The following is a 72,089-nucleotide window of genomic DNA, read 5'->3' as shown; positions in this document are numbered from 1 at the left end:
CTTGTTGGGAACACAAAGTTTCTTTTCAGTTGCAAACTGCACTCAATACATATATATGGGGAGGTACTAGCTCCAACTCGGTTTTACAGTGAAAACTGCAGGAACTTCAAACCGGCACTAGGAAACACACTGAGAAACCAGAGTAAAAGTTTCTCCTGAATCCCGTTCACTTTGTGCTAGCTGAACGAACGTCTCTCCACATGCTCAGTTCTGAGAGATATGTGTGTGTGAAAGCCGTTCTTCACCTAGCTTGTTGGGAACACAAAGTTTCTTTTCAGTTGCAAACTGCACTCCATACATATATATGGGGAAGTACTAGCTCCAACACGGTTTTACAGTGAAAACTGCAGGAACTTCAAACCGGCACTAGGAAACACACTGAGAAACCAGAGTAAAAGTTCCTCCTGCAACCCATTCCGTTTGAGCTAGCTGATCGTACGTCTCTCCACATGATCAGTTCTGAGAGATAAGTGTGTGTGAAAGCCATCCTTCACCTAGCTTGTTGGGAACACAAAGATTCTCTTCAGTTGCAAATTACACTCCATACATTTATATGGGGAGGTACTAGCTCCAACTCGGTTTTACAGTGAAAACTGCAGGAACTTCAAACCGGCACTAGGAAACACACTGAGAAACCAGAGTAAAAGTTTCTCCTGCAACCCGTTCCGATTGAGCTAGCTGAACGAACGTCTATATACATGCTCAGTTCAGGGAGATAAGTGTGTGAAAGCCGTCCTTCATCTAGCTTGTTGGGAACACAAAGTTTCTTTTCAGTTGCAAACTGCACTCAATACATATATATGGGGAGGTACTACCTCCAAATCGGTTTTACAGTAAAAACTGCAGGAACTTCAAACCGGCACTAGGAAACACACTGAGAAACCAGAGTAAAAGTTTCTCCTGCAACCCATTCCGTTTGAGCTAGCTGAACGAACGTCTCTCCACATGCTCAGTTCTGGGAGATAAGTGTGTGAAAGCCGTCCTTCACCTAGCTTGTTGGGAACACAAAGTTTCTTTTCAGTTGCAAACTGCACTCCATACATATATATGGGGAGGTACTAGCTCCAACCCGGTTTTACAGTGAAAACTGCAGGAACTTCAAACCGGTACTAGGAAACACACTGAGAAACCAGAGTTAAAGTTTCTCCTGCAACCCGTTCCGTTTGAGCTAGCTGAACGAACCTCTCTCCACATGCTCAGTTCAGGGAGATAAGTGTGTGAAAGCCGTCCTTCACCTAGCTTGTTGGGAACACAAAGTTTCTTTTCAGTTGCAAACTGCACTCAATACATATATATGGGGAGGTACTAGCTCCAACTCGGTTTTACAGTGAAAACTGCAGGAACTTCAAACCGGCACTAGGAAACACACTGAGAAACCAGAGTAAAAGTTTCTCCTGAATCCCGTTCACTTTGTGCTAGCTGAACGAACGTCTCTCCACATGCTCAGTTCTGAGAGATATGTGTGTGTGAAAGCCGTTCTTCACCTAGCTTGTTGGGAACACAAAGTTTCTTTTCAGTTGCAAACTGCACTCCATACATATATATGGGGAAGTACTAGCTCCAACACGGTTTTACAGTGAAAACTGCAGGAACTTCAAACCGGCACTAGGAAACACACTGAGAAACCAGAGTAAAAGTTCCTCCTGCAACCCATTCCGTTTGAGCTAGCTGATCGTACGTCTTTCCACATGATCAGTTCTGAGAGATAAGTGTGTGTGAAAGCCATCCTTCACCTAGCTTGTTGGGAACACAAAGATTCTCTTCAGTTGCAAATTACACTCCATACATTTATATGGGGAGGTACTAGCTCCAACTCGGTTTTACAGTGAAAACTGCAGGAACTTCAAACCGGCACTAGGAAACACACTGAGAAACCAGAGTAAATGTTTCTCCTGCAAACCGTTCCGCTTGAGCTGGCTGAACGAACGTCTCTCCACATGCTCAGTTCTGGGAGATAATTGTGTGTGAAAGCCGTCCTTCACCTAGCTTGTTGAGAACACAAAGTTTCTTTTCAGTTGCAAACTGCACTCCATACATATATATGGGGAGGTACTAGCTCCAACTCGGTTTTACAGTGAAACCTGCAGGAACTTCAAACCGGCACTAGGAAACACACTGAGAAACCAGAGTAAAAGTTTCTCCTGCAACCCGTTCCGTTTGAGCTAGCTGAACGAACGTCTCTATACATGCTCAGTTCAGGGAGATAAGTGTGTGAAAGCCGTCCTTCACCTAGCTTGTTGGGAACACAAAGTTTCTTTTCAGTTGCAAACTGCACTCAATACATATATATGGGGAGGTACTACCTCCAAATCTGTTTTACAGTGAAAACTGCAGGAACTTCAAACCGGCACTAGGAAACACACTGAGAAACCAGAGTAAATGTTTCTCCTGCAACCCATTCCGTTTGAGCTAGCTGAACGAACGTCTCTCCACATGCTCAGTTCTGGGAGATAAGTGTGTGAAAGCCGTCCTTCACCTAGCTTGTTGGGAACACAAAGTTTCTTTTCAGTTGCAAACTGCACTCCATACATATATATGGGGAGGTACTAGCTCCAACCCGGTTTTACAGTGAAAACTGCAGGAACTTCAAACCGGCACTAGGAAACACACTGAGAAACCAGAGTTAAAGTTTCTCCTGCAACCCGTTCCGTTTGAGCTAGCTGATCGTACGTCTCTCCACATGTTGAGTTCTGAGAGATAAGTGTGTGTGAAAGCCATCCTTCACCTAGCTTGTTGGGAACACAAAAATTCTTTTCAGTTGCAAACTACGCTCCATACATTTATATGGGGATGTACTAGCTCCAGCTCGGTTTTACAGTGAAAACTGCAGGAACTTCAAACCGGCACTAGGAAACACACTGAGAAACCAGAGTAAAAGTTTCCCCTGCAACACATTCCGTTTGTGCTAGCTGAACGAACGTCTCTCCACATGCTCAGTTCTGAGAGATAATTGTGTGTGAAAGCCGTACTTCACCTTGCTTGTTGGGAACACAAAGTTTCTTTTCAGTTGCAAACTGCACTCCATACATATATATGGGGAGGTACTAGCCCCAAATCGGTTTTACATTGAAAACAGCAGGAACTTCAAACCGGCATTAGGAAACACACTGAGAAACCAGAGTAAAAGTTTCTCCTGCAACCCGTTCCGTATGAGCTAGCTGAACGAACGTCTCTGCACATGCTCAGTTCTGAGAGATATGTGTGTGTGAAAGCCGTCCTTCACCTAGCTTGTTGGAAACACAAAGTTTCTTTTCAGTTTCAAACTACACTCCATACATATATATGGGGAGGTACTAGCTCCAACCCGGTTTTACAGTGAAAACTGCAGGAACTTCAAACCGGCACTAGGAAACAAACTGAGACCAGAGTTAAAGTTTCTCCTGCAACCCGTTCCGTTTGAGCTAGCTGATCGTACGTCTCTCCACATGATCAGTTCTGAGAGATAAGTGTGTGTGAAAGCCATCCTTCACCTAGCTTGTTGGGACACAAAGATTCTCTTCAGTTGCAAACTACACTCCATACATTTATATGGGGAGGTACTAGCTCCAACTCGGTTTTACAGTGAAAACTGCAGGAACTTCAAACAGGCACTAGGAAACACACTGAGAAACCAGAGTAAATGTTTCTCCTGCAACCCGTTCCGCTTGAGCTGGCTGAGCGAACGTCTCTCCACATGCTCAGTTCTGGGAGATAAGTGTGTGTGAAAGCCGTCCTTCACCTAGCTTGTTGGGAACACAAAGTTTCTTTTCAGTTGCAAACTGCACTCCATACATATATATGGGGAGATACTAGCTCCAACTCGGTTTTACAGTGAAAACTGCAGGAACTTCAAACCGGCACTAGGAAACACACTGAGAACCCAGAGTAAAAGTTTCTCCTGCAACCCGTTCCGTTTGAGCTAGCTGAACGAACCTCTCTCCACATGCTCAGTTCAGGGAGATAAGTGTGTGAAAGCCGTACTTCACCTAGCTTGTTGGGAACACAAAGTTTCTTTTCAGTTGCAAACTGCACTCAATACATATATATGGGGAGGTACTACCTCCAACTCGGTTTTACAGTGAAAACTGCAGGAACTTCAAACCGGCACTAGGAAACACACTGAGAAACCAGAGTAAAAGTTTCTCCTGAATCCCGTTCACTTTGTGCTAGCTGAACGAACGTCTCTCCACATGCTCAGTTCTGAGAGATATGTGTGTGTGAAAGCCGTTCTTCACCTAGCTTGTTGGGAACACAAAGTTTCTTTTCAGTTGCAAACTGCACTCCATACATATATATGGGGAAGTACTAGCTCCAACACGGTTTTACAGTGAAAACTGCAGGAACTTCAAACCGGCACTAGGAAACACACTGAGAAACCAGAGTAAAAGTTCCTCCTGCAACCCATTCCGTTTGAGCTAGCTGATCGTACGTCTCTCCACATGATCAGTTCTGAGAGATAAGTGTGTGTGAAAGCCATCCTTCACCTAGCTTGTTGGGAACACAAAGATTCTCTTCAGTTGCAAATTACACTCCATACATTTATATGGGGAGGTACTAGCTCCAACTCGGTTTTACAGTGAAAACTGCAGGAACTTCAAACCGGCACTAGGAAACACACTGAGAAACCAGAGTAAATGTTTCTCCTGCAAACCGTTCCGCTTGAGCTGGCTGAACGAACGTCTCTCCACATGCTCAGTTCTGGGAGATAATTGTGTGTGAAAGCCGTCCTTCACCTAGCTTGTTGAGAACACAAAGTTTCTTTTCAGTTGCAAACTGCACTCCATACATATATATGGGGAGGTACTAGCTCCAACTCGGTTTTACAGTGAAAACTGCAGGAACTTCAAACCGGCACTAGGAAACACACTGAGAAACCAGAGTAAAAGTTTCTCCTGCAACCCGTTCCGTTTGAGCTAGCTGAACGAACGTCTCTATACATGCTCAGTTCAGGGAGATAAGTGTGTGAAAGCCGTCCTTCACCTAGCTTGTTGGGAACACAAAGTTTCTTTTCAGTTGCAAACTGCACTCAATACATATATATGGGGAGGTACTACCTCCAAATCGGTTTTACAGTGAAAACTGCAGGAACTTCAAACCGGCACTAGGAAACACACTGAGAAACCAGAGTAAAAGTTTCTCCTGCAACCCATTCCGTTTGAGCTAGCTGAACGAACGTCTCTCCACATGCTCAGTTCTGGGAGATAAGTGTGTGAAAGCCGTCCTTCACCTAGCTTGTTGGGAACACAAAGTTTCTTTTCAGTTGCAAACTGCACTCCATACATATATATGGGGAGGTACTAGCTCCAACCCGGTTTTACAGTGAAAACTGCAGGAACTTCAAACCGGCACTAGGAAACACACTGAGAAACCAGAGTTAAAGTTTCTCCTGAATCCCGTTCACTTTGTGCTAGCTGAACGAACGTCTCTCCACATGCTCAGTTCTGAGAGATAAGTGTGTGTGAAAGCCGTTCTTCACCTAGCTTGTTGGGAACACAAAGTTTCTTTTCAGTTGCTAACTGCACTCCATACATATATATGGGGAAGTACTAGCTCCAACACGGTTTTACAGTGAAAACTGCAGGAACTTCAAACCGGCACTAGGAAACACACTGAGAAACCAGAGTAAAAGTTCCTCCTGCAACCCATTCCGTTTGAGCTAGCTGATCGTACGTCTCTCCACATGATCAGTTCTGAGAGATAAGTGTGTGTGAAAGCCATCCTTCACCTAGCTTGTTGGGAACACAAAGATTCTCTTCAGTTGCAAATTACACTCCATACATTTATATGGGGAGGTACTAGCTCCAACTCGGTTTTACAGTGAAAACTGCAGGAACTTCAAACCGGCACTAGGAAACACACTGAGAAACCAGAGTAAATGCTTCTCCTGCAAACCGTTCCGCTTGAGCTGGCTGAACGAACGTCTCTCCACATGCTCAGTTCTGGGAGATAATTGTGTGTGAAAGCCGTCCTTCACCTAGCTTGTTGAGAACACAAAGTTTCTTTTCAGTTGCAAACTGCACTCCATACATATATATGGGGAGGTACTAGCTCCAACTCGGTTTTACAGTGAAACCTGCAGGAACTTCAAACCGGCACTAGGAAACACACTGAGAAACCAGAGTAAAAGTTTCTCCTGCAACCCGTTCCGTTTGAGCTAGCTGAACGAACGTCTCTATACATGCTCAGTTCAGGGAGATAAGTGTGTGAAAGCCGTCCTTCACCTAGCTTGTTGGGAACACAAAGTTTCTTTTCAGTTGCAAACTGCACTCAATACATATATATGGGGAGGTACTACCTCCAAATCGGTTTTACAGTGAAAACTGCAGGAACTTCAAACCGGCACTAGGAAACACACTGAGAAACCAGAGTAAAAGTTTCTCCTGCAACCCATTCCGTTTGAGCTAGCTGAACGAACGTCTCTCCACATGCTCAGTTCTGGGAGATAAGTGTGTGAAAGCCGTCCTTCACCTAGCTTGTTGAGAACACAAAGTTTCTTTTCAGTTGCAAACTACGCTCCATACATTTATATGGGGATGTACTAGCTCCAGCTCGGTTTTACAGTGAAAACTGCAGGAACTTCAAACCGGCACTAGGAAACACACTGAGAAACCAGAGTAAAAGTTTCCCCTGCAACACATTCCGTTTGTGCTAGCTGAACGAACGTCTCTCCACATGCTCAGTTCTGAGAGATAATTGTGTGTGAAAGCCGTACTTCACCTTGCTTGTTGGGAACACAAAGTTTCTTTTCAGTTGCAAACTGCACTCCATACATATATATGGGGAGGTACTAGCCCCAAATCGGTTTTACATTGAAAACAGCAGGAACTTCAAACCGGCATTAGGAAACACACTGAGAAACCAGAGTAAAAGTTTCTCCTGCAACCCGTTCCGTATGAGCTAGCTGAACGAACGTCTCTGCACATGCTCAGTTCTGAGAGATATGTGTGTGTGAAAGCCGTCCTTCACCTAGCTTGTTGGAAACACAAAGTTTCTTTTCAGTTTCAAACTACACTCCATACATATATATGGGGAGGTACTAGCTCCAACCCGGTTTTACAGTGAAAACTGCAGGAACTTCAAACCGGCACTAGGAAACAAACTGAGACCAGAGTTAAAGTTTCTCCTGCAACCCGTTCCGTTTGAGCTAGCTGATCGTACGTCTCTCCACATGATCAGTTCTGAGAGATAAGTGTGTGTGAAAGCCATCCTTCACCTAGCTTGTTGGGACACAAAGATTCTCTTCAGTTGCAAACTACACTCCATACATTTATATGGGGAGGTACTAGCTCCAACTCGGTTTTACAGTGAAAACTGCAGGAACTTCAAACAGGCACTAGGAAACACACTGAGAAACCAGAGTAAATGTTTCTCCTGCAACACGTTCCGCTTGAGCTGGCTGAGCGAACGTCTCTCCACATGCTCAGTTCTGGGAGATAAGTGTGTGTGAAAGCCGTCCTTCACCTAGCTTGTTGGGAACACAAAGTTTCTTTTCAGTTGCAAACTGCACTCCATACATATATATGGGGAGATACTAGCTCCAACTCGGTTTTACAGTGAAAACTGCAGGAACTTCAAACCGGCACTAGGAAACACACTGAGAAACCAGAGTAAAAGTTTCTCCTGCAACCCGTTCCGTTTGAGCTAGCTGAACGAACCTCTCTCCACATGCTCAGTTCAGGGAGATAAGTGTGTGAAAGCCGTCCTTCACCTAGCTTGTTGGGAACACAAAGTTTCTTTTCAGTTGCAAACTGCACTCAATACATATATATGGGGAGGTACTAGCTCCAACTCGGTTTTACAGTGAAAACTGCAGGAACTTCAAACCGGCACTAGGAAACACACTGAGAAACCAGAGTAAAAGTTTCTCCTGAATCCCGTTCACTTTGTGCTAGCTGAACGAACGTCTCTCCACATGCTCAGTTCTGAGAGATATGTGTGTGTGAAAGCCGTTCTTCACCTAGCTTGTTGGGAACACAAAGTTTCTTTTCAGTTGCAAACTGCACTCCATACATATATATGGGGAAGTACTAGCTCCAACACGGTTTTACAGTGAAAACTGCAGGAACTTCAAACCGGCACTAGGAAACACACTGAGAAACCAGAGTAAAAGTTCCTCCTGCAACCCATTCCGTTTGAGCTAGCTGATCGTACGTCTCTCCACATGATCAGTTCTGAGAGATAAGTGTGTGTGAAAGCCATCCTTCACCTAGCTTGTTGGGAACACAAAGATTCTCTTCAGTTGCAAATTACACTCCATACATTTATATGGGGAGGTACTAGCTCCAACTCGGTTTTACAGTGAAAACTGCAGGAACTTCAAACCGGCACTAGGAAACACACTGAGAAACCAGAGTAAATGTTTCTCCTGCAAACCGTTCCGCTTGAGCTGGCTGAACGAACGTCTCTCCACATGCTCAGTTCTGGGAGATAATTGTGTGTGAAAGCCGTCCTTCACCTAGCTTGTTGAGAACACAAAGTTTCTTTTCAGTTGCAAACTGCACTCCATACATATATATGGGGAGGTACTAGCTCCAACTCGGTTTTACAGTGAAAACTGCAGGAACTTCAAACCGGCACTAGGAAACACACTGAGAAACCAGAGTAAAAGTTTCTCCTGCAACCCGTTCCGTTTGAGCTAGCTGAACGAACGTCTCTATACATGCTCAGTTCAGGGAGATAAGTGTGTGAAAGCCGTCCTTCACCTAGCTTGTTGGGAACACAAAGTTTCTTTTCAGTTGCAAACTGCACTCAATACATATATATGGGGAGGTACTACCTCCAAATCGGTTTTACAGTGAAAACTGCAGGAACTTCAAACCGGCACTAGGAAACACACTGAGAAACCAGAGTAAAAGTTTCTCCTGCAACCCATTCCGTTTGAGCTAGCTGAACGAACGTCTCTCCACATGCTCAGTTCTGGGAGATAAGTGTGTGAAAGCCGTCCTTCACCTAGCTTGTTGGGAACACAAAGTTTCTTTTCAGTTGCAAACTGCACTCCATACATATATATGGGGAGGTACTAGCTCCAACCCGGTTTTACAGTGAAAACTGCAGGAACTTCAAACCGGCACTAGGAAACACACTGAGAAACCAGAGTTAAAGTTTCTCCTGAATCCCGTTCACTTTGTGCTAGCTGAACGAACGTCTCTCCACATGCTCAGTTCTGAGAGATATGTGTGTGTGAAAGCCGTTCTTCACCTAGCTTGTTGGGAACACAAAGTTTCTTTTCAGTTGCAAACTGCACTCCATACATATATATGGGGAAGTACTAGCTCCAACACGGTTTTACAGTGAAAACTGCAGGAACTTCAAACCGGCACTAGGAAACACACTGAGAAACCAGAGTAAAAGTTCCTCCTGCAAACCGTTCCGCTTGAGCTGGCTGAACGAACGTCTCTCCACATGCTCAGTTCTGGGAGATAATTGTGTGTGAAAGCCGTACTTCACCTTGCTTGTTGGGAACACAAAGTTTCTTTTCAGTTGCAAACTGCACTCCATACATATATATGGGGAGGTACTAGCCCCAAATCGGTTTTACATTGAAAACAGCAGGAACTTCAAACCGGCATTAGGAAACACACTGAGAAACCAGAGTAAAAGTTTCTCCTGCAACCCGTTCCGTATGAGCTAGCTGAACGAACGTCTCTGCACATGCTCAGTTCTGAGAGATATGTGTGTGTGAAAGCCGTCCTTCACCTAGCTTGTTGGAAACACAAAGTTTCTTTTCAGTTTCAAACTTCACTCCATACATATATATGGGGAGGTACTAGCTCCAACCCGGTTTTACAGTGAAAACTGCAGGAACTTCAAACCGGCACTAGGAAACAAACTGAGACCAGAGTTAAAGTTTCTCCTGCAACCCGTTCCGTTTGAGCTAGCTGATCGTACGTCTCTCCACATGATCAGTTCTGAGAGATAAGTGTGTGTGAAAGCCATCCTTCACCTAGCTTGTTGGGAACACAAAGATTCTCTTCAGTTGCAAACTACACTCCATACATTTATATGGGGAGGTACTAGCTCCAACTCGGTTTTACAGTGAAAACTGCAGGAACTTCAAACAGGCACTAGGAAACACACTGAGAAACCAGAGTAAATGTTTCTCCTGCAACCCGTTCCGCTTGAGCTGGCTGAGCGAACGTCTCTCCACATGCTCAGTTCTGGGAGATAAGTGTGTGTGAAAGCCGTCCTTCACCTAGCTTGTTGGGAACACAAAGTTTCTTTTCAGTTGCAAACTGCACTCCATACATATATATGGGGAGATACTAGCTCCAACTCGGTTTTACAGTGAAAACTGCAGGAACTTCAAACCGGCACTAGGAAACACACTGAGAAACCAGAGTAAAAGTTTCTCCTGCAACCCGTTCCGTTTGAGCTAGCTGAACGAACCTCTCTCCACATGCTCAGTTCAGGGAGATAAGTGTGTGAAAGCCGTCCTTCACCTAGCTTGTTGGGAACACAAAGTTTCTTTTCAGTTGCAAACTGCACTCAATACATATATATGGGGAGGTACTAGCTCCAACTCGGTTTTACAGTGAAAACTGCAGGAACTTCAAACCGGCACTAGGAAACACACTGAGAAACCAGAGTAAAAGTTTCTCCTGAATCCCGTTCACTTTGTGCTAGCTGAACGAACGTCTCTCCACATGCTCAGTTCTGAGAGATATGTGTGTGTGAAAGCCGTTCTTCACCTAGCTTGTTGGGAACACAAAGTTTCTTTTCAGTTGCAAACTGCACTCCATACATATATATGGGGAAGTACTAGCTCCAACACGGTTTTACAGTGAAAACTGCAGGAACTTCAAACCGGCACTAGGAAACACACTGAGAAACCAGAGTAAAAGTTCCTCCTGCAACCCATTCCGTTTGAGCTAGCTGATCGTACGTCTCTCCACATGATCAGTTCTGAGAGATAAGTGTGTGTGAAAGCCATCCTTCACCTAGCTTGTTGGGAACACAAAGATTCTCTTCAGTTGCAAATTACACTCCATACATTTATATGGGGAGGTACTAGCTCCAACTCGGTTTTACAGTGAAAACTGCAGGAACTTCAAACCGGCACTAGGAAACACACTGAGAAACCAGAGTAAATGTTTCTCCTGCAAACCGTTCCGCTTGAGCTGCCTGAACGAACGTCTCTCCACATGCTCAGTTCTGGGAGATAAGTGTGTGTGAAAGCCGTCCTTCACCTAGCTTGTTGGGAACACAAAGTTTCTTTTCAGTTGCAAACTGCACTCCATACATATATATGGGGAGATACTAGCTCCAACTCGGTTTTACAGTGAAAACTGCAGGAACTTCAAACCGGCACTAGGAAACACACTGAGAAACCAGAGTAAAAGTTTCTCCTGCAACCCGTTCCGTTTGAGCTAGCTGAACGAACCTCTCTCCACATGCTCAGTTCAGGGAGATAAGTGTGTGAAAGCCGTCCTTCACCTAGCTTGTTGGGAACACAAAGTTTCTTTTCAGTTGCAAACTGCACTCCATACATATATATGGGGAAGTACTAGCTCCAACACGGTTTTACAGTGAAAACTGCAGGAACTTCAAACCGGCACTAGGAAACACACTGAGAAACCAGAGTAAAAGTTCCTCCTGCAACCCATTCCGTTTGAGCTAGCTGATCGTACGTCTCTCCACATGATCAGTTCTGAGAGATAAGTGTGTGTGAAAGCCATCCTTCACCTAGCTTGTTGGGAACACAAAGATTCTCTTCAGTTGCAAATTACACTCCATACATTTATATGGGGAGGTACTAGCTCCAACTCGGTTTTACAGTGAAAACTGCAGGAACTTCAAACCGGCACTAGGAAACACACTGAGAAACCAGAGTAAATGTTTCTCCTGCAAACCGTTCCGCTTGAGCTGCCTGAACGAACGTCTCTCCACATGCTCAGTTCTGGGAGATAAGTGTGTGTGAAAGCCGTCCTTCACCTAGCTTGTTGGGAACACAAAGTTTCTTTTCAGTTGCAAACTGCACTCCATACATATATATGGGGAGATACTAGCTCCAACTCGGTTTTACAGTGAAAACTGCAGGAACTTCAAACCGGCACTAGGAAACACACTGAGAAACCAGAGTAAAAGTTTCTCCTGCAACCCGTTCCGTTTGAGCTAGCTGAACGAACCTCTCTCCACATGCTCAGTTCAGGGAGATAAGTGTGTGAAAGCCGTCCTTCACCTAGCTTGTTGGGAACACAAAGTTTCTTTTCAGTTGCAAACTGCACTCAATACATATATATGGGGAGGTACTAGCTCCAACTCGGTTTTACAGTGAAAACTGCAGGAACTTCAAACCGGCACTAGGAAACACACTGAGAAACCAGAGTAAAAGTTTCTCCTGAATCCCGTTCACTTTGTGCTAGCTGAACGAACGTCTCTCCACATGCTCAGTTCTGAGAGATATGTGTGTGTGAAAGCCGTTCTTCACCTAGCTTGTTGGGAACACAAAGTTTCTTTTCAGTTGCAAACTGCACTCCATACATATATATGGGGAAGTACTAGCTCCAACACGGTTTTACAGTGAAAACTGCAGGAACTTCAAACCGGCACTAGGAAACACACTGAGAAACCAGAGTAAAAGTTCCTCCTGCAACCCATTCCGTTTGAGCTAGCTGATCGTACGTCTCTCCACATGATCAGTTCTGAGAGATAAGTGTGTGTGAAAGCCATCCTTCACCTAGCTTGTTGGGAACACAAAGATTCTCTTCAGTTGCAAATTACACTCCATACATTTATATGGGGAGGTACTAGCTCCAACTCGGTTTTACAGTGAAAACTGCAGGAACTTCAAACCGGCACTAGGAAACACACTGAGAAACCAGAGTAAATGTTTCTCCTGCAAACCGTTCCGCTTGAGCTGCCTGAACGAACGTCTCTCCACATGCTCAGTTCTGGGAGATAATTGTGTGTGAAAGCCGTCCTTCACCTAGCTTGTTGAGAACACAAAGTTTCTTTTCAGTTGCAAACTGCACTCCATACATATATATGGGGAGGTACTAGCTCCAACTCGGTTTTACAGTGAAACCTGCAGGAACTTCAAACCGGCACTAGGAAACACACTGAGAAACCAGAGTAAAATTTTCTCCTGCAACCCGTTCCGTTTGAGCTAGCTGAACGAACGTCTCTATACATGCTCAGTTCAGGGAGATAAGTGTGTGAAAGCCGTCCTTCACCTAGCTTGTTGGGAACACAAAGTTTCTTTTCAGTTGCAAACTGCACTCAATACATATATATGGGGAGGTACTACCTCCAAATCGGTTTTACAGTGAAAACTGCAGGAACTTCAAACCGGCACTAGGAAACACACTGAGAAACCAGAGTAAAAGTTTCTCCTGCAACCCATTCCGTTTGAGCTAGCTGAACGAACGTCTCTCCACATGCTCAGTTCTGGGAGATAAGTGTGTGTAAAGCTTACCTTCAAATAGCTTGTTGGGAACACAAAGTTTGTTTTCAGTTGCAAACTGCTCTCCATACATATATATGGGGAGGAACAAGCTCCAACTCGGTTTTACAGTGAAAACTGCAGGAACTTCAAACCGGCACTAGGAAACACACTGAGAAACCAGAGTAAAAGTTTCTCCTGAAAACCGTTCCCTATTTTGCTAGCTGAACAAACGTCTATCAACATGCTCAGTTCTGAGAGATAAGTGTTTGTGAAAGCCATCCTTCACCTAGCTTGTTGGGAACACAAAGATTCTTTTCAGTTGCAAACTGCACTCCATACATTTATATTGGGATGTACTAGCTACAACTCGGTTTTACAGTGAAAACTGCAGGAACTTCAAACCGGCACTAGGAAACACACTGAGAAACCAGAGTAAAAGTTTCTCCTGCAATCCGTTCCATTTGAGCTACCTGAACGAACGTCTCTCCACATGCTCAGTTCTGAGAGATGTGTGAGTGTGAAAGCCGTCCTTCACCTAGCTTGTTGGAAACTCAAAGTTTCTTTTCAGTTGCAAACTACACTCCATACATATATATGGGGAGGTACTAGCTCCAACTCGGTTTTACAGTGAAAACTGCAGGAACTTCAAACCGGCACTAGGAAACACACTGAGAAACCAGAGTAAAAGTTTCTCCTGAATCCCGTTCACTTTGTGATAGCTGAACGAACGTCTCTCCACATGCTCAGTTCTGAGAGATATGTGTGTGTGAAAGCCGTCCTTCACCTAGCTTGTTGGGAACACAAAGTTTCTTTTCAGTTGCAAACTGCACTCCATACATATATATGGGGAGGTACTAGCTCCAACTCGGTTTTACAGTGAAAACTGCAGGAACATCAAACCGGCCCTAAGAAACAGACTGAGAAGCCAGAGTAAATGTTTCTCCTACAAACCGTTCCGTTTGAGCTAGCTGAATGAACGTCTCTCCACATGCTCAGTTCTGGGAGGAAAGTGTGTGTAATAGCCGTCCTTCACCTATCTTGTTGGGAACACAAAGTTTCTTTTCAGTTGCAAACTGCACTCCATACATTTATATGGGGAAGTACTAGCTCCAACTGGGTTTTACAGTGAAAACTGCAGGAACTTCAAACCGGCACTAGGAAACACACTGAGAAACCAGAGTAAATGTTCCTCCTGCAACCCGTTCCGTTTGAGCTAGCTGAACGAACGTCTCTCCACATGCTCAGTTCAGGGAGATAAGTGTGTGAAAGCCGTCCTTCACCTAGCTTGTTGGGAACACAAAGTTTCTTTTCAGTTGCAAACTACACTCCATACATATATATGGGGAGGTACTAGCTCCAACTCGGTTTTACAGTGAAAACTGCAGGAACTTCAAACTGGCACTAGGAAACACACTGAGAAACCAGAGTAAAAGTTTCTCCTGAATCCCGTTCACTTTGTGCTAGCTGAACGAACGTCTCTCCACATGCTCAGTTCTGAGAGATATGTGTGTGTGAAAGCAGTACTTCACCTATCTTGTTGGGAACACAAAGTTTCTTTTCAGTTGCAAACTGCACTCCATACATATATATGGGGAGGTACTAGCTCCAACTCGGTTTTACAGTGAAAACTGCAGGAACTTCAAACCGGCACTAAGAAACAGACTGAGAAGCCAGAGTAAATGTTTCTCCTACAAACCGTTCCGTTTGAGCTAGCTGAACGAACGTCTCTCCATATGCTCATTTCTGGGAGATATGAGTGTGTGGAAGCCTTCCTTCAACTAGCTTGTTGGGAACACAAAGTTTCTTTTCAGTTGCAAACTGCACTCCATACATATATATGGGGAGGTACTAGTTCCAACTCGGTTTTACAGTGAAAACTGCAGGAACTTCAAACCGGCACTAGGAAACACACTGAGAAACCAGAGTTAAAGTTTCTCCTGAATCCCGTTCACTTTGTGCTAGCTGAACGAACGTCTCTCCACATGCTCATTTCTGAGAGATAAGTGTGTGTGAAAGCCATTCTTCACCTAGCTTGTTGGGAACACAAAGATTCTTTTCAGTTGCAAACTACACTCCATACATTTATATGGGGATGTACTAGCTCCAACTCGGTTTTACAGTGAAAACTGCAGGAACTTCAAACCGGCACTAGGAAACACACTGAGAAACCAGAGTAAAAGTTTCTCCTGGAACCCGTTCCCAATTTTGCTAGCTGAACAAACGTCTCTCCACATGCTCAGTTCTGGGAGATAAGTGTGTGTGAAAGCCGTCCTTCAACAAGCTTGTTGGGAACACAAAGTTTCTTTTCAGTTGCAAACTGCACTCCATAAATATATATGGGGAGGTACTAGCTCCAAATCGGTTTTACAGTGAAAACTGCAGGAACTTCAAACCGGCACTAGGAAACACACTGAGAAACCAGAGTAAAAGTTTCTCCTGCAACCCATTCCGTTTGCGCTAGCTGAACGAACGTCTCTCCACATACTCACTTCTGAGAGATAAGTGTGTCTGAAAGCCGTCCTTCACATAGCTTCTTTGGAACACAAAGTTTCTTTTCAGTTGCAAACTGCACTCCATACATATATATGGGGAGGTACTAGCTCCAACTCGGTTTTACAGTGAAAACTGCAGGAACTTCAAACCGGCACTAGGAAACACACTGAGAAACCAGAGAAAAAGTTTCTCGTGAATACCGTTAACTTTTTGCTAGCTGAATGAACGTCTCTCCACATGCTCAGTTCTGAGAGATAAGTGTGTGTGAAAGCCATTCTTCACCTATCTTGTTGGGAACAAAAAGATTCTTTTCAGTTGCAAACTACACTCCATACATTTATATGGGGATGTACTAGCTCCAACTCGGTTTTACAGTGAAAACTGCAGGAATTTCAAACCGGCACTAGGAAACACACTGAGAACCCGGAGTAAAAGTTTCTCCTGCATTCCGTTCCATTTGAGCTAGCTGAACGAACGTCTCTCCACATGCTCAGTTCTGGGAGATAAGTGTGTGTGAAACCCGTCCTTCACCTAGCTTGTTGGGAACACAAAGTTTCTTTTCAGTTGCAAACTACACTCCATATATATATATGGGGAGGTTCTAGCTCCAACTCGGTTTTACAGTGAAAACTGCAGGAACTTCAAACTGGCACTAGGAAACACACTGAGAAACCAGAGTAAAAGTTTCTCCTGCAACCCTTTGTTTCTTTGCTAGCTGAACGAACGACTCTCCACATGCTCAGTTCTGAGAGATAAGTGTGTGTGAAAGCCGTCCTTCACCTAGCTTGTTGGGAACACAAAGTTTCTTTTCAGTTGCAAACTACACTCCATACTTATATATGGGGAGGTACTAGCTCCAACTCGGTTTTACAGTGAAAAGTGCAGAAAATTCAAACCGGCACTAGGAAACAGACTGAGAAGCCAGAGTAAATGTTTCCCTGCGACACGTTCTTTTTTTGCTAGCTGGACGAACGTCTCTCCACATGCTGAGTTCTGAGAGATAAGTGTGAGTGAAACCCGTCCTTCATCTAGCTTGTTGGGAACACAAAGTTTCTTTTCAGTTGCAAACTGCATTCCATACATATATATGTGGAGGTACTAGTTCCAACTCGGTTTTACAGTGTAAACTGCAGGAAATTCAAAGCGGCACTAGGAAACAGAATGAGAAGCCAGAGTAAAAGTTTCCCCTGCAACCCGTTCCCTTTGTGCTAGCTGAAAGAACGTCTCTCCACATGCTCAGTTCTGAGAGAAAAGTGTGTGTGAAAGCCGTCCTTCACCTAGCTTGTTGGGAACACAAAGTTTCTTTTCAGTTGCAAACTACACTCCATAAATATATAAAGGTAGGGACTAGCTTAAACTCGGTATTACAGTGAAAACTGCAGATACTTCATACCGGCACTAGGAAACAGACTGAGAAGCCAGAGTAAAAGTTTCTCCTGCAAACCGTTCCCTTTGTGCTAGCTGAAAGAACGTCTCACAACATGCTCAGTTCTGAGAGATAAGTGTGTGTGAAAGCCGTCCTTCACCTAGCTTGTTGGGAACAAATAGTTTCTTTTCAGTTGCAAACTGCACTCCATACATATATAACGGTAGGGACTAGCTCCAACACGGTATTACAGTGATAACTGCAGGAACTTCAAACCGGCACTAGGAAATAGACTGAGAAGCCAGAGTATAAGTTTCTCCTGCAAAACGTTACCTTTGTGCTAGCTGAACGAACGTCTCTCCACATGCTCAGTTCTGAGAGATAAGTGTGTTTGAAAGCCGTCCTTCACCTAGCTTGTTGGGAACACAAAGTTTCTTTTCAGTTGCAAACTACACTCCATATATATATATGGGGAGGTACTAGCTCCAACTCGGTTTTACAGTGAAAACTGCAGGAACTTCAAACTGGCACTAGGAAACACACTGAGAAACCAGAGTAAAAGTTTCTCCTGCCACCCGTTTTTTTTTGCTAGCTGAACGAACGACTCTCCACATGCTCAGTTCTGAGAGATAAGTGTGTGTGAAAGCCGTCCTTCAACTGCCTTGTTGGGAACACAAAGTTTCTTTTCATTTGCAAACTGCACTCCATACATATATATGGGGAGGTACTAGCTCTAACTCGGTTTTACAGTGAAAACTGCAGGAACTTCAAACCGGCACTAGGAAACACACTGAGAAACAAGAGTAAAAGTTTCTCGTGAATACCGTTAACTTTGTGCTAGCTGAATGAACGTCTCTCCACATGCTCAGTTCTGAGATATAATTGTGTGTGAAAGCCACCCTTCACCTAGCTTGTTGGGAACACAAAGTTTCTTTTTAGTTGCAAACTGCACTCCATACATCTATATGGGGTGGTACTAGCTCCAACTCGGTTTTACTGTGAAAACTGCAGGAACATCATACCGGCACTAGGAAACACACTGAGAAACCAGAGTAAAAGTTTCTCCTGCAACCCATTCCGTTTGAGCTAGCTGAACGAACGTCTCTCCACATGCTCAGTTCTGAGAGATAAGTGTGTGTGAAAGCCGTCCTTCAACTGCCTTGTTGGGAACACAAAGTTTCTTTTCATTTGCAAACTACACTCCATACATATATAACGGTAGGAACTAGCTCCAACACGGTATTACAGTGAAAACTGCAGAAACTTCAAACCGGCACTAGGAAACAGACTGAGAAGCCAGAGTAAATGTTTATCCTGCAAACCGTTCCCTTTGTGCTAGCTGAACGACGTCTCTCCACATGCTCAGTTCTGAGAGATAAGTGTGTGTGAAAGCCGTCCTTCACCTAGCTTGTTGGGAACACATAGTTTCTTTTCAGTTGCAAACTGCACTCCATACATATATATGGGGAGGTACTAGCTCCAACACGGTTTTACAGTGAAAACTGCAGGAACTTCAAACTGGCACTAGGAAACACACTGAGAAACCAGTGTAAAAGTTTCTCCTGCAACCCGTTCCATTTGAGCTAGCTGAACGAACGACTCTCCACATGCTCAGTTCTGAGAGATATGTGTGTGTGAAAGCCGTCCTTCAACTAGCTTGTTGGGAACACAAAGTTTCTTTTCATTTGCAAACTACACTCCATACATATATATGGGGAGGTACTAGCTCCAACTCGATTTTACAGTGAAAACTGCAGGAACATCAAACCGGCACTAGGAAACACACTGAGAAACCAGAGTAAAAGTTTCTCCTGCAACCCATTCCGTTTGAGCTAGCTGAACGAACGTCTCACCACATGCTAAGTTCTGGGAGATAAGTGTGTGTGAAAGCCGTCCTTCACCTAACTTGTTGGGAACACAAAGTTTCTTTTCAGTTGCAAACTGCACTCCATACATATATATGGGGAGGTACTAGCTCCAACTCGGTTTTACAGTGAAAACTGCAGGAACTTCAAACCGGCACTAGGAAACACACTGAGAAACCAGAGAAAAATTTTCTCGTGAATCCCGTTCCCTTTGTGCTAGCTGAATGAACGTCTCTCCACATGCTCAGTTCTGAGAGACAATTGTGTGTGAAAGCCGTCCTTCACCTAGCTTGTTGGGAACACAAAGTTTCTTTTCAGTTGCAAACTGCACTCCATACATATATATGGGGAGGTACTAGCTCCAACTCGGTTTTACAGTGAAAATTGCAGGAACTTCAAACCGGCACTAGGAAACACACTGAGAAACCAGAGTAAAAGTTTCTCCTGCAACCCATTCCGTTTGAGCTAGCTGAACGAACGTCTCTCCACATGCTCAGTTCTGAGAAATAAGTGTGTGTGAAAGCCAAACCTCACCTAGCTTGTTGGGAACACAAAGTTTCTTTTCAGTTGCAAACTGCACTCCATAAATATATATGGGGAGGTACTAGATCCAACTCGGTTTTACAGTGAAAACTGCAAGAACATCAAACCGGCACTAGGAAAAACACTGAGAAACCAGAGTAAAAGTTTCTCCTAAAACCCGTTCCCTATTTTGCTAGCTGAACAAACGTCTATCCACATGCTCAGTTCTGAGAGATTATTGTGTGTGAAAGCCATTCTTCACCTATCTTGTTGGGAACAAAAAGATTCTTTTCAGTTGCAAACTACACTCCATACATTTATATGTGATGTACTAGCTCCAACTCGGTTTTACAGTCAAAACTGCAGGAACTTCAAACTGGCACTAGGAAACACACTGAGAAACCAGAGTAAAAGGTTCTCCTGCAACCCTTTGTTTCTTTGCTAGCTGAACGAACGACTCTCCACATGCTCAGTTCTGAGAGATAAGTGTGTGTGAAAGCCGTCCTTCAACTGCCTTGTTGGGAACACAAAGTTTCTTTTCATTTGCAAACTACACTCCATACATATATAACGGTAGGAACTAGCTCCAACTCGGTATTACAGTGAAAACTGCAGAAACTTCAAACCGGCACTAGGAAACAGACTGAGAAGCCAGAGTAAATATTTATCCTGCAAACCGTTCCCTTTGTGCTAGCTGAACGACGTCTCTCCACATGCTCAGTTCTGAGAGATAAGTGTGTGTGAAAGCCGTCCTTCACCTAGCTTGTTGGGAACACAAAGTTTCTTTTCAGTTGCAAACTACACTCCATACATATATATGGGGAGGTACTAGCTCCAACTCGGTTTTACAGTGAAAAGTGCAGAAAATTCAAACCGGCACTAGGAAACAGACTGAGAAGCCAGAGTAAATGTTTCCCTGCAACACGTTCTTTTCTTGCTAGCTGGACGAACGTCTCTCCACATGCTCAGTTCTGAGAGATAAGTGTGTGTGAAAGCCGTACTTCACCTAGCTTGTTGGGAACACAAAGATTCTTTTCAGTTGCAAACTGCACTCCATACATATATATGTGGAGGTACTAGCTCCAACTCGATTTTACAGTGAATACTGCAGGAAATTCAAACCGGCACTTGGAAACACACTGAGAAACCAGAGTAAAAGTTTCTCCTGCAACCCGTTCCTTTGTGCTAGCTGAACGAACGTCTCTCCACATGCTCAGTTCTGAGAGATATGTGTGTGTGAAAGCCATCTTTCACCTAGCTTGTTGGGAACACAAATTTTCTTTTCAGTTGCAAACTACACTCCATAAATTTTAAACGGTAGGGACTAGCTCCAACTCGGTATTACAGTGAAAACTGCAGGAAATTCAAACCGGCACTAGGAAAAAGACTGAGAAGCCAGAGTAAATGTTTCCCCTGCAAACCTTTCCCTTTGTGCTAACTGAACGAACTTCTCTCCACATGCTGAGTTCTGAGAGATAAGTGTGAGTGAAACCCGTCCTTCATCTAGCTTGTTGGGAACACAAAGTTTCTTTTCAGTTGCAAACTGCATTCCATACATATATATGTGGAGGTACTAGTTCCAACTCGGTTTTACAGTGTAAACTGCAGGAAATTCAAAGCGGCACAAGGAAACAGAATGAGAAGCCAGAGTAAAAGTTTCCCCTGCAAACCGTTCCCTTTGTGCTAGCTGAAAGAACGTCTCTCCACATGCTCAGTTCTGAGAGATAAGTGTGTGTGAAAGCCGTCCTTCACCTAGCTTGTTGGGAACACAAAGTTTCTTTTCAGTTGCAAACTACACTCCATAAATATATAAAGGTAGGGACTAGCTTAAACTCGGTATTACAGTGAAAACTGCAGGAACTTCAAACCGGCACTAGGAAACAGACTGAGAAGCCAGAGTAAAAGTTTCTCCTGCAAACCGTTCCCTTTGTGCTAGCTGAAAGAACGTCTCACAACATGCTCAGTTCTGAGAGATAAGTGTGTGTGAAAGCCGTCCTTCACCTAGCTTGTTGGGAACACAAAGTTTCTTTTCATTTGCAAACTGCACTCCATACATATATATGGGGAGGTACTAGCTCTAACTCGGTTTTACAGTGAAAACTGCAGGAACTTCAAACCGGCACTAGGAAACACACTGAGAAACCAGAGTAAAAGTTTCTCGTGAATACCGTTAACTTTGTGCTAGCTGAATGAAAGTCTCTCCACATGCTCAGTTCTGAGATATAATTGTGTGTGAAAGCCACCCTTCACCTAGCTTCTTGGGAACACAAAGTTTCTTTTTAGTTGCAAACTGCACTCCATACATCTATATGGGGAGGTACAAACTCCAACTCGGTTTTACTGTGAAAATTGCAGGAACATCATACCGGCACTAGGAAACACACTGAGAAACCAGATTAAAAGTTTCTCCTGCAACCCATTCCGTTTGAGCTATCTGAACGAACGTCTCTAAACATGTTCAGTTCTGAGAGATAAGTGTGTGTGAAAGCCATTCTTCATCTAGCTTGTTGGGAACACAAAGATTCTTTTCAGTTGCAAACTACACTCCATACATTTATATGGGGAGGTACTATCTCCAACTCGGTTTTACAGTGAAACTGCAGGAAGTTCAAACCGGCACTAGGAAACACACTGAGAAACCAGAGTAAAAGGTTCTCGTGAATCCCGTTCCCTATGTGCTAGCTGAATGAACGTCTCTCCACATGCTCAGTTCTGAGAAATAAGTGTGTGTGAAAGCCACACCTCACCTAGCTTGTTGGGAACACAAAGTTTCTTTTCAGTTGCAAACTGCACTCCATAAATATATATTGGGAGGTACAAGATCCAACTCGGTTTTACAGTGAAAACTGCAAGAACATCAAACCGGCACTAGGAAAAACACTGAGAAGCCAGAGTAAAAGTTTCTCCTAAAACCCGTTCCCTATTTTGCTAGCTGAACAAACGTCTATCCACATGCTCAGTTCTGAGAGATAATTGTGTGTGAAAGCCATTCTTCACCTATCTTGTTGGGAACAAAAAGATTCTTTTCAGTTGCAAACTACACTCCATACATTTATATGTGATGTACTAGCTCCAACTCGGTTTTACAGTGAAAACTGCAGGAACTTCAAACCGGCACTAGGAAACACACTGAGAACCCGGAGTAAAACTTTCTCCTGCATTCCGTTCCATTTGAGCTAGCTGAACGAACGTCTCTCCACATGCTCAGTTCTGGGAGATAAGTGTGTGTGAAACCCGTCCTTCACCTAGCTTGTTGGGAACACAAAGTTTCTTTTCAGTTGCAAACTACACTCCATATATATATATGGGGAGGTTCTAGCTCCAACTCGGTTTTACAGTGAAAACTGCAGGAACTTCAAACTGGCACTAGGAAACACACTGAGAAACCAGAGTAAAAGTTTCTCCTGCAACCCTTTGTTTCTTTGCTAGCTGAACGAACGACTCTCCACATGCTCAGTTCTGAGAGATAAGTGTGTGTGAAAGCCGTCCTTCAACTGCCTTGTTGGGAACACAAAGTTTCTTTTCATTTGCAAACTACACTCCATACATATATAACGGTAGGAACTAGCTCCAAATCGGTATTACAGTGAAAACTGCAGAAACTTCAAACCGTCACTTGGAAACAGACTGAGAAGCCAGTGTAAATGTTTATCCTGCAAACCGTTCCCTTTGTGCTAGCTGAACGACGTCTCTCCACATGCTCAGTTCTGAGAGATAAGTGTGTGTGAAAGCCGTACTTCACCTAGCTTGTTGGGAACACAAAGTTTCTTTTCAGTTGCAAACTATACTCCATACATATATATGGGGAGGTACTAGCTCCAACTCGGTTTTACAGTGAAAAGTGCAGAAAATTCAAACCGGCACTAGGAAACAGACTGAGAAGCCAGAGTACATGTTTCCCTGCAACACGTTCTTTTTTTGCTAGCTGGACGAACGTCTCTCCACATGCTCAGTTCTGAGAGATAAGTGTGTGTGAAAGCCGTACTTCACCTAGCTTGTTGGGAACACAAAGATTCTTTTCAGTTGCAAACTGCACTCCATACATATATATGTGGAGGTACTAGCTTCAACTCGATTTTACAGTGAATACTGCAGGAAATTCAAACCGGCACTAGGAAACACACTGAGAAACCAGAGTAAAAGTTTCTCCTGCAACCCGTTCCTTTTGTGCTAGATGAACGAACGTTTCTCCACATGCTCAGTTCTGAGAGATATGTGTGTGTGAAAGCCGTCTTTCACCTAGCTTGTTGGGAACACAAATTTTCTTTTCAGTTGCAAACTACACTCCATAAATTTTAAACGGTAGGGACTAGCTCCAACTCGGTATTACAGTGAAAACTGCAGGAAATTCAAACCGGCACTAGGAAAAAGACTGAGAAGCCAGAGTAAATGTTTCCCCTGCAAACCTTTCCCTTTGTGCTAACTGAACGAACTTCTCTCCACATGCTGAGTTCTGAGAGATAAGTGTGAGTGAAACCCGTCCTTCATCTAGCTTGTTGGGAACACAAAGTTTCTTTTCAGTTGCAAACTGCATTCCATACATATATATGTGGAGGTACTAGTTCCAACTCGGTTTTACAGTGTAAACTGCAGGAAATTCAAAGCGGCACTAGGAAACAGAATGAAAAGCCAGAGTAAAAGTTTCCCCTGCAACCCGTTCCCTTTGTGCTAGCTGAAAGAACGTCTCTCCACATGCTCAGTTCTGAGAGATAAGTGTGTGTGAAAGCCGTCCTTCACCTAGCTTGTTGGGAACACAAAGTTTCTTTTCAGTTGCAAACTACACTCCATAAATATATAAAGGTAGGGACTAGCTTAAACTCGGTATTACAGTGAAAACTGCAGGAACTTCAAACCGGCACTAGGAAACAGACTGAGAAGCCAGAGTAAAAGTTTCTCCTGCAAACCGTTCCCTTTGTGCTAGCTGAAAGAACGTCTCACAACATGCTCAGTTCTGAGAGATAAGTGTGTTTGAAAGCCGTCCTTCACCTAGCTTGTTGGGAACACAAACTTTCTTTTCAGTTGCAAACTACACTCCATATATATATATGGGGAGGTACTAGCTCCAACTCGGTTTTACAGTGAAAACTGCAGGAACTTCAAACTGGCACTAGGAAACACACTGAGAAACCAGAGTGAAAGTTTCTCCTGCAACCCATTCCGTTTGAGCTAGCTGAACGAACGTCTCTCCACATGCTCAGTTCTGAGAGATAAGTGTGTGTGAAAGCCGTCCTTCAACTGCCTTGTTGGGAACACAAAGTTTCTTTTCATTTGCAAACTACACTCCATACATATATAACGGTAGGAACTAGCTCCAACTCGGTATTACAGTGAAAACTGCAGAAACTTCAAACCGGCACTAGGAAACAGACTGAGAAGCCAGAGTAAATGTTTATCCTGCAAACCGTTCCCTTTGTGCTAGCTGAACGACGTCTCTCCACATGCTCAGTTCTGAGAGATAAGTGTGTGTGAAAGCCGTACTTCACCTAGCTTGTTGGGAACACATAGTTTCTTTTCAGTTGCAAACTGCACTCCATACATATATATGGGGAGGTACTAGCTCCAACTCGGTTTTACAGTGAAAACTGCAGGAACTTCAAACTGGCACTAGGAAACACACTGAGAAACCAGTGTAAAAGTTTCTCCTGCAACCCGTTCCATTTGAGCTAGCTGAACGAACGACTCTCCACATGCTCAGTTCTGAGAGATATGTGTGTGTGAAAGCCGTCCTTCAACTAGCTTGTTGGGAACACAAAGTTTCTTTTCATTTGCAAACTACACTCCATACATATATATGGGGAGGTACTAGCTCCAACTCGATTTTACAGTGAAAACTGCAGGAACATCAAACCGGCACTAGGAAACACACTGAGAAACCAGAGTAAAAGTTTCTCCTGCAACCCATTCCGTTTAAGCTAGCTGAACGAACGTCTCACCACATGCTAAGTTCTGGGAGATAAGTGTGTGTGAAAGCCGTCCTTCACCTAGCTTGTTGGGAACACAAAGTTTCTTTTCAGTTGCAAACTGCACTCCATACATATATATGGGGAGGTACTAGCTCCAACTCGGTTTTACAGTGAAAACTGCAGGAACTTCAAACCGGCACTAGGAAACACACTGAGAAACCAGAGAAAAATTTTCTCGTGAATCCCGTTACTTTGTGCTAGCTGAATGAACGTCTCTCCACATGCTCAGTTCTGAGATACAATTGTGTGTGAAAGCCGTCCTTCACCTAGCTTGTTGGGAACACAAAGTTTCTTTTCAGTTGCAAACTGCACTCCATACATATATATGGGGAGGTACTAGCTCCAACTCGGTTTTACAGTGAAAATTGCAGGAACTTCAAACCGGCACTAGGAAACACACTGAGAAACCAGAGTAAAAGTTCCTCCTGCAACCCATTCCGTTTGAGCTAGCTGAACGAACGTCTCTCCACATGCTCAGTTCTGAGAGATAAGTGTGTTTGAAAGCCATCCTTCACCTAGCTTGTTGGGAACACAAAGATTCTTTTCAGTTGCAAACTACACTCCATACATTTATATGGGGAGGTACTATCTCCAACTCGGTATTACAGTGAAACTGCAGGAAGTTCAAACCGGCACTAGGAAACACACTGAGAAACCAGAGTAAAAGGTTCTCGTGAATCCCGTTCCCTTTGTGCTAGCTGAACGAACGTCTCTCCACATGCTCAGTTCTGAGAAATAAGTGTGTGTGAAAGCCACACCTCACCTAGCTTGTTGGGAACACAAAGTTTCTTTTCAGTTGCAAACTGCACTCCATAAATATATATGGGGAGGTACTAGATCCAACTCGGTTTTACAGTGAAAACTGCAAGAACATCAAACCGGCACTAGGAAAAACACTGAAAAACCAGAGTAAAAGTTTCTCCTAAAACCCGTTCCCTATTTTGCTAGCTGAACAAACGTCTATCCACATGCTCAGTTCTGAGAGATAATTGTGTGTGAAAGCCATTCTTCACCTATCTTGTTGGGAACAAAAAGATTCTTTTCAGTTGCAAACTACACTCCATACATTTATATGTGATGTACTAGCTCCAACTCGGTTTTACAGTCAAAACTGCAGGAACTTCAAACCGGCACTAGGAAACACACTGAGAACCCGGAGTAAAAGTTTCTCCTGCATTTCGTTCCATTTGAGCTAGCTGAACGAACGTCTCTCCACATGCTCAGTTCTGGGATGTAAGTGTGTGTGAAACCCGTCCTTCACCTAGCTTGTTGGGAACACAAAGTTTCTTTTCAATTGCAAACTACACTCCATATATATATATGGGGAGGTTCTAGATCCAACTCGGTTTTACAGTGAAAACTGCAGGAACTTCAAACTGGCACTAGGAAACACACTGAGAAACCAGAGTAAAAGTTTCTCCTGCAACCCTTTGTTTCTTTGCTAGTTGAACGAACGACTCTCCACATGCTCAGTTCTGAGAGATAAGTGTGTGTGAAAGCCGTCCTTCAACTGCCTTGTTGGGAACACAAAGTTTCTTTTCATTTGCAAACTACACTCCATACATATATAACGGTAGGAACTAGCTCCAACTCGGTATTACAGTGAAAACTGCAGAAACTTCAAACCGGCACTAGGAAACAGACTGAGAAGCCAGAGTAAATGTTTATCCTGCAAACCGTTCCCTTTGTGCTAGCTGAACGACGTCTCTCCACATGCTCAGTTCTGAGAGATAAGTGTGTGTGAAAGCCGTCCTTCACCTAGCTTGTTGGGAACACAAAGTTTCTTTTCAGTTGCAAACTATACTCCATACATATATATGGGGAGGTACTAGCTCCAACTCGGTTTTACAGTGAAAAGTGCAGAAAATTCAAACCGGCACTAGGAAACAGACTGAGAAGCCAGAGTAAATGTTTCCCTGCAACACGTTCTTTTTTTGCTAGCTGGACGAACGTCTCTCCACATGCTCAGTTCTGAGAGATAAGTGTGTGTGAAAGCCTTACTTCACCTAGCTTGTTGGGAACACAAAGATTCTTTTCAGTTGCAAACTGCACTCCATACATATATATGTGGAGGTACTAGCTCCAACTCGATTTTACAGTGAATACTGCAGGAAATTCAAAGCGGCACTAGGAAACACACTGAGAAACCAGAGTAAAAGTTTCTCCTGCAACCCGTTCCTTTTGTGCTAGCTGAACGAACGTCTCTCCACATGCTCAATTCTGAGAAATATGTGTGTGTGAAAGCCATCTTTCACCTAGCTTGTTGGGAACACAAATTTTCTTTTCAGTTGCAAACTACACTCCATAAATTTTAAACGGTAGGGACTAGCTCCAACTCGGTATTACAGTGAAAACTGCAGGAAATTCAAACCGGCACTAGGAAAAAGACTGAGAAGCCAGAGTAAATGTTTCCCCTGCAAACCTTTCCCTTTGTGCTAACTGAACGAACTTCTCTCCACATGCTGAGTTCTGAGAGATAAGTGTGAGTGAAACCCGTCCTTCATCTAGCTTGTTGGGAACACAAAGTTTCTTTTCAGTTGCAAACTGCATTCCATACATATATATGTGGAGGTACTAGTTCCAAATCGGTTTTACAGTGTAAACTGCAGGAAATTCAAAGCGGCACTAGGAAACAGAATGAGAAGCCAGAGTAAAAGTTTCCCCTGCAAACCGTTCCCTTTGTGCTAGCTGAAAGAACGTCTCTCCACATGCTCAGTTCTGAGAGATAAGTGTGTGTGAAAGCCGTCCTTCACCTAGCTTGTTGGGAACACAAAGTTTCTTTTCAGTTGCAAACTACACTCCATAAATATATAAAGGTAGGTACTAGCTTAAACTCGGTATTACAGTGAAAACTGCAGGAACTTCAAACCGGCACTAGGAAACAGACTGAGAAGCCAGAGTAAAAGTTTCTCCTGCAAACCGTTCCCTTTGTGCTAGCTGAAAGAACGTCTCACAACATGCTCAGTTCTGAGAGATAAGTGTGTGTGAAAGCCGTCCTTCACCTAGCTTGTTGGGAACAAATAGATTCTTTTCAGTTGCAAACTGCACTCCATACATATATAACGGTAGGGACTAGCTCCAACTCGGTATTACAGTGATAACTGCAGGAAATTCAAACCGGCACTAGGAAATAGACTGAGAAGCCAGAGTATAAGTTTCTCCTGCAAAACGTTACCTTTGTGCTAGCTGAACGAACGTCTCTCCACATGCTCAGTTCTGAGAGATAAGTGTGTTTGAAAGCCGTCCTTCACCTAGCTTGTTGGGAACACAAAGTTTCTTTTCAGTTGCAAACTACACTCCATATATATATATGGGGAGGTACTAGCTCCAACTCGGTTTTACACTGAAAACTGCAGGAACTTCAAACTGGCACTAGGAAACACACTGAGAAACCAGAGTAAAAGTTTCCCCTGCCACCCGTTGTTTTTTGCTAGCTGAACGAACGACTCTCCACATGCTCAGTTCTGAGAGATAAGTGTGTGTGAAAGCCGTCCTTCAACTGCCTTGTTGGGAACACAAAGTTTCTTTTCATTTGCAAACTGCACTCCATACATATATATGGGGAGGTACTAGCTCTAACTCGGTTTTACAGTGAAAACTGCAGGAACTTCAAACCGGCACTAGGAAACACACTGAGAAACCAGAGTAAAAGTTTCTCGTGAATACCGTTCCCTTTGTGCTAGCTGAACGAACGTCTCTCCACATGCTCAGTTCTGAGAAATAAGTGTGTGTGAAAGCCACACCTCACCTAGCTTGTTGGGAACACAAAGTTTCTTTTCAGTTGCAAACTGCACTCCATAAATATATATGGGGAGGTACAAGATCCAACTCGGTTTTACAGTGAAAACGGCAAGAACATAAAACCGGCACTAGGAAACACACTGAGAAACCAGAGTAAAAGTTTCTCCTAAAACCCGTTCCCTATTTTGCTAGCTGAACAAACGTCTATCCACATGCTCAGTTCTGAGAGATAATTGTGTGTGAAAGCCATTCTTCACCTATCTTGTTGGAAACAAAAAGATTCTTTTCAGTTGCAAACTACACTCCATACATTTATATGGGGATGTTCTAGCTCCAACTCGGTTTTACAGTGAAAACTGCAGGAACTTCAAACCGGCACTAGGAAACACACTGAGAACCCGGAGTAAAAGTTTCTCCTGCATTCCGTTCCATTTGAGCTAGCTGAACGAACGTCTCTCCACATGCTCAGTTCTGGGAGTTAAGTGTGTGTGAAACCCGTCCTTCACCTAGCTTGTTGGGAACACAAAGTTTCTTTTCAGTTGCAAACTACACTCCATATATATATATGGGGAGGTTCTAGATCCAACTCGGTTTTACAGTGAAAACTGCAGGAACTTCAAACTGGCACTAGGAAACACACTGAGAAACCAGAGTAAAAGTTTCTCCTGCAACCCTTTGTTTCTTTGCTAGCTGAACGAACGACTCTCCACATGCTCAGTTCTGAGAGATAAGTGTGTGTGAAAGCCGTCCTTCAACTGCCTTGTTGGGAACACAAAGATTCTTTTCATTTGCAAACTACACTCCATACATATATAACGGTAGGAACTAGCTCCAACTCGGTATTACAGTGAAAACTGCAGAAACTTCAAACCGGCACTAGGAAACAGACTGAGAAGGCAGAGTAAATGTTTATCCTGCAAACCGTTCCCTTTGTGCTAGCTGAACGACGTCTCTCCACATGCTCAGTTCTGAGAGATAAGTGTGTGTGAAAGCCGTCCTTCACCTAGCTTGTTGGGAACACAAAGTTTCTTTTCAGTTGCAAACTATACTCCATACATATATATGGGGAGGTACTAGCTCCAACTCGGTTTTACAGTGAAAAGTGCAGAAAATTCAAACCGGCACTAGGAAACAGACTGAGAAGCCAGAGTAAATGTTTCCCTGCAACACGTTCTTTTTTTGCTAGCTGGACGAACGTCTCTCCACATGCTCAGTTCTGAGTAATAAGTGTGTGTGAAAGCCGTACTTCACCTAGCTTGTTGGGAACACAAAGATTCTTTTCAGTTGCAAACTGCACTCCATACATATATATGTGGAGGTACTAGCTCCAACTCGATTTTACAGTGAATACTGCAGGAAATTCAAACCGGCACTAGGAAACACACTGAGAAACCAGAGTAAAAGTTTCTCCTGCAACCCGTTCCTTTTGTGCTAGCTGAACGAACGTCTCTCCACATGCTCAGTTCTGAGAGATATGTGTTTGTGAAAGCCGTCTTTCACCTAGCTTGTTGGGAACACAAATTTTCTTTTCAGTTGCAAACTACACTCCATAAATTTTAAACGGTAGGGACTAGCTCCAACTCGGTATTACAGTGAAAACTGCAGGAAATTCAAACCGGCACTAGGAAAAAGACTGAGAAGCCAGAGTAAATGTTTCCCCTGCAAACCTTTCCCTTTGTGCTAACTGAACGAACTTCTCTCCACATGCTGAGTTCTGAGAGATAAGTGTGAGTGAAACCCGTCCTTCATCTAGCTTTTTGGGAACACAAAGTTTCTTTTCAGTTGCAAACTACACTCCATATATATATATGGGGAGGTACTAGCTCCAACTCGGTTTTACAGTGAAAACTGCAGGAACTTCAAACTGGCACTAGGAAACACACTGAGAAACCAGAGTAAAAGTTTCTCCTGCCACCCGTTGTTTTTTTGCTAGCTGAACGAACGACTCTCCACATGTTCAGTTCTGAGAGATAAGTGTGGGTGAAAGCCGTCCTTCACCTAGCTTCTTGGGAACACAAATTTTTGTTTTTAGTTGCAAACTGCACTCCATACATATATATGGGGAGGTACTAGCTCCAACTCTGTTTTACAGTGAAAACTACAGGAACTTCAAACCGGCACTAGGAAACACACTGAGAAAACAGAGTAAAAGATTCTCCTGAATCCCGTTCCCTTTATGCTAGCTGAACGAACGTCTCTCCACATGCTCAGTTCTGAGAGATAAGTGTGTGTGAAAGCCGTGCTTCACCTAGCTTGTTGGGAACACAAAGATTCTTTTCAATTGCAAACTACACTCCATACATTTATATGGGGAGGTACTAGCTCCAACTCTGTTTTACAGTGAAAACTGCAGGAACTTCAAACCGGCACTACGAAACACACTGAGAAACCAGAGTAAAAGTTTCTCCTGAATCCCGTTCCCTTTGTGCTAGCTGAACGAACGTCTCTCCACATGCTCAGTTCTGAGAGATAAGTGTGTGTGAAAGCCGTCCTTCACCTAGCTTGTTGGGAACACAAATTTTTGTTTTTAGTTGCAAACTGCACTCCATACATATATATGGGAAGGTACTAGCTCCAACTCTGTTTTACAGTGAAAACTACAGGAACATCAAACCGGCACTAGGAAACACACTGAGAAACCAGAGTAAAAGTTTCTCCTGAATCCCGTTCCCTTTATGCTAGCTGAACGAACGTCTCTCCACATGCTCAGTTCTGAGAGATAATTGTGTGTGAAAGCCGTGCTTCACCTAGCTTGTTGGGAACACAAAGATTCTTTTCAATTGCAAACTACACTCCATACATTTATATGGGGAGGTAATAGCTCCAACTCGGTTTTACAGTGAAAACTGCAAGAACTTCAAACCGGCACTACGAAACACACTGAGAAACCAGAGTAATAGTTTCTCCTGAATCCCGTTCCCTTTGTGCTAGCTGAACGAACGTCTCTCCACATGCTCAGTTCTGAGAGATAAGTGTGTGTGAAAGCCAAACTTCACCTAGGTTGTTGGGAACACAAAGTTTCTTTTCAGTTGCAAACTACACTCCATACATTTATATGGGGAGGTACTAGCTAAAACTCGGTTTTACAGTGAAAACTGCAGGAACTTCAAATCGGCACTAGGAAACACACTGAGAAACCAGAGTAAAAGTTTCTCCTGAATCCCGTTCCCTTTGTGCTAGCTGAACGAACGTCTCTCCACATGCTCAGTTCTGAGAGATAAATGTGTGTGAAAGCCGTCCTTCAGCTAGCTTGTTGGGAACACAAAGTTTCTTTTCAGTTGCAAACTGCACTCCATACATATATATGGGGAGTTACTATCTCCAACTCGGTTTTACAGTGAAAACTGCAGGAACTTCAAACCGGCACTAGGAAACACACTGAGAAACCAGTGTAAAAGTTTCTCCTGCAACCCTTTTCTTTTGTGCTAGTTGAACGAACGTCTCTCCACATGCTCAGTTCTCAGAGAAATGTGTGTGTGTGAGCCGTCCTTCACCTTGCTTGTTGGGAACACAAAGTTTCTTTTCAGTTGCAAACTACACTCCATACATATATCAGGGGAGGTTCTAGCTCCAACTCGGTTTTAAAATGAAAACTGCAGGAACTTCAAACCGGCACTAGGAAACACACTGAGAAACCAGAATAAAAGGTTCTCGTGAATCCCGTTCCCTTTGTGCTAGCTGAATGAACGTCGCTCCACATGCTCAGTTCTGAGAGATAAGTGTTTGTGAAAGCCATTCTTCACCTAGCTTGTTGGGAACACAAAGATTCTTTTCAGTTGCAAACTACACTCCATACATTTATATGGGGATGTACTAGCTCCAACTCGGTTTTACAGTGAAAACTGCAGGAACTTCAAACCGGCACTAGGAAACACACTGAGAAACCAGTGTAAAATTTTCTCCTGCAACCCTTTCATTTTGAGCTAGCTGAACGAACGTCTCTCCACATGCTCAGTTCTGAGAGAAATGTGTGTGTGTGAGCCGTCCTTCACCTAGCTTGTTTGGAACACAAAGTTTCTTTTCAGTTGCAAGCTACACTCCATACATATATATGGGAGGTACTATCTCCAACTCGGTTTTACAGTAAAAACTGCAGGAAGTTCAAACCGGCACTAGGAAACACACTGAGAAACCAGAGTAAAAGTTTCTCGTGAATCCCGTTAAATTTGTGCTAGCTGAACGAACGTCTCTGCACATGCTCACTTCTGAGAGATAAGTGTGTGTGAAAGCCGTCCTTCACCTAGCTTGTTGGGAACACAAAGTTTCTTTTCAGTTGCAAACTACAATCCATACACATATATGGGGAGGTACTAGTTCCAACTCGATTTTACAGTGAAAACTGCAGGAACTTCAAACCGGCACTAGGAAACACACTGAGAAACTAGTGTAAAAGTTTCTTATGCAACCCTTTCCTTTTGTGCTAGCTGAACGAACGTCTCTCCACATGCTCAGTTCTGAGAGAAAAGTGTGTGTGTGAGCCGTCCTTCACCTTGCTTGTTGGGAACACAAAGTTTCTTTTCAGTTGCAAACTACACTCCATACATATATCAGGGGAGGTACTAGCTCCAACTCGGTTTTACAGTGAAAACTGCAGGAACTTCAAACCGGCACTAGGAAACACACTGAGAAACCAGAGTAAAAGATTCTCCTGCAATCCGTTCCATTTGAGCTAGCTGAACGAACGACTCTCCACATGCTCTGTTCTGGGAGATAAGTGTGTGTGAAAGCCATTCTTCACCTAGCTTGTTGGGAACTCAAAGTTTCTTTTCAGTTGCAAACTACACTCCATAAATTTATATGGGTATGCACAGGCTCCAACTCGGTTTTACAGTGTAAACTGCAGGAACTTCAAACCGGCACTAGGAAACACACTGAGAAACCGGAGTAAAAGTTTCTCCTGCAATCCGTTCCATTTGAGCTAGCTGAACGAACGTCTCTCCACATGCTCAGTTCTGAGAGATAAGTGTGTGTGAAAGCCGTCCTTCACCTAGCTTGTTGGGAACACAAAGTTTCTTTTCAGTTGCAAACTGCACTCCATACATATATATGTGGAGGTACTAGCTCCACCTCGGTTTTACAGTGAAAACTGCAGGAACTTCAAACCGGCACTAGGAAACACACTGAGAATCCAGAGTAAAAGTTTCTCCTGAAACCCGTTCCCTATATTGCTAGCTGAACAAACGTCAATCCACATGCTCAGTTCTAAGAGATAAGGTTGTGTGAAAGCCATACTTCACCTAGCTTGTTGGGAACTCAAAGATCCTTTTCAGTTGCAAACTACACTCCATACATTTATATGGGTATGTACTAGCTCCAACTCGGTTTTACAGTGAAAACTGCAGGAACTTCAAACCGGCACTAGGAAACACACTGAGAAACCAGAGTAAAAGGTTCTCGTGAATCCCGTTCCCTTTGTGCTAGCTGAACGACCGTCTCTCCACATGCTCAGTTCTGAGAGATAAGTGTGTGTGAAAGCCATACTTCCCCTAGCTTGTTGGGAACACAAAGATTCTTTTCAGTTGCAAACTACACTCCATACATTTATATGGGGATGTACTAGCTCCAACTCGGTTTTACAGTGAAAACTGCAAGAACATCAAACCGGCACTAGGAAACACAATGAGAACCCGGAGAAAAAGTTTCTCCTGCAATCCGTTCCATTTGAGCTAGCTGAACGAACGTCTATCCACATGCTCAGTTCTGAGAGAAAAGTGTGTGTGAAAGCCGTCCTTCACCTAGCTTGTTGGGAACACAAAGTTTCTTTTAAGTTGCTAACTGCACTGCATACATATATATGTGGAGGTACTAGCTCCACATCTGTTTTACAGTTAAAACTGCAGGAACTTCAAACCGGCACTAGGAAACACACTGAGAAACCAGAGTAAAAGGTTCTCGTGAATCCCGTTCACTTTGTGCTAGCTGAACGAACGTCTCTCCACATGCTCAGTTCTGAGAGATAAGTGTGTGTGTGAGCCGTCCTTCACCTAGCTTGTTGGGAACACAAAGTTTCTTTTTAGTTGCAAACTGCACTCCATACATATATATGGGGAGGTACTAGCTCCAACTCGGTTTTACAGTGAAAACTACAGGAACTTCAAACCGGCACTAGGAAACACACTGAGAAACCAGAGTAAAAGTTTCTCCAGGAACCCATTCCGTTTGAGCAAGCTGAACGAACGTCTCTCCACATGCTCAGTTCTGAGAGTTAAGTGTGTGTGAAAGCCGTCCTTCACCTAGCTTGTTTGGAACACAAAGTTTCTTTTCAGTTGCAAACTACACTCCATACATATATATGGGGAGGTACTTTCTCCAACACTGTTTTACAGTGAAAACTGCAGGAACTTCAAACCGGCACTAGGAAACACACTGAGAAACCAGTGTAAAAGTTTCTCCTGCAAACTTTTCATTTTGAGCTAGCTGAACGAACGTCTCTCCACATGCTCAGTTCTGAGAAAAATGTGTGTGTGTGAGCCGTCCTTCACCTCGCTTGTTGGGAACACAAAGTTTCTTTTCAGTTGCAAACTACACTCCATACATATATATGGGGAGGTACTACCTCCAACTCGGTTTTACAGTGAAAACTGCAGGAAGTTCAAACCGGCACTAGGAAACACACTGAGAAACCAGAGTAAAAGGTTCTCGTGAATAACGTTAAATTTGTGCTAGCTGAACGAACGTCTCTCCACATGCTCACTTCTGAGAGATAAGTGTGTGTGAAAGCCGTCCTTCACCTAGCTTGTTGGGAACACAAAGTTTCTTTTCAGTTGCAAACTACACTCCTTACACATATATGGGGAGGTACTAGCTCCAACTCGATTTTACAGTGAAAACTGCAGGAACTTCAAACCGGCACTAGGAAACACACTGAGAAACCAGTGTAAAAGTTTCTCCTGCAACCCTTTCCTTTTGTGCTAGCTGATCGAACGTCTCTCCACATGCTCAGTTCTGGGAGATAAGATTGTGTGAAAGCCTTCCTTCACCTAGCTTGTTGGGAACACAAAGTTTCTTTTCAGTTGCAAACTGCACTCCATACATATATATGTGGAGGTACTAGCTCCACCTCGGTTTTACAGTGAAAACTGCAGGAACTTCAAACCGGCACTAGGAAACACACTGAGAGTCCAGAGTAAAAGTTTCTCCTGAAACCCGTTCCCTATTTTGCTAGCTGAACAAACGTCTATCCACATGCTCAGTTCTGAGAGATAAGTGTGTGTGAAAGCCATATTTCACCTAGCTTGTTGGGAACACAAAGATCGTTTTCAGTTGCAAACTACACTCCATACATTTATATGGGTATGTACTAGCTCCAACTCGGTTTTACAGTGAAAACTGCAGGAACTTCAAACCGGCACTAGGAAACACACTGAGAAACCAGAGTAAAAGGTTCTCGTGAATCCCGTTCACTTTGTGCTAGCTGAACGAACGTCTCTCCACATGCTCAGTTCTGAGAGATAAGTGTGTGTGTGAGCCGTCCTTCACCTAGCTTGTTGGGAACACAAAGTTTCTTTTTAGTTGCAAACTGCACTCCATACATATATATGGGGAGGTACTAGCTCCAACTCGGTTTTACAGTGAAAACTACAGGAACTTCAAACCGGCACTAGGAAACACACTGAGAAACCAGAGTAAAAGTTTCTCCTGCAACCCATTCCGTTTGAGCAAGCTGAACGAACGTCTCTCCACATGCTCAGTTCTGAGAGATAAGTGTGTGTGAAAGCCGTCCTTCACCTAGCTTGTTGGGAACACAAAGTTTCTTTTCAGTTGCAAACTACACTCCATACATATATATGGGGAGGTACTTTCTCCAACACTGTTTTACAGTGAAAACTGCAGGAACTTCAAACCGGCACTAGGAAACACACTGAGAAACCAGTGTAAAAGTTTCTCCTGCAAACTTTTCATTTTGAGCTAGCTGAACGAACGTCTCTCCACATGCTCAGTTCTGAGAAAAATGTGTGTGTGTGAGCCGTCCTTCACCTAGCTTGTTGGGAACACAAAGTTTCTTTTCAGTTGCAAACTACACTCCATACATATATATGGGGAGGTACTACCCCCAACTCGGTTTTACAGTGAAAACTGCAGGAATTTCAAACCGGCACTAGGAAACACACTGAGAAACCAGAGTAAAAGGTTCTCGTGAATCCCGTTAAATTTGCGGTAGCTGAACGAACGTCTCTCCACAGGCTCACTTCTGAGAGATAAGTGTGTGTGAAAGCCGTCCTTCACCTAGCTTGTTGGGAACACAAAATTTCTTTTCAGTTGCAAACTACACTCCTTACAAATATATGGGGAAGTACTAGCTCCAACTCGGTTTTACAGTGAAAACTGCAGGAACTTCAAACCGGCACTAGGAAACACACTGAGAAACCAGTGTAAAAGTTTCTCCTGCAACCCTTTCCTTTTGTGCTAGCTGATCGAACGTCTCTCCACATGCTCATTTCTGGGAGATAAGATTGAGTGAAAGCCTTCCTTCACCTAGCTTGTTGGGAACACAAAGTTTCTTTTCAGTTGCAAAATGCACTCCATACATATATATGTGGAGGTACTAGCTCCACCTCGGTTTTACAGTGAAAACTGCAGGAACTTCAAACCGGCACTAGGAAACACACTGAGAATCCAGAGTAAAAGTTTCTCCTGAAACCCGTTCCCTATTTTGCTAGCTGAACAAACGTCTATCCACATGCTCAGTTCTCAGAGATAAGTGTGTGTGAAAGCCATACTTCACCTAGCTTGTTGGGAACACAAAGATCCTTTTCAGTTGCAAACTACACTCCATACATTTATATGGGTATGTACTAGCTCCAACTCGGTTTTACAGTGAAAACTGCAGGAACTTCAAACCGGCACTAGGAAACACACTGAGAAACCGGAGTAAAAGTTTCTCCTGCAATCCGTTCCATTTGAGCTAGCTGAACGAACGTCTCTCCACATGCTCAGTTCTGGGAGATAAGTGTGTGTGAAAGCCGTCCTTCACCTAGCTTGTTGGGAACACAAAGTTTCTTTTCAGTTGCAAACTGCACTCCATACATATATCAGGGGAGGTAATAGCTCCAACTCGGTTTTACAGTGAAAACTGCAGGAACTTCAAACCGGCACTAGGAAACACACTGAGAAACCAGAGTAAAAGGTTCTCGTGAATCCCGTTCCCTTTGTGCTAGCTGAACGACCGTCTCTCCACATGCTCAGTTCTGAGAGATAAGTGTGTGTGAAAGCCATCCTTCACCTAGCTTGTTGGGAACACAAAGATTCTTTTCAGTTGCAAACTACACTCCATACATTTATATGGGGATGTACTAGCTCCAACTCGGTTTTACAGTGAAAACTGCAAGAACATCAAACCGGCACTAGGAAACACACTGAGAACCCGGAGAAAAAGTTTCTCCTGCAATCCGTTCCATTTGAGCTAGCTGAACTAACGTCTATCCACATGCTCAGTTCTGAGAGATAAGTGTCTGTGAAAGCCGTCCTTCACCTAGCTTGTTGGGAACACAAAGTTTCTTTTCAGTTGCTAACTGCACTCCATACATATATATGTGGAGGTACTAGCTCCACATCGGTTTTACAGTTAAAACTGCAGGAACTTCAAACCGGCACTAGGAAACACACTGAGAAATCAGTGTAAAAGTTTCTCCTGCAACCCTTTCCTTTTGTGCTAGCTGAACGAACGTCTCTTCACATGCTCAGTACTGAGAGAAAAGTGTGTGTGTGATCCGTCCTTCACCTAGCTTGTTGGGAACACAAAGTTTCTTTTCAGTTGCAAACTACACTCCATACATATATCAGGGGAGGTACTAGCTCCAACTCGGTTTTACAGTGAAAACTGCAGGAACTTCAAACTGGCACTAGGAAACACACTGAGAAACCAGAGTAAAAGGTTCTCGTGAATCCCGTTCACTTTGTGCTAGCTGAACGAACGTCTCTCCACATGCTCAGTTCTGAGAGATAAGTGTGTGTGTGAGCCGTCCTTCACCTAGCTTGTTGGGAACACAAAGTTTCTTTTTAGTTGCAAACTGCACTCCATACATATATATTTGGAGGTACTAGCTCCAACTCGGTTTCACAGTGAAAACTACAGGAACTTCAAACCGGCACTAGGAAACACACTGAGAAACCAGAGTAAAAGTTTCTCCTGCAACCCATTCCGTTTGAGCAAGCTGAACGAAAGTCTCTCCACATGCTCAGTTCTGAGAGATAATTGTGTGTGAAAGCCGTCCTTCACCTAGCTTGTTGGGAACACAAAGTTTCTTTTCAGTTGCATACTACACTCCATACATATATATGGGGAGGTACTAGCTCCAACTCGATTTTACAGTGAAAACTGCAGGAACTTCAAACCGGCACTAGGAAACACACTGAGAAACCAGTGTAAAAGTTTCTCCTGCAACCCTTTCCTTTTGTGCTAGCTGATCGAACGTCTCTCCACATGCTCAGTTCTGGGAGATAAGAATGTGTGAAAGCCTTCCTTCACCTAGCTTGTTGGGAACACAAATTTTCTTTTCAGTTGCAAAATGCACTCCATACATATATATGGGGAGGTACAAGCTCCAACTCGGTTTTACAGTGAAAACTGCAGGAACTTCAAACCGGCACTAGGAAACACACTGAGAATCCAGAGTAAAAGTTTCTCCTGAAACCCGTTCCCTATTTTGCTAGCTGAACGACCGTCTCTCCACATGCTCAGTTCTCAGAGATAAGTGTGTGTGAAAGCCATACTTCACCTAGCTTGTTGGGAACACAAAGATTCTTTTCAGTTGCAAACTACACTCCATACATTTATATGGGGATGTACTAGCTCCAACTCGGTTTTACAGTGAAAACTGCAAGAACATCAAACCGGCACTAGGAAACACACTGAGAACCCGGAGAAAAAGTTTCTCCTGCAATCCGTTCCATTTGAGCTAGCTGAACTAACGTCTATCCACATGCTCAGTTCTGAGAGATAAGTGTCTGTGAAAGCCGTCCTTCACCTAGCTTGTTGGGAACACAAAGTTTCTTTTCAGTTGCTAACTGCACTCCATACATATATATGTGGAGGTACTAGCTCCACATCGGTTTTACAGTTAAAACTGCAGGAACTTCAAACCGGCACTAGGAAACACACTGAGAAATCAGTGTAAAAGTTTCTCCTGCAACCCTTTCCTTTTGTGCTAGCTGAACGAACGTCTCTCCACATGCTCAGTACTGAGAGAAAAGTGTGTGTGTGATCCGTCCTTCACCTAGCTTGTTGGGAACACAAAGTTTCTTTTCAGTTGCAAACTACACTCCATACATATATCAGGGGAGGTACTAGCTCCAACTCGGTTTTACAGTGAAAACTGCAGGAACTTCAAACTGGCACTAGGAAACACACTGAGAAACCAGAGTAAAAGGTTCTCGTGAATCCCGTTCACTTTGTGCTAGCTGAACGAACGTCTCTCCACATGCTCAGTTCTGAGAGATAAGTGTGTGTGTGAGCCGTCCTTCACCTAGCTTGTTGGGAACACAAAGTTTCTTTATGTTGCAAACTGCACTCCATACATATATATTTGGAGGTACTAGCTCCAACTCGGTTTCACAGTGAAAACTACAGGAACTTCAAACCGGCACTAGGAAACACACTGAGAAACCAGAGTAAAAGTTTCTCCTGCAACCCATTCCGTTTGAGCAAGCTGAACGAAAGTCTCTCCACATGCTCAGTTCTGAGAGATAATTGTGTGTGAAAGCCGTCCTTCACCTAGCTTGTTGGGAACACAAAGTTTCTTTTCAGTTGCATACTACACTCCATACATATATATGGGGAGGTACTAGCTCCAACTCGATTTTACAGTGAAAACTGCAGGAACTTCAAACCGGCACTAGGAAACACACTGAGAAACCAGTGTAAAAGTTTCTCCTGCAACCCTTTCCTTTTGTGCTAGCTGATCGAACGTCTCTCCACATGCTCAGTTCTGGGAGATAAGAATGTGTGAAAGCCTTCCTTCACCTAGCTTGTTGGGAACACAAATTTTCTTTTCAGTTGCAAAATGCACTCCATACATATATATGGGGAGGTACAAGCTCCAACTCGGTTTTACAGTGAAAACTGCAGGAACTTCAAACCGGCACTAGGAAACACACTGAGAATCCAGAGTAAAAGTTTCTCCTGAAACCCGTTCCCTATTTTGCTAGCTGAACAAACGTCTATCCACATGCTCAGTTCTCAGAGATAAGTGTGTGTGAAAGCCATACTTCACCTAGCTTGTTGGGAACACAAAGATTCTTTTCAGTTGCAAACTACACTCCATACATTTATATGGGGATGTACTAGCTCCAACTCGGTTTTACAGTGAAAACTGCAGGAACTTCAAACCGGCACTAGGAAACACACTGAGAAACCGGAGTAAAAGTTTCTCCTGCAATCTGTTCCATTTGAGCTAGCTGAACGAACGTCTCTCCACATGCTCAGTTCTGAGAGATAAGTGTGTGTGAAAGCCATCCTTCACCTAGCTTGTTGGGAACACAAAGATTCTTTTCAGTTGCAAACTACACTCCATACATTTATATGGGGATGTACTAGCTCCAACTCGGTTTTACAGTGAAAACTGCAGGAACATCAAACCGGCACTAGGAAACACACTGAGAACCCGGAGAAATACTTTCTCCTGCAACCCTTTCCTTTTGTGCTAGCTGATCGAACGTCTCTCCACATGCTCAGTTATGGGAGATAAGATTGTGTGAAAGCCTTCCTTCACCTAGCTTGTTGGGAACACAAAGTTTCTTTTCAGTTGCAAACTGCACTCCATACATATATATGTGGAGGTACTAGCTCCACCTCGGTTTTACAGTGAAAACTGCAGGAACTTCAAACCGGCACTAGGAAACACACTGACAGTCCAGAGTAAAAGTTTCTCCTGAAACCCGTTCCCTATTTTGCTAGCTGAACAAACGTCTATCCACATGCTCAGTTCTGAGAGATAAGTGTGTGTGAAAGCCATACTTCACCTAGCTTGTTGGGAACACAAAGATCGTTTTCAGTTGCAAACTACACTCCATACATTTATATGGGTATGTACTAGCTCCAACTCGGTTTTACAGTGAAAACTGCAGGAACTTCAAACCGGCACTAGGAAACACACTGAGAAACCAGAGTAAAAGGTTCTCGTGAATCCCGTTCACTTTGTGCTAGCTGAACGAACGTCTCTCCACATGCTCAGTTCTGAGAGATAAGTGTGTGTGTGAGCCGTCCTTCACCTAGCTTGTTGGGAACACAAAGTTTCTTTTTAGTTGCAAACTGCACTCCATACAAATATATGGGGAGGTACTAGCTCCAACTCGGTTTTACAGTGAAAACTACAGGAACTTCAAACCGGCACTAGGAAACACACTGAGAAACCAGAGTAAAAGTTTCTCCTGCAACCCATTCCGTTTGAGCAAGCTGAACGAACGTCTCTCCACATGCTCAGTTCTGAGAGTTAAGTGTGTGTGAAAGCCGTCCTTCACCTAGCTTGTTGGGAACACAAAGTTTCTTTTCAGTTGCAAACTACACTCCATACATATATATGGGGAGGTACTTTCTCCAACACTGTTTTACAGTGAAAACTGCAGGAACTTCAAACCGGCACTAGGAAACACACTGAGAAACCAGTGTAAAAGTTTCTCCTGCAAACTTTTCATTTTGAGCTAGCTGAACGAACGTCTCTCCACATGCTCACTTCTGAGAAAAATGTGTGTGTGTGAGCCGTCCTTCACCTAGCTTGTTGGGAACACAAAGTTTCTTTTCAGTTGCAAACTACACTCCATACATATATATGGGGAGGTACTACCTCCAACTCGGTTTTACAGTGAAAACTGCAGGAATTTCAAACCGGCACTAGGAAACACACTGAGAAACCAGAGTAAAAGGTTCTCGTGAATCCCGTTAAATTTGCGGTAGCTGAACGAACGTCTCTCCACAGGCTCACTTCTGAGAGATAAGTGTGTGTGAAAGCCGTCCTTCACCTAGCTTGTTGGGAACACAAAATTTCTTTTCAGTTGCAAACTACACTCCTTACAAATATATGGGGAAGTACTAGCTCCAACTCGGTTTTACAGTGAAAACTGCAGGAACTTCAAACCGGCACTAGGAAACACACTGAGAAACCAGTGTAAAAGTTTCTCCTGCAACCCTTTCCTTTTGTGCTAGCTGATCGAACGTCTCTCCACATGCTCATTTCTGGGAGATAAGATTGAGTGAAAGCCTTCCTTCACCTAGCTTGTTGGGAACACAAAGTTTCTTTTCAGTTGCAAAATGCACTCCATACATATATATGTGGAGGTACTAGCTCCACCTCGGTTTTACAGTGAAAACTGCAGGAACTTCAAACCGGCACTAGGAAACACACTGAGAATCCAGAGTAAAAGTTTCTCCTGAAACCCGTTCCCTATTTTGCTAGCTGAACAAACGTCTATCCACATGCTCAGTTCTCAGAGATAAGTGTGTGTGAAAGCCATACTTCACCTAGCTTGTTGGGAACACAAAGATCCTTTTCAGTTGCAAACTACACTCCATACATTTATATGGGTATGTACTAGCTCCAACTCGGTTTTACAGTGAAAACTGCAGGAACTTCAAACCGGCACTAGGAAACACACTGAGAAACCGGAGTAAAAGTTTCTCCTGCAATCCGTTCCATTTGAGCTAGCTGAACGAACGTCTCTCCACATGCTCAGTTCTGGGAGATAAGTGTGTGTGAAAGCCGTCCTTCACCTAGCTTGTTGGGAACACAAAGTTTCTTTTCAGTTGCAAACTGCACTCCATACATATATCAGGGGAGGTAATAGCTCCAACTCGGTTTTACAGTGAAAATTGCAGGAACTTCAAACCGGAACTAGGAAACACACTGAGAAACCAGAGTAAAAGGTTCTCGTGAATCCCGTTCCCTTTGTGCTAGCTGAACGACCGTCTCTCCACATGCTCAGTTCTGAGAGATAAGTGTGTGTGAAAGCCATCCTTCACCTAGCTTGTTGGGAACACAAAGATTCTTTTCAGTTGCAAACTACACTCCATACATTTATATGGGGATGTACTAGCTCCAACTCGGTTTTACAGTGAAAACTGCAAGAACATCAAACCGGCACTAGGAAACACACTGAGAACCCGGAGAAAAAGTTTCTCCTGCAATCCGTTCCATTTGAGCTAGCTGAAATAACGTCTATCCACATGCTCAGTTCTGAGAGATAAGTGTCTGTGAAAGCCGTCCTTCACCTAGCTTGTTGGGAACACAAAGTTTCTTTTCAGTTGCTAACTGCACTCCATACATATATATGTGGAGGTACTAGCTCCACATCGGTTTTACAGTTAAAACTGCAGGAACTTCAAACCGGCACTAGGAAACACACTGAGAAATCAGTGTAAAAGTTTCTCCTGCAACCCTTTCCTTTTGTGCTAGCTGAACGAACGTCTCTCCACATGCTCAGTACTGAGAGAAAAGTGTGTGTGTGATCCGTCCTTCACCTAGCTTGTTGGGAACACAAAGTTTCTTTTCAGTTGCAAACTACACTCCATACATATATCAGCGGAGGTACTAGCTCCAACTCGGTTTTACAGTGAAAACTGCAGGAACTTCAAACCGGCACTAGGAAACACACTGAGAAACCAGAGTAAAAGGTTCTCGTGAATCCCGTTCACTTTGTGCTAGCTGAACGAACATCTCTCCACATGCTCAGTTCTGAGAGATAAGTGTGTGTGTGAGCCGTCCTTCACCTAGCTTGTTGGGAACACAAAGTTTCTTTTCAGTTGCAAACTACACTCCATACATATATATGTGGACGTACTAGCTCCAACTCGATTTTACAGTGAAAACTGCAGGAACTTCAAACCGGCACTAGGAAACACACTGAGAAACCAGTGTAAAAGTTTCTCCTGCAACCCTTTCCTTTTGTGCTAGCTGATCGAACGTCTCTCCACATGCTCAGTTCTGGGAGATAAGAATGTGTGAAAGCCTTCCTTCACCTAGCTTGTTGGGAACACAAATTTTCTTTTCAGTTGCAAAATGCACTCCATACATATATATGGGGAGGTACAAGCTCCAACTCGGTTTTACAGTGAAAACTGCAGGAACTTCAAACCGGCACTAGGAAACACACTGAGAATCCAGAGTAAAAGTTTCTCCTGAATCCCGTTCCCTATTTTGCTAGCTGAACAAACGTCTATCCACATGCTCAGTTCTGAGAGATAAGTGTGTGTGAAAGCCATACTTCACCTAGCTTGTTGGGAACACAAAGATTCTTTTCAGTTGCAAACTACACTCCATACATTTATATGGGGATGTACTAGATCCAACTCGGTTTTACAGTGAAAACTGCAGGAACTTCAAACCGGCACTAGGAAACACACTGAGAAACCGGAGTAAAAGTTTCTCCTGCAATCCGTTCCATTTGAGCTAGCTGAACGAACGTCTCTCCACATGCTCAGTTCTGGGAGATAAGTGTGTGTGAAAGCCGTCCTTCACCTAGCTTGTTGGGAACACAAAGTTTCTTTTCAGTTGCAAACTGCACTCCATACATATATCAGGGGAGGTACTAGCTCCAACTCGGTTTTACAGTGAAAACTGCAGGAACTTCAAACCGGCACTAGGAAACACACTGAGAAACCAGAGTAAAAGGTTCTCGTGAATCCCGTTCCCTTTGTGCTAGCTGAACGACCGTCTCTCCACATGCTCACTTCTGAGAGATAAGTGTGTGTGAAAGCCGTCCTTCACCTAGCTTGTTGGGAACACAAAGTTTCTTTTCAGTTGCAAACTACACTCCTTACACATATATGGGGAGGTACTAGCTCCAACTCGATTTTACAGTGAAAACTGCAGGAACTTCAAACCGGCACTAGGAAACACACTGAGAAACCAGTGTAAAAGTTTCTCCTGCAACCCTTTCCTTTTGTGCTAGCTGATCGAACGTCTCTCCACATGCTCAGTTCTGGGAGATAAGATTGTGTGAAAGCCTTCCTTCACCTAGCTTGTTGGGAACACAAAGTTTCTTTTCAGTTGCAAACTGCACTCCATACATATATATGTGGTGGTACTAGCTCCACCTCGGTTTTACAGTGAAAACTGCAGGAACTTCAAACCGGCACTAGGAAACACACTGAGAGTCCCGAGTAAAAGTTTCTCCTGAAACCCGTTCCCTATTTTGCTAGCTGAACAAACGTCTATCCACATGCTCAGTTCTGAGAGATAAGTGTGTGTGAAAGCCATACTTCACCTAGCTTGTTGGGAACACAAAGATCGTTTTCAGTTGCAAACTACACTCCATACATTTATATGGGTATATACTAGCTCCAACTCGGTTTTACAGTGAAAACTGCAGGAACTTCAAACCGGCACTAGGAAACACACTGAGAAACCAGAGTAAAAGGTTCTCGTGAATCCCGTTCATTTTGTGCTAGCTGAACGAACGTCTCTCCACATGCTCAGTTCTGAGAGATAAGTGTGTGTGTGAGCCGTCCTTCACCTAGCTTGTTGGGAACACAAAGTTTCTTTTTAGTTGCAAACTGCACTCCATACATATATATGGGGAGGTACTAGCTCCAACTCGGTTTTACAGTGAAAACTACAGGAACTTCAAACCGGCACTAGGAAACACACTGAGAAACCAGAGTAAAAGTTTCTCCTGCAACCCATTCCGTTTGAGCAAGCTGAACGAACGTCTCTCCACATGCTCAGTTCTGAGAGTTAAGTGTGTGTGAAAGCCGTCCTTCACCTAGCTTGTTGGGAACACAAAGTTTCTTTTCAGTTGCAAACTACACTCCATACATATATATGGGGAGGTACTTTCTCCAACACTGTTTTACAGTGAAAACTGCAGGAACTTCAAACCGGCACTAGGAAACACACTGAGAAACCAGTGTAAAAGTTTCTCCTGCAAACTTTTCATTTTGAGCTAGCTGAACGAACGTTTCTCCACATGCTCAGTTCTGAGAAAAATGTGTGTGTGTGAGCCGTCCTTCACCTAGCTTGTTGGGAACACAAAGTTTCTTTTCAGTTGCAAACTACACTCCATATATATATATGGGGAGGTACTACCTCCAACTCGGTTTTACAGTGAAAACTGCAGGAATTTCAAACCGGCACTAGGAAACACACTGAGAAACCAGAGTAAAAGGTTCTCGTGAATCCCGTTAAATTTGCGGTAGCTGAACGAACGTCTCTCCACAGGCTCACTTCTGAGAGATAAGTGTGTGTGAAAGCCGTCCTTCACCTAGCTTGTTGGGAAAACAAAATTTCTTTTCAGTTGCAAACTACACTCCTTACAAATATATGGGGAAGTACTAGCTCCAACTCGGTTTTACAGTGAAAACTGCAGGAACTTCAAACCGGCACTAGGAAACACACTGAGAAACCAGTGTAAAAGTTTCTCCTGCAACCCTTTCCTTTTGTGCTAGCTGATCGAACGTCTCTCCACATGCTCATTTCTGGGAGATAAGATTGAGTGAAAGCCTTCCTTCACCTAGCTTGTTGGGAACACAAAGTTTCTTTTCAGTTGCAAAATGCACTCCATACATATATATGTGGAGGTACTAGCTCCACCTCGGTTTTACAGTGAAAACTGCAGGAACTTCAAACCGGCACTAGGAAACACACTGAGAATCCAGAGTAAAAGTTTCTCCTGAAACCCGTTCCCTATTTTGCTAGCTGAACAAACGTCTAGCCACATGCTCAGTTCTCAGAGATAAGTGTGTGTGAAAGCCATACTTCACCTAGCTTGTTGGGAACACAAAGATCCTTTTCAGTTGCAAACTACACTCCATACATTTATATGGGTATGTACTAGCTCCAACTCGGTTTTACAGTGAAAACTGCAGGAACTTCAAACCGGCACTAGGAAACACACTGAGAAACCGGAGTAAAAGTTTCTCCTGCAATCCGTTCCATTTGAGCTAGCTGAACGAACGTCTCTCCACATGCTCAGTTCTGGGAGATAAGTGTGTGTGAAAGCCGTCCTTCACCTAGCTTGTTGGGAACACAAAGTTTCTTTTCAGTTGCAAACTGCACTCCATACATATATCAGGGGAGGTAATAGCTCCAACTCTGTTTTACAGTGAAAACTGCAGGAACTTCAAACCGGCACTAGGAAACACACTGAGAAACCAGAGTAAAAGGTTCTCGTGAATCCCGTTCCCTTTGTGCTAGCTGAACGACCGTCTCTCCACATGCTCAGTTCTGAGAGATAAGTGTGTGTGAAAGCCATCCTTCACCTAGCTTGTTGGGAACACAAAGATTCTTTTCAGTTGCAAACTACACTCCATATATTTATATGGGGATGTACTAGCTCCAACACGGTTTTACAGTGAAAACTGCAAGAACATCAAACCGGCACTAGGAAACACACTGAGAACCCGGAGAAAAAGTTTCTCCTGCAATCCGTTCAATTTGAGCTAGCTGAACTAACGTCTATCCACATGCTCAGTTCTGAGAGATAAGTGTCTGTGAAAGCCGTCCTTCACCTAGCTTGTTGGGAACACAAAGTTTCTTTTCAGTTGCTAACTGCACTCCATACATATATATGTGGAGGTACTAGCTCCACATCGGTTTTACAGTGAAAACTGCAGGAACTTCAAACCGGCACTAGGAAACACACTGAGAAATCAGTGTAAAAGTTTCTCCTGCAACCCTTTCCTTTTGTGCTAGCTGAACGAACGTCTCTCCACATGCTCAGTACTGAGAGAAAAGTGTGTGTGTGATCCGTCCTTCACCTAGCTTGTTGGGAACACAAAGCTTCTTTTCAGTTGCAAACTACACTCCATACATATATCAGGGGAGGTACTAGCTCCAACTCGGTTTTACAGTGAAAACTGCAGGAACTTCAAACCGGCACTAGGAAACACACTGAGAAACCAGAGTAAAAGTTTCTCGTGAATCCCGTTCACTTTGTGCTAGCTGAACGAACGTCTCTCCACATGCTCAGTTCTGAGAGATAAGTGTGTGTGTGAGCCGTCCTTCACCTAGCTTGTTGGGAACACAAAGTTTCTTTTTAGTTGCAAACTGCACTCCATACATATATATTTGGAGGTACTAGCTCCAACTCGGTTTCACAGTGAAAACTACAGGAACTTCAAACCGGCACTAGGAAACACACTGAGAAACCAGAGTAAAAGTTTCTCCTGCAACCCATTCCGTTTGAGCAAGCTGAACGAAAGTCTCTCCACATGCTCAGTTCTGAGAGATAAGTGAGTGTGAAAGCCGTCCTTCACCTAGCTTGTTGGGAACACAAAGTTTCTTTTCAGTTGCAAACTACACTCCATACATATATATGGGGAGGTACTAGCTCCAACTCGATTTTACAGTGAAAACTGCAGGAACTTCAAACCGGCACTAGGAAACACACTGAGAAACCAGTGTAAAAGTTTCTCCTGCAACCCTTTCCTTTTGTGCTAGCTGATCGAACGTCTCTCCACATGCTCAGTTCTGGGAGATAAGAATGTGTGAAAGCCTTCCTTCACCTAGCTTGTTGGGAACACAAATTTTCTTTTCAGTTGCAAAATGCACTCCATACATATATATGGGGAGGTACAAGCTCCAACTCGGTTTTACAGTGAAAACTGCAGGAACTTCAAACCGGCACTAGGAAACACACTGAGAATCCAGAGTAAAAGTTTCTCCTGAAACCCGTTCCCTATTTTGCTAGCTGAACAAACGTCTATCCACATGCTCAGTTCTCAGAGATAAGTGTGTGTGAAAGCCATACTTCACCTAGCTTGTTGGGAACACAAAGATTCTTTTCAGTTGCAAACTACACTCCATACATTTATATGGGGATGTACTAGCTCCAACTCGGTTTTACAGTGAAAACTGCAGGAACTTCAAACCGGCACTAGGAAACACACTGAGAAACCGGAGTAAAAGTTTCTCCTGCAATCCGTTCCATTTGAGCTAGCTGAACGAACGTCTCTCCACATGCTCAGTTCTGGGAGATAAGTGTGTGTGAAAGCCGTCCTTCACCTAGCTTGTTGGGAACACAAAGTTTCTTTTCAGTTGCAAACTGCACTCCATACATATATCAGGGGAGGTACTAGCTCCAACTCGGTTTTACAGTGAAAACTGCAGGAACTTCAAACCGGCACTAGGAAACACACTGAGAAACCAGAGTAAAAGGTTCTCGTGAATTCCGTTCCCTTTGTGCTAGCTGAACGACCGTCTCTCCACATGCTCAGTTCTGAGAGATAAGTGTGTGTGAAAGCCATTCTTCACCTAGCTTGTTGGGAACACAAAGATTCTTTTCAGTTGCAAACTACACTCCATACATTTATATGGGGATGTACTAGCTCCAACTCGGTTTTACAGTGAAAACTGCAGGAACATCAAACCGGCACTAGGAAACACACTGAGAACCCGGAGAAAAAGTTTCTCCTGCAATCCGTTCCATTTGAGCTAGCTGAACGAACGTCTCTCCACATGCTCAGTTCTGAGAGATAAGTGTGTGTGAAAGCCGTTCTTCACCTAGCTTGTTGGGAACACAAAGTTTCTTTTCAGTTGCTAACTGCACTCCATATATATATATGTGGAGGTACTAGCTCCACATCGGTTTTACAGTTAAAACTGCAGGAACTTCAAACCGGCACTAGGAAACACACTGAGAAATCAGTGTAAAAGTTTCTCCTGCAACCCTTTCCTTTTGTGCTAGCTGAACGAACGTCTCTCCACATGCTCAGTACTGAGAGAAAAGTGTGTGTGTGAGCCGTCCTTCACCTAGCTTGTTGGGAACACAAAGTTTCTTTTCAGTTGCAAACTACACTCCATACATATATCAGGGGAGGTACTAGCTCCAACACGGTTTTACAGTGAAAACTGCAGGAACTTCAAACCGGCACTAGGAAACACACTGAGAAACCAGAGTAAAAGTTTCTCGTGAATCCCGTTCACTTTGTGCTAGCTGAACGAACGTCTCTCCACATGCTCAGTTCTGAGAGATAAGTGTGTGTGTGAGCCGTCCTTCACCTAGCTTGTTGGGAACACAAAGTTTCTTTTTAGTTGCAAACTGCACTCCATACATATATATTTGGAGGTACTAGCTCCAACTCGGTTTCACAGTGAAAACTACAGGAACTTCAAACCGGCACTAGGAAACACACTGAGAAACCAGAGTAAAAGTATCTCCTGCAACCCATTCCGTTTGAGCAAGCTGAACGAACGTCTCTCCACATGCTCAGTTCTGAGAGTTAAGTGTGTGTGAAAGCCGTCCTTCACCTAGCTTGTTGGGAACACAAAGTTTCTTTTCAGTTGCAAACTACACTCCATACATATATATGGGGAGGTACTAGCTCCAACTCGATTTTACAGTGAAAACTGCAGGAACTTCAAACCGGCACTAGGAAACACACTGAGAAACCAGTGTAAAAGTTTCTCCTGCAACCCTTTCCTTTTGTGCTAGCTGATCGAACGTCTCTCCACATGCTCAGTTCTGGGAGATAAGAATGTGTGAAAGCCTTCCTTCACCTAGCTTGTTGGGAACACAAATTTTCTTTTCAGTTGCAAAATGCACTCCATACATATATATGGGGAGGTACAAGCTCCAACTCGGTTTTACAGTGAAAACTGCAGGAACTTCAAACCGGCTCTAGGAAACACACTGAGAATCCAGAGTAAAAGTTTCTCCTGAAACCCGTTCCCTATTTTGCTAGCTGAACAAACGTCTATCCACATGCTCAGTTCTGAGAGATAAGTGTGTGTGAAAGCCATACTTCACCTAGCTTGTTGGGAACACAAAGATTCTTTTCAGTTGCAAACTACACTCCATACATTTATATGGGGATGTACTAGATCCAACTCGGTTTTACAGTGAAAACTGCAGGAACTTCAAACCGGCACTAGGAAACACACTGAGAAACCGGAGTAAAAGTTTCTCCTGCAATCCGTTCCATTTGAGCTAGCTGAACGAACGTCTCTCCACATGCTCAGTTCTGGGAGATAAGTGTGTGTGAAAGCCGTCCTTCACCTAGCTTGTTGGGAACACAAAGTTTCTTTTCAGTTGCAAACTGCACTCCATACATATATCAGGGGAGGTACTAGCTCCAACTCGGTTTTACAGTGAAAACTGCAGGAACTTCAAACCGGCACTAGGAAACACACTGAGAAACCAGAGTAAAAGGTTCTCGTGAATCCCGTTCCCTTTGTGCTAGCTGAACGACCGTCTCTCCACATGCTCAGTTCTGAGAGATAAGTGTGTGTGAAAGCCATCCTTCACCTAGCTTGTTGGGAACACAAAGATTCTTTTCAGTTGCAAACTACACTCCATACATTTATATGGGGATGTACTAGCTCCAACTCGGTTTTACAGTGAAAACTGCAGGAACATCAAACCGGCACTAGGAAACACACTGAGAACCCGGAGAAAAAGTTTCTCCTGCAATCCGTTCCATTTGAGCTAGCTGAACGAACGTCTCTCCACATGCTCAGTTCTGAGAGATAAGTGTGTGTGAAAGCCGTTCTTCACCTAGCTTGTTGGGAACACAAAGTTTCTTTTCAGTTGCTAACTGCACTCCATATATATATATGTGGAGGTACTAGTTCCACCTCGGTTTTACAGTTAAAACTGCACGAACTTCAAACCGGCACTAGGAAACACACTGAGAAATCAGTGTAAAAGTTTCTCCTGCAACCCTTTCCTTTTGTGCTAGCTGAACAATCGTCTCTCCACATGCTCAGTTCTGAGAGAAAAATGTGTGTGTGAGCCGTCCTTCACCTAGCTTGTTGGGAACACAAAGTTTCTTTTCAGTTGCAAACTACACTCCATACATATATCAGAGGAGGTACTAGCTCCAACTCGGTTTTACAGTGAAAACTGCAGGAACTTCAAACCGGCACTAGGAAACAAACTGAGAAACCAGAGTAAAAGATTCTCGTGAATCCCGTTCACTTTGTGCTAGCTGAACGAACGTCTCTCCACATGCTCAGTTCTGAGTGATAAGTGTGTGTGTGAGCCGTCCTTCACCTAGCTTGTTGGGAACACAAAGTTTCTTTTTAGTTGCAAACTGCACTCCATACATACATATGGGGAGGTACTAGCTCCAACTCGGTTTTACAGTGAAAACTACAGGAACTTCATACCGGCACTAGGAAACACACTGAGAAACCAGAGTAAAAGTTTCTCCTGCAACCCATTCCGTTTGAGCTAGCTGAACGAACGTCTCTCCACATGCTCAGTTCTTAGAGTTAAGTGTGTGTGAAAGCCGTCCTTCACCTAGCTTGTTGGGAACACAAAGTTTCTTTTAAGTTGCAAACTACACTCCACACATATATATGGGGAGGTACTTTCTCGAACACTGTTTTACAGTGAAAACTGATGGAACTTCAAACCGGCACTAGGAAACACACTGAGAAACCAGTGTAAAAGTTTCTCCTGCAAACCTTTCATTTTGAGCTAGCTGAACGAACGTCTCTCCACATGCTCAGTTCTGAGAGAAATGTGTGTGTGTGAGCCGTCCTTCACCTAGCTTGTTGGGAACACAAAATTTCTTTTCAGTTGCAAACTACACTCCATACACATATATGGGGAGGTACTAGTTCCAACTCGATTTTACAGTGAAAACTGAAGGAATTTCAAACCGGCACTCGGAAACTCACTGAGAAACCAGAGTAAAAGGTTCTCGTGAATACCGTTAAATTTGTGCTAACTGAACGAACGTCTCTCCACATGCTCACTTCTGAGAGATAAGTGTGTGTGAAAGCCGTCCTTCACCTAGCTTGTTGGGAACACAAAATTTCTTTTCAGTTGCAAACTACACTCCATACACATATATGGGGAGGTACTAGTTCCAACTCGATTTTACAGTGAAAACTGAAGGAATTTCAAACCGGCACTCGGAAACACACTGAGAAACCAGTGTAAAAGTTTCTCCTGCAACCCTTTCCTTTTGTGCTAGCTGATCGAACGTCTCTCCACATGCACAGTTCTGAGAGAAAATTGTGTGTGTGAGCCGTCCTTCAACTTGCTTGTTGGGAACACAAAGTTTCTTTTCAGTTGCAAACTACACTCCATATATATATCAGGGGAGGTACTAGCTCCAACTCGGTTTTACAGTGAAAACTGCAGGAACTTCAAACCGGCACTAGGAAACACACTGAGAAAATAGAGTAAAAGTTTCTCGTGAATCCCGTTCCCTTTGTGCTAGCTGAACGAACGTCTCTCCACATGCTCAGTTCTGAGAGATAAGTGTGTGTGAAAGCCATTCTTCAACTAGCTTGTTGGGAACACAAAGATTTTTTTCAGTTGCAAACTACACTCCATACATTTATATGGGGATGTACTAGCTCCAACTCGGTTTTACAGTGAAAACTGCAGGAACTTCAAACCGGCACTAGGAAACACTCTGAGAAACCGGAGTAAAATTTCTCTGCAATCCGTTCCATTTGAGCTAGCTGAACGAACGTCTCTCCACATGCTCAGTTCTTTGAGATAAGTTTGTGTGAAAGCCGACCTTCACCTAGCTTGTTGGGAACACAAAGTTTCTTTTCAGTTGCAAACTACACTCCATATATATATATGGGGAGGTACTATCTCCAACTCGGTTTTCCAGTGAAAACTGCAGGAACTTCAAACCGGCACTAGGAAACACACTGAGAAACCAGTGTAAAAGTTTCTCCTGCAACCCATTCCGTTTGAGCTAGCTGAACGAAAGTCTCTCCACATGCTCAGTTCTGAGAGATAAGTGTGTGTGAAAGCCATTCTTCAACTAGCTTGTTGGGAACACAAAGATTCTTTTAAGTTGCAAACTACACTCCATACATTTATATGGGGAGGTACTAGCTCCAACTCGGTTTTACAGTGAAAACTGCAGGAACTTCAAACCGGCACTAGGAAACACACTGAGAAACCAGAGTAAAAGTTTCTCCTGCAACCCGTTCCGTTTGAGCTTGCTGAACGAACGTCTCTCCACATGCTCATTTCTGGGAGATAAGAGTGTGTGGAAGCCTTCCTTCAACTAGCTTGTTGGGAACACAAAGTTTCTTTTCAGTTGCAAACTGCACTCCATACATATATATGGGGTGGTACTAGCTCCAACTCGGTTTTACAGTGAAAAATGCAGGAATTTCAAACCGGCACTAGGAAACACACTGAGAAACCAGAGTAAAATTTGCTCCTGCAACCCGTTCCGTTTGAGCTAGCTGAAAGAACGTCTCTCCACATGCTCAGTTCAGGGAGATAAGTGTGTGAAAGCCGTCCTTCACCTAGCTTGTTGGGAACACAAAGTTTCTTTTCAGTTGCAAACTGCACTCAATACATATATATGGGGAGGTACTAGCTCCAACTCGGTTTTACAGTGAAAACTGCAGGAACTTCAAACCGGCACTAGGAAACACACTGAGAACCCAGAGTAAAAGTTTCTCCTGAATCCCGTTCACTTTTTGCTAGCTGAACGAACGTCTCTCCACATGCTCAGTTCTGAGAGATATGTGTGTGTGAAAGCCGTCCTTCACCTAGCTTGTTGGGAACACAAAGTTTCTTTTCAGTTGCAAACTGCACTGCATACATATATATGGGGAAGTACTAGCTCCAACTCGGTTTTACAGTGAAAACTGTAGGAACTTCAAACCGGCACTAGGAAACACACTGAGAAACCGGTGTAAAAGTTTCTCATGCAATCCGTTCCATTTGAGCTAGCTGAACGAACGTCTCTCCACCTGCTCAGTTCTTTGAGATAAGTGTGTGTGAAAGCCGAACTTCACCTAGCTTGTTGGGAACACAAAGTTTCTTTTCAGTTGCAAACTACACTCCATATATATATAAGGGGAGGTACTATCTCCAACTCGGTTTTCCAGTGAAAACTGCAGGAACTTCAAACCGGCACTAGGAAACACACTGAGAAACCAGTGTAAAAGTTTATCCTGCAACCAATTCCGTTTGAGCTAGCTGAACGAAAGTCTCTCCACATGCTCAGTTCTGAGGGATAAGTGTGTGTGAAAGCCATCCTTCAACTAGCTTGTTGGGAACACAAAGATTCTTCTCAGTTGCAAACTACACTCCATACATTTATATGGGGAGGTACTATCTCCAACTCGGTTTTACAGTGAAAACTGCAGGAACTTCAAACCGGCACTAGGAAACACACTGAGAAACCAGTGTAAAAGTTTCTCCTGCAACCCATTCCGTTTGAGCTAGCTGAACGAACGTCTCTCCACATGCTCAGTTCTGAGGGATAAGTGTGTGTGAAAGCCATCCTTCAACTAGCTTGTTGTTAACACAAAGATTCTTTTCAGTTGCAAAGTACACTCCATACATTTATATGGGGAGGTACTATCTCCAACTCGGTTTTACAGTGAAAACTGCAGGAACTTCAAACCGGCACTAGGAAACACACTGAGAAACCAGAGAAAAAGTTTCTCCTGGAACCCGTTCCCTATTTTGCTAGCTGAACAAACGTATATCCACATGCTCAGTTCTGAGAGATTAGTGTGTGTGAAAGCCATCCTTCACCTAGCTTGTTGGGAACACAAAGATTCTTTTCAGTTGCAAACTACACTCCATTAATTTATATGGGGATGTACTAGCTCCAACTCGGTTTTACAGTGAAAACTGCAGGACCTTCAAACCGGCACTAGGAAACACACTGAGAAACCAGAGTAAAAGTTTCTCCTGGAAAACGTTCTCTATTTTGCTAGCTGAAAAAACGTCTCTCCACATGCTCAATTCTGGGAGATAATTGAGTGTGAAAGCCGTCCTTCAACAAGCTTGTTGGGAACACAAAGTTTCTTTTCTGTTGCAAACTGCACTCCATACATATATATGGGGAGGTACTAGCTCCAAATCGGTTTTACAGTGAAAACTGCAGGAACTTCAAACCGGCACTAGGAAACACACTGAGAAACTAGAGTAAAAGTTTCTCCTGAATCCCGTTCCCTTTGTGCAGGCTGAACGAACGTCTCTCCACATACTCAGTTCTGAGAGTTAAGAGTGTGTGAAAGCCTAACTTCACCTAGCTTGTTGGGAACACAAAGTTTCTTTTCAGTTGCAAACTGCACTTCATACATATATATGGGGAGGTACTAGCTCCAACTCGCTTTTACAGTGAAAACTGCAGGAACTTCAAACCGGCACTAGGAAACACACTGAGAAACCAGAGTAAAAGTTTCTCCTGCAACCCATTCCGTTTGCGCAAGCTGAACGAACGTCTCTCCACATGCTCAGTTCTGAGAGATAAGTGTGTGTGAAAGCCGTCCTTCACCTAGCTTGTTGGGAACACAAAGTTTCTTTTCAGTTGCAAACTGCACTCCACACATATATATGGGGAGGTACTAGCTCCAACTCGGTTTTACATTGAAAACTGCAGGAAGTTCAAACTGGCACTAGGAAACGCACTGATAAACCAGAGAAAAAGTTTCTCCTGCAACCCGTTCCGTTTGAGCTAGCTGAACGAACGTCTCTCCACATGCTCAGTTCTGAGAGATATGTGTGTGTGAAAGCCGTCCTTCACCTAGCTTGTTGGGAACACAAAGTTTCTTTTCAGTTGCAAACTACACTCCATACATATATATGGGGAGGTACTAGCTCCAACTCGGTTTCACAGTGAAAATTGCAGGAACTTCAAACCGGCACTAGGAAACACACTGAGAATCCAGAGTAAAAGTTTCTCCTGCAACCCATTCCGTTTGAGCTAGCTGATCGTACGTCTCTCCACATGTTCATTTCTGAGAGATAAGTGTGTGTGAAAGCCATTCTTCACCTAGCTTGTTGGGAACACAAAGATTCTTTTCAGTTGCAAACTACACTCCATACATTTATATGGGGATGTACTAGCTCCAACTCGGTTTTACAGTGAAAACTGCAGGAACTTCAAACCGGCACTAGGAAACACACTGAGAAACTGGATTAAAAGTTTCTCCTGCAATCCGTTCCATTTGAGCTAGCTGAACGAACGTCACTCCACATGCTCAGTTCTGGGAGTTAAGTGTGTTTGAAAGCCGTCCTTCAACAAGCTTGTTGGGAACACAAAGTTTCTTTTCAGTTGCAAACTGCACTCCATACATATATATGGGGAGGTACTAGCTCCAACTCGATTTTACAGTGAAAACTGCGGGAACTTCAAACCGGCACTAGGAAACAAACTGAGAAACTAGAGTAAAAGTTTCTCCTGAATCCCGTTCCCTTTGTGCAGGCTGAACGAACATCTCTCCACATGCTCAGTTCTGAGAGTTTAGAGTGTATGAAAGCCTACCTTCACCTAGCTTGTTGGGAACACAAAGTTTCTTTTCAGTTGCAAACTGCACTCCATACATATATATGGGGAGGTACTAGCTCCAGCTCGGTTTTACAGTGAAAACTGCAGGAACTTCAAACCGGCACTAGGAAAAACACTGAGAAACAAGAGAAAAAGTTTCTCCTGGAACCCGTTCCCTATTTTGCTAGCTGAACAAACGTATATCCACATGCTCAGTTCTGAGAGATTAGTGTGTGTGAAAGCCATCCTTCAACTAGCTTGTTGGGAACACAAAGATTCTTTTCAGTTGCAAACTACACTCCATTAATTTATATGGGGATGTACTAGCTCCAACTCGGTTTTCCAGTGAAAACTGCAGGAACTTCAAACCGGCACTAGGAAACACACTGAGAAACCAGTGTAAAAGTTTCTCCTGCAACCCATTCCGTTTGAGCTAGCTGAACGAAAGTCTCTCCACATGCTCAGTTCTGAGAGATAAGTGTGTGTGAAAGCCATCCTTCAACTAGCTTGTTGGGAACACAAAGATTCTTTTCAGTTGCAAACTACACTCCATACATTTATATGGGGAGGTACTAGCTCCAACTCGGTTTTACAGTGAAAACTGCAGGAACTTCAAACCGGCACTAGGAAACACACTGAGAAACCAGAGTAAAAGTTTCTACTGCAACCCGTTCCGTTTGAGCTAGCTGAACGAACGTCTCTCCACATGCTCAGTTCTGGGAGATAAGAGTGTGTGGAAGCCGTTCTTCACCTAGCTTGTTGGGAACACAAAGTTTCTTTTCAGTTGCAAACTGCACTCCATACATATATATGGGGAGGTACTATCTCCAACTCGGTTTTACAGTGAAAACTGCAGGAACTTCAAACTGGCACTAGGAAACAAACTGAGGAACCAGAGAAAAAGTTTCTCCTGGAACCCGTTCCCTATTTTGCTATCTGAACAAACGTATATCCACATGCTCAGTTCTGAGAGATTAGTGTGTGTGAAAGCCATTCTTCACCTAGCTTGTTGGGAACACAAAGATTCTTTTCAGTTGCAAACTACACTCCATTAATTTATATGGGGATGTACTAGCTCCAACTCGGTTTTACAGTGAAAACTGCAGGAACTTCAAACCGGCACTAGGAAACACACTGAGAAACCAGAGTAAAAGTTTCTCCTGGAAAACGTTCTCTATTTTGCTAGCTGAAAAAACGTCTCTCCACATGCTCAGTTCTGGGAGATAATTGTGTGTGAAAGCCGTCCTTCAACAAGCTTGTTGGGAACACAAAGTTTCTTTTCTGTTGCAAACTGCACTCCATATATATATATGGGGAGGTACTAGCTCCAAATCGGTTTTACAGTGAAAACTGCAGGAACTTCATACCGGCACTAGGAAACACACTGAGAAACTAGAGTAAAAGTTTCTCCTGAATCCCGTTCCCTTTGTGCAGGCTGAACGAACGTCTCTCCACATACTCAGTTCTGAGAGTTAAGAGTGTGTGAAAGCCTAACTTCACCTAGCTTGTTGGGAACACAAAGTTTCTTTTCAGTTGCAAACTGCACTCCATACATACATATATATGGGGAGGTACTAGCTCCAACTCGGTTTTACAGTGAAAACTGCAGGAACTTCAAACCGGCACTAGGAAACACACTGAGAAACCAGAGAAAAATTTCTCCTGCCACCCATTCCGTTTGCGCTAGCTGAACGAACGTCTCTCCACATGCTCAGTTCTGAGAGATAAGTGTGTGTGAAAGCCGTCCTTCACCTAGCTTGTTGGGAACACAAAGATTCTTTTCAGTTGCAAACTACACTCCATTAATTTATATGGGGTTGTACTAGCTCCAACTCGGTTTTACAGTGAAAACTGCAGGAACTTCAAACCGGCACTAGGAAACACACTGAGAAACCAGAGTAAAAGTTTCTCCTGGAAAACGTTCTCTATTTTGCTAGCTGAAAAAACGTCTCTCCACATGCTCAGTTCTGGGAGATAATTGTGTGTGAAAGCCGTCCTTCAACAAGCTTGTTGGGAACACAAAGTTTCTTTTCTGTTGCAAACTGCACTCCATACGTATATATGGGGAGGTACTAGCTCCAAATCGGTTTTACAGTGAAAACTGCAGGAACTTCAAACCGGCACTAGGAAACACACTGAGAAACTAGAGTAAAAGTTTCTCCTGAATCCCGTTCCCTTTGTGCAGGCTGAACGAACGTCTCTCCACATACTCAGTTCTGAGAGTTAAGAGTGTGTGAAAGCCTAACTTCACCTAGCTTGTTGGGAACACAAAGTTTCTTTTCAGTTGCAAACTGCAATCCATACATACATATATATGGGGAGGTACTAGCTCCAACTCGGTTTTACAGTGAAAACTGCAGGAACTTCAAACCGGCACTAGGAAACACACTGAGAAACCAGAGTAAAAGTTTCTCCTGCAACCCATTCCGTTTGCGCTAGCTGAACGAACGTCTCTCCACATGCTCAGTTCTGAGAGATAAGTGTGTGTGAAAGCCGTCCTTCACCTAGCTTGTTGGGAATACAAAGTTTCTTTTCAGTTGCAAACTGCACTCCACACATATATATGGGGAGGTACTAGCTCCAACTGGGTTTTACATTGAAAACTGCAGGAACTTCAAACTGGCACTAGGAAACGCACTGAGAAACCAGAGTAAAACTTTCTCCTGCAACCCGTTCCGTTTGAGCTAGCTGAACGAACGTCTCTCCACATGCTCAGTTCTGAGAGATATGTGTGTGTGAAAGCCGTCCTTCACCTAGCTTGTTGGGAACACAAAGTTTCTTTTCAGTTGCAAACTACATTCCATACATATATATGGGGAGGTACTAGCTCCACCTCGGTTTCACAGTGAAAACTGCAGGAACTTCAAACCGGCACTAGGAAACACACTGAGAAACCAGAGAAAAAGTTTCTCCTGGAACCCGTTCCCTATTTTGCTAGCTGAACAAACGTATATCCACATGCTCAGTTCTGAGAGATTAGTGTGTGTGAAAGCCATCCTTAACCTAGCTTGTTGGGAACACAAAGATTCTTTTCAGTTGCAAACTACACTCCATTAATTTATATGGGGATGTACTAGCTCCAACTCGGTTTTACAGTGAAAACTGCAGGAACTTCAAACCGGCACTAGGAAACACACTGAGAAACCAGAGTAAAAGTTTCTCCTGGAAACCGTTCTCTATTTTGCCAGCTGAAAAAACGTCTCTCCACATGCTCAGTTCTGGGAGATAAGTGTGTGTGAAAGCCGTCCTTCAACAAGCTTGTTGGGAACACAAAGTTTCTTTTCTGTTGCAAACTGCACTCCATACATATATATGGGGAGGTACTAGCTCCAAATCGGTTTTACAGTGAAAACTGCAGGAACTTCAAACCGGCACTAGGAAACACACTGAGAAACTAGAGTAAAAGTTTCTCCTGAATCCCGTTCCCTTTGTGCAGGCTGAACGAACGTCTCTCCACATACTCAGTTCTGAGAGTTAAGAGTGTGTGAAAGCCTAACTTCACCTAGCTTGTTGGGAACACAAAGTTTCTTTTCAGTTGCAAACTGCACTCCATACATTTATATGGGGAGGTACTAGCTCCAACTCGTTTTTACAGTGAAAACTGCAGGAACTTCAAACCTGCACTAGGAAACACACTGAGAAACCAGAGTAAAAGTTTCTCCTGCAACCCATTCCGTTTGAGCTAGCTGAACGAACGTCTCTCCACATGCTCAGTTCTGAGAGATAAGTGTGTATGAAAGCCGTCCTTCACCTAGCTTGTTGGGAACACAAAGTTTCTTTTCAGTTGCAAACTGCACTCCACTCATATATATGGGGAGGTACTATCTCCAACTCGGTTTTACATTGAAAACTGCAGGAACTTCAAACTGGCACTAGGAAACGCACTGAGAAACCAGAGTAAAAGTTTCTCCTGCAACCCGTTCCGTTTGAGCTAGCTGAACGAACGTCTCTCCACATGCTCAGTTCTGAGAGATATGTGTGTGTGAAAGCCGTCCTTCACCTAGCTTGTTGGGAACACAAAGTTTCTTTTCAGTTGCAAACTACACTCCATACATATATATGGGGAGGTACTAGCTCCAGCTCGGTTTCACAGTGAAAACTGCAGGAACTTCAAACCGGCACTAGGAAACACACTGAGAATCCAGAGTAAAAGTTTCTCCTGCAACCCATTCCGTTTGAGCTAGCTGATCGTACGTCTCTCCACATGTTCATTTCTGAGAGATAAGTGTGTGTGAAAGCCATCATTCACCTAGCTTGTTGGGAACACAAAGATTCTTTTCAGTTGCAAACTACACTCCATACATTTATATGGGGATGTACTAGCTCCAACTCGGTTTTACAGTGAAAACTGCAGGAACTTCAAACCGGCACTAGGAAACACACTGAGAAACTAGAGTAAAAGTTTCTCCTGAATCCCGTTCCCTTTGTGCAGGCTGAACGAACGTCTCTCCACATGCTCAGTTCTGAGAGTTAAGAGTGTGTGAAAGCCTACCTTCACCTAGCATGTTGGGAACACAAAGTTTCTTTTCAGTTTCAAACTGCACTCCATACATATATATGGGGAGGTACTAGCTCCAGCTCGATTTTACAGTGAAAACTGCAGGAACTTCAAACCGGCACTAGGAAACACACTGAGAAAACAGAGTAAAAGTTTCTCCTGCAACCCGTTCCGTTTGAGCTAGCTGAACGAACGTCTCTCCACATGCTCAGTTCTGAGAGATAAGTGTGTGTGAAAGCCGTACTTCACCAAGCTTGTTGGGATCACAAAGTTTCTTTTCAGTTGCAAACTGCACTCCATACATATATATGGGGAGGTACTAGCCCCAACACGGTTTTACATTGAAAACTGCCGGAACTTCAAACCGGCACTAGGAAACACACTGAGAAACCAGAGTAAAAGTTTCTCCTTCAACCCGTTCCATTTGAGCTATCTGAACGAACGTCTCTCCTCATGCTCAGTTCTGAGAGATACGTGTGTGTGAAAGCCGTCCTTCACCTAGCTTGTTGGAAACACAAAATTTCTTTTCAGTTGCAAAATACACTCCATTCATATATATGGGGAGGTACTAGCTCCAACTCGGTTTTACAGTGAAAACTGCAGGAACTTCAAACCGGCACTAGGAAACACACTGAGAAACCAGAGTAAAAGTTTCTCCTGCAACCCATTCCGTTTGAGCTAGCTGATCGTACGTCTCTCCACATGATCAGTTCTGAGAGATAAGTGTGTGTGAAAGCCATACTTCACCTAGCATGTTGGGAACACAAAGATTCTCTTCAGTTGCAAACTACACTCCATACATTTATATGGGGAGGTACTAGCTCCAACTCGGTTTTACAGTGAAAACTGCAGGAACTTCAAACCGGCACTAGGAAACACACTGAGAAACCAGAGTAATTGTTTCTCCTGCAACCCGTTCCGCTTGAGCTGGCTAAAAGAACGTCTCTCCACATGCTCAGTTCTGGGAGATAAGTGTGTGTGAAAGCCGTCCTTCACCTAGCTTGTTGGGAACACAAAGTTTCTTTTAAGTTGCAAACTGCACTCCATACATATATATGGGGAGATACTAGCTCCAACCCGGTTTTACAGTGAAAACTGCAGGAACTTCAAACCGGCACTAGGAAACACACTGAGAAACCAGAGTAAAAGTTTCTCCTGCAACCCGATCCGTTTGAGCTAGCTGAACGAACGTCTCTCCACATGCTCAGTTCAGGGAGATAAGTGTGTGAAAGCCGTCCTTCAACTAGCTTGTTGGGAACACAAAGTTTCTTTTCAGTTGCAAACTGCACTCCATACATATATATGGGGAGGTACTAGCTCCAACCCGGTTTTACAGTGAAAACTGCAGGAACTTCAAACCGGCACTAGGAAACACACTGAGAAACCAGAGTTAAAGTTTCTCCTGCAACCCGTTCCGTTTGAGCTAGCTGATCGTACGTCTCTCCACATGTTCAGTTCTGAGAGATAAGTGTGTGTGAAAGCCATCCTTCACCTAGATTGTTGGGAACACAAAAATTCTTTTCAGTTGCAAACTACGCTCCATACATTTATATGGGGATGTACTAGCTCCAGCTCGGTTTTACAGTGAAAACTGCAGGAACTTCAAACCGGCACTAGGAAACACACTGAGAAACCAGAGTAAAAGTTTCCCCTGCAACACATTCCGTTTGTGCTAGCCGAACGAACGTCTCTCCACATGCTCAGTTCTGAGAGATAATTGTGTGTGAAAGCCGTACTTCACCTTGCTTGTTGGGAACACAAAGTTTCTTTTCAGTTGCAAACTGCACTCCATACATATATATGGGGAGGTACTAGCCCCAAATCGGTTTTACATTGAAAACAGCAGGAACTTCAAACCGGCATTAGGAAACACACTGAGAAACCAGAGTAAAAGTTTCTCCTGCAACCCGTTCCGTATGAGCTAGCTGAACGAACGACTCTGCACATGCTCAGTTCTGAGAGATATGTGTGTGTGAAAGCCGTCCTTCACCTAGCTTGTTGGAAACACAAAGTTTCTTTTCAGTTTCAAACTACACTCCATACATATATATGGGGAGGTACTAGCTCCAACCCGGTTTTACAGTGAAAACTGCAGGAACTTCAAACCGGCACTAGGAAACAAACTGAGACCAGAGTTAAAGTTTCTCCTGCAACCCGTTCCGTTTGAGCTAGCTGATCGTACGTCTCTCCACATGATCAGTTCTGAGAGATAAGTGTGTGTGAAAGCCATCCTTCACCTAGCTTGTTGGGAACACAAAGATTCTCTTCAGTTGCAAACTACACTCCATACATTTATATGGGGAGGTACTAGCTCCAACTCGGTTTTACAGTGAAAACTGCAGGAACTTCAAACAGGCACTAGGAAACACACTGAGAAACCAGAGTAAATGTTTCTCCTGCAACCAGTTCCGCTTGAGCTGGCTGAGCGAACGTCTCTCCACATGCTCATTTCTGGGAGATAAGTGTGTGTGAAAGCCGTCCTTCACCTAGCTTGTTGGGAACACAAAGTTTCTTTTCAGTTGCAAACTGCACTCCATACATATATATGGGGAGATACTAGCTCCAACTCGGTTTTACAGTGAAAACTGCAGGAACTTCAAACCGGCACTAGGAAACACACTGAGAAACCAGAGTAAAAGTTTCTCCTGAATCCCGTTCACTTTGTGCTAGCTGAACGAACGTCTCTCCACATGCTCAGTTCTGAGAGATATGTGTGTGTGAAAGCCGTTCTTCACCTAGCTTGTTGGGAACACAAAGTTTCTTTTCAGTTGCAAACTGCACTCCATACATATATATGGGGAAGTACTAGCTCCAACACGGTTTTACAGTGAAAACTGCAGGAACTTCAAACCGGCACTAGGAAACACACTGAGAAACCAGAGTAAAAGTTTCTCGTGCAACCCGATCCGTTTGAGCTAGCTGAACGAACGTCTCTATACATGCTCAGTTCAGGGAGATAAGTGTGTGAAAGCCGTCCTTCACCTAGCTTGTTGGGAACACAAAGTTTCTTTTCAGTTGCAAACTGCACTCAATACATATATATGGGGAGGTACTACCTCCAAATCGGTTTTACAGTGAAAACTGCAGGAACTTCAAACCGGCACTAGGAAACACACTGAGAAACCAGAGTAAAAGTTTCTCCTGCAACCCATTCCGTTTGAGCTAGCTGAACGAACGTCTCTCCACATGCTCAGTTCTGGGAGATAAGTGTGTGAAAGCCGTCCTTCACCTAGCTTGTTGGGAACACAAAGTTTCTTTTCAGTTGCAAACTGCACTCCATACATATATATGGGGAGGTACTAGCTCCAACCCGGTTTTACAGTGAAAACTGCAGGAACTTCAAACCGGCACTAGGTAACACACTGAGAAACCAGAGTTAAAGTTTCTCCTGCAACCCGTTCCGTTTGAGCTAGCTGATCGTACGTCTCTCCACATGTTCAGTTCTGAGAGATAAGTGTGTGTGAAAGCCATCCTTCACCTAGCTTGTTGGGAACACAAAAATTCTTTTCAGTTGCAAACTACGCTCCATACATTTATATGGGGATGTACTAGCTCCAGCTCGGTTTTACAGTGAAAACTGCAGGAACTTCAAACAGGCACTAGGAAACACACTGAGAAACCAGAGTAAAAGTTTCCCCTGCAACACATTCCGTTTGTGCTAGCTGAACGAACGTCTCTCCACATGCTCAGTTCTGAGAGATAATTGTGTGTGAAAGCCGTACTTCACCTTGCTTGTTGGGAACACAAAGTTTCTTTTCAGTTGCAAACTGCACTCCATACATATATATGGGGAGGTACTAGCCCCAAATCGGTTTTACATTGAAAACAGCAGGAACTTCAAACCGGCATTAGGAAACACACTGAGAAACCAGAGTAAAAGTTTCTCCTGCAACCCGTTCCGTATGAGCTAGCTGAACGAACGTCTCTGCACATGCTCAGTTCTGAGAGAAATGTGTGTGTGAAAGCCGTCCTTCACCTAGCTTGTTGGAAACACAAAGTTTCTTTTCAGTTTCAAACTACACTCCATACATATATATGGGGAGGTACTAGCTCCAACCCGGTTTTACAGTGAAAACTGCAGGAACTTCAAACCGGCACTAGGAAACAAACTGAGACCAGAGTTAAAGTTTCTCCTGCAACCCGTTCCGTTTGAGCTAGCTGATCGTACGTCTCTCCACATGATCAGTTCTGAGAGATAAGTGTGTGTGAAAGCCATCCTTCACCTAGCTTGTTGGGAACACAAAGATTCTCTTCAGTTGCAAACTACACTCCATACATTTATATGGGGAGGTACTAGCTCCAACTCGGTTTTACAGTGAAAACTGCAGGAACTTCAAACAGGCACTAGGAAACACACTGAGAAACCAGAGTAAATGTTTCTCCTGCAACACGTTCCGCTTGTGCTGGCTGAGCGAACGTCTCTCCACATGCTCATTTCTGGGAGATAAGTGTGTGTGAAAGCCGTCCTTCACCTAGCTTGTTGGGAACACAAAGTTTCTTTTCAGTTGCAAACTGCACTCCATACATATATATGGGGAGATACTAGCTCCAACTCGGTTTTACAGTGAAAACTGCAGGAACTTCAAACCGGCACTAGGAAACACACTGAGAAACCAGAGTAAAAGTTTCTCCTGCAACCCGTTCCGTTTGAGCTAGCTGAACGAACCTCTCTCCACATGCTCAGTTCAGGGAGATATGTGTGTGAAAGCCGTCCTTCACCTAGCTTGTTGGGAACACAAAGTTTCTTTTCAGTTGCAAACTGCACTCAATACATATATATGGGGAGGTACTAGCTCCAACTCGGTTTTACAGTGAAAACTGCAGGAACTTCAAACCGGCACTAGGAAACACACTGAGAAACCAGAGTAAAAGTTTCTCCTGAATCCCGTTCACTTTGTGCTAGCTGAACGAACGTCTCTCCACATGCTCAGTTCTGAGAGATATGTGTGTGTGAAAGCCGTTCTTCACCTAGCTTGTTGGGAACACAAAGTTTCTTTTCAGTTGCAAACTGCACTCCATACATATATATGGGGAAGTACTAGCTCCAACACGGTTTTACAGTGAAAACTGCAGGAACTTCAAACCGGCACTATTAAACACACTGAGAAACCAGAGTAAAAGTTCCTCCTGCAACCCATTCCGTTTGAGCTAGCTGATCGTACGTCTCTCCACATGATCAGTTCTGAGAGATAAGTGTGTGTGAAAGCCATCCTTCACCTAGCTTGTTGGGAACACAAAGATTCTCTTCAGTTGCAAATTACACTCCATACATTTATATGGGGAGGTACTAGCTCCAACTCGGTTTTACAGTGAAAACTGCAGGAACTTCAAACCGGCACTAGGAAACACACTGAGAAACCAGAGTAAATGTTTCTCCTGCAAACCGTTCCGCTTGAGCTGGCTGAACGAACGTCTCTCCACATGCTCAGTTCTGGGAGATAATTGTGTGTGAAAGCCGTCCTTCACCTAGCTTGTTGAGAACACAAAGTTTCTTTTCAGTTGCAAACTGCACTCCATACATATATATGGGGAGGTACTAGCTCCAACTCGGTTTTACAGTGAAACCTGCAGGAACTTCAAACCGGCACTAGGAAACACACTGAGAAACCAGAGTAAAAGTTTCTCCTGCAACCCGTTCCGTTTGAGCTAGCTGAACGAACGTCTCTATACATGCTCAGTTCAGGGAGATAAGTGTGTGAAAGCCGTCCTTCACCTAGCTTGTTGGGAACACAAAGTTTCTTTTCAGTTGCAAACTGCACTCAATACATATATATGGGGAGGTACTACCTCCAAATCGGTTTTACAGTGAAAACTGCAGGAACTTCAAACCGGCACTAGGAAACACACTGAGAAACCAGAGTAAAAGTTTCTCCTGCAACCCATTCCGTTTGAGCTAGCTGAACGAACGTCTCTCCACATGCTCAGTTCTGGGAGATAAGTGTGTGTAAAGCTTTCCTTCAAATAGCTTGTTGGGAACACAAAGTTTGTTTTCAGTTGCAAACTGCTCTCCATACATATATATGGGGAGGAACAAGCTCCAACTCGGTTTTACAGTGAAAACTGCAGGAACTTCAAACCGGCACTAGGAAACACACTGAGAAACCAGAGTAAAAGTTTCTCCTGAAAACCGTTCCCTATTTTGCTAGCTGAACAAACGTCTATCAACATGCTCAGTTCTGAGAGATAAGTGTTTGTGAAAGCCATCCTTCACCTAGCTTGTTGGGAACACAAAGATTCTTTTCAGTTGCAAACTGCACTCCATACATTTATATTGGGATGTACTAGCTACAACTCGGTTTTACAGTGAAAACTGCAGGAAATTCAAACCGGCACTAGGAAACACACTGAGAAACCAGAGTAAAAGTTTCTCCTGCAATCCGTTCCATTTGAGCTACCTGAACGAACGTCTCTCCACATGCTCAGTTCTGAGAGATGTGTGTGTGTGAAAGCCGTCCTTCACCTAGCTTGTTGGAAACTCAAAGTTTCTTTTCAGTTGCAAACTACACTCCATACATATATATGGGGAGGTACTAGCTCCAACTCGGTTTTACAGTGAAAACTGCAGGAACTTCAAACCGGCACTAGGAAACACACTGAGAAACCAGAGTAAAAGTTTCTCCTGAATCCCGTTCACTTTGTGATAGCTGAATGAACGTCTCTCCACATGCTCAGTTCTGAGAGATATGTGTGTGTGAAAGCCGTCCTTCACCTAGCTTGTTGGGAACACAAAGTTTCTTTTCAGTTGCAAACTGCACTCCATACATATATATGGGGAGGTACTAGCTCCAACTCGGTTTTACAGTGAAAACTGCAGGAACATCAAACCGGCACTAAGAAACAGACTGAGAAGCCAGAGTAAATGTTTCTCCTACAAACCGTTCCGTTTGAGCTAGCTGAATGAACGTCTCTCCACATGCTCAGTTCTGGGAGGAAAGTGTGTGTAATAGCCGTCCTTCACCTATCTTGTTGGGAACACAAAGTTTCTTTTCAGTTGCAAACTGCACTCCATACATTTATATGGGGAAGTACTAGCTCCAACTGGGTTTTACAGTGAAAACTGCAGGAACTTCAAACCGGCACTAGGAAACACACTGAGAAACCAGAGTAAAAGTTTCTCCTGAAAACCGTTCCCTATTTTGCTAGCTGAACAAACGTCTATCAACATGCTCAGTTCTGAGAGATAAGTGTTTGTGAAAGCCATCCTTCACCTAGCTTGTTGGGAACACAAAGTTTCTTTTCAGTTGCAAACTGCACTCCATACATATATATGGGGAGATACTAGCTCCAACTCGGTTTTACAGTGAAAACTGCAGGAACTTCAAACCGGCACTAGGAAACACACTGAGAAACCAGAGTAAAAGTTTCTCCTGCAACCCGTTCCGTTTGAGCTAGCTGAACGAACCTCTCTCCACATGCTCAGTTCAGGTAGATAAGTGTGTGAAAGCCGTCCTTCACCTAGCTTGTTGGGAACACAAAGTTTCTTTTCAGTTGCAAACTGCACTCAATACATATATATGGGGAGGTACTAGCTCCAACTCGGTTTTACAGTGAAAACTGCAGGAACTTCAAACCGGCACTAGGAAACACACTGAGAAACCAGAGTAAAAGTTTCTCCTGAATCCCGTTCACTTTGTGCTAGCTGAACGAACGTCTCTCCACATGCTCAGTTCTGAGAGATATGTGTGTGTGAAAGCCGTTCTTCACCTAGCTTGTTGGGAACACAAAGTTTCTTTTCAGTTGCAAACTGCACTCCATACATATATATGGGGAAGTACTAGCTCCAACACGGTTTTACAGTGAAAACTGCAGGAACTTCAAACCGGCACTAGGAAACACACTGAGAAACCAGAGTAAAAGTTCCTCCTGCAACCCATTCCGTTTGAGCTAGCTGATCGTACGTCTCTCCACATGATCAGTTCTGAGAGATAAGTGTGTGTGAAAGCCATCCTTCACCTAGCTTGTTGGGAACACAAAGATTCTCTTCAGTTGCAAATTACACTCCATACATTTATATGGGGAGGTACTAGCTCCAACTCGGTTTTACAGTAAAAACTGCAGGAACTTCAAACCGGCACTAGGAAACACACTGAGAAACCAGAGTAAATGTTTCTCCTGCAAACCGTTCCGCTTGAGCTGGCTGAACGAACGTCTCTCCACATGCTCAGTTCTGGGAGATAATTTTGTGTGAATGCCGTCCTTCACCTAGCTTGTTGAGAACACAAAGTTTCTTTTCAGTTGCAAACGGCACTCCATACATATATATGGGGAGGTACTAGCTCCAACTCGGTTTTACAGTGAAACCTGCAGGAACTTCAAACCGGCACTAGGAAACACACTGAGAAACCAGAGTAAAAGTTTCTCCTGCAACCCGTTACGTTTGAGCTAGCTGAACGAACGTCTCTATACATGCTCAGTTCAGGGAGATAAGTGTGTGAAAGCCGTCCTTCACCTAGCTTGTTGGGAACACAAAGTTTCTTTTCAGTTGCAAACTGCACTCAATACATATATATGGGGAGGTACTACCTCCAAATCGGTTTTACAGTGAAAACTGCAGGAACTTCAAACCGGCACTAGGAAACACACTGAGAAACCAGAGTAAAAGTTTCTCCTGCAACCCATTCCGTTTGAGCTAGCTGAACGAACGTCTCTCCACATGCTCAGTTCTGGGAGATAAGTGTGTGTAAAGCTTTCCTTCAAATAGCTTGTTGGGAACACAAAGTTTGTTTTCAGTTGCAAACTGCTCTCCATACATATATATGGGGAGGAACAAGCTCCAACTCGGTTTTACAGTGAAAACTGCAGGAACTTCAAACCGGCACTAGGAAACACACTGAGAAACCAGAGTAAAAGTTTCTCCTGAAAACCGTTCCCTATTTTGCTAGCTGAACAAACGTCTATCAACATGCTCAGTTCTGAGAGATAAGTGTTTGTGAAAGCCATCCTTCACCTAGCTTGTTGGGAACACAAAGATTCTTTTCAGTTGCAAACTGCACTCCATACATTTATATTGGGATGTACTAGCTACAACTCGGTTTTACAGTGAAAACTGCAGGAACTTCAAACCGGCACTAGGAAACACACTGAGAAACCAGAGTAAAAGTTTCTCCTGCAATCCGTTCCATTTGAGCTACC

The sequence above is a fragment of the Camelus dromedarius genome, chromosome 25 (assembly GCF_036321535.1).
Source record: "Camelus dromedarius isolate mCamDro1 chromosome 25, mCamDro1.pat, whole genome shotgun sequence".
Classification (NCBI taxonomy): domain Eukaryota; kingdom Metazoa; phylum Chordata; class Mammalia; order Artiodactyla; family Camelidae; genus Camelus; species Camelus dromedarius.
This window is presented reverse-complemented; position numbering follows the sequence as displayed.